Source organism: Malus sylvestris, chromosome 14 (assembly GCF_916048215.2).
Source record: "Malus sylvestris chromosome 14, drMalSylv7.2, whole genome shotgun sequence".
In the NCBI taxonomy this organism is placed as follows: Eukaryota; Viridiplantae; Streptophyta; class Magnoliopsida; order Rosales; family Rosaceae; genus Malus; species Malus sylvestris.
In genome coordinates this window covers 1,938,237-1,999,184 of record NC_062273.1, presented here as the reverse complement: position 1 = coordinate 1,999,184, position 60,948 = coordinate 1,938,237, and the positions used below count along the sequence as shown (strand labels likewise).

Below are 60,948 nucleotides of genomic sequence, written 5' to 3'. Positions count from 1 at the left end.
GTGATATTTCCCACCACATGATGAAGTGCCTGTTCAACGATCAGTATGAAAAGAGGAAAAGGTTAATTACAAGGGAAAAGAATTCTCTCCGGATCCTTTTTATGGAGATTCGAACGATCAATCAATCATATCCGTTTATCGTATATCGTGCAGTTAATTTTCATTAGATACTATTTATATTTAATTTTAAATTTTAAATGATTTCTGGCCACACGATGTACAATAAACGAATATGATTGATTGATCTCCTGAATCCCCACAAAAGGATTTGGAGAGTATCCTTTTCCAATTCCGAGTATCATGGACCCCAAAGTTGTTTTTTGGTGACCACTCTTTGTTAAACATGGTTGGGACTGAAATTTTCATTGATTGATAAAACAAAGTGCTAGGGTTGGGTAGGCCTGGGCATGGTACGATTTGGTTCGAGATGGGAGTTGTACGGAACCATGGACAGAGCCAACTTGGCTAGGGGCGGATGCCCCCATTAAATTTTAGGAAAATTAATTAAATTTTAGGAAAATTAATGAAAAGGGCTTGAAAACTTTGAGTTTTAATGATAAGGACAAAATAAAGGGTAAAGTGAATAGTACCAGCATTGACTTTTTAGTGTAAAAATGTGGTTTTTCGTTAAAGTGAACAGTACCAGGAGCTTTTCGTTAAAGTTCCCTTAAATTTTTTGGTGAAAAAATTGTACATATTGCATCCAATAATTTCATATGATAGAACATTTTCAATTATGAAATTTCTAAAGAATATTGGATGGAAGATCAATGGATGAATGATTACATGATTATTTTCAAAAAGAGAGATATTTTATGGTATTGGTAATGAAATTTTCATGCAACGTTGTTAAAACATAAAAATGCGTCGAGAAATATTATAATATATTGTATGAAAAATCTTATGGTTTTTTTTTTTTTAAATGGACAACCGGTGGTAAGCTACAATTATCCACCCATTCAGAGGGCTGGGAAGACTTGCATAGGCATTTCAACCTCTCCCTGGACACAAGTCTGGCTTCCACACCAGCAATGGGTTTCGAACATGAGATCTCTAGTTTTTAGTTTTATGAATTAATATATAAGTGTTTTGTTAAGTAAATTCTTGAGCATTTTAATTTGTAAATTTGTTGTTTGAGGATGCCCACCTCTAGCTTCGTCCCTAATAGAAACCGAAACCGAAATTTTGTATCAATATGGTATGATTCGAGAGTTTGTACCGAATATACCGATGGTATCAATTCGGTCTTGGGAATGCTTCGGTTTCATACTAACATTTCAGTTTCGGATTGACTTAGGTTTCTTCGGTTTGGAGGTGATTTGGGTTTCTTAGAGATTGAATCGACTACTCAATTTAATGGTTTTTTTTGGGAGATGATAGTGGTGGCAATAATGTGGTTTAAATTCGTTTTTGATGAGAATCAAATTTAAAATCTTTCACTTACAAGTGAAAATGAATATCAGTTAATGTTAGTACTAACTACTAAGTGGCCAATAGATGTTCCAAAAAGAAATAAAAAATAAAAAATAAACCTCATCTATATCTTGATTTTTAATGAAGCCCATCTATATGTTTTTAAGCAGAACGACGACGTCTTGCATAACCTAGTAACGTCATCTTCTTCCTCCAGACTTCTCATCGCCTTCCGTCGTCGCTGCTATACAATACACATGCTGCTTCCAATCTCTTCTTCTATGCATTTGCTTTATTCGCTTCGGTACAGTTTTGTTTTCAATTTTGAAAATTCAGAACTGATATCGTACCATTAAATACTCATTCGGTACTAGACGGTCCGTGTTCGGTTTGGGTATCCTGTTCCGAATGCCCACCCCCTAGGGTGCGGTGATTCCGGCTAGTGAGGAAGGATGAGAAAGAGATTAGGGTTTGGAGATGAGAAGAACAAAGGGATTGAAAATAATTTGGGATAAACTATGTTGATTAAAAATAACAAATAAAATTATACGACGACTCATTAAATTTAAGAAAAATTAATGAAAAGAGTTTGAAAACTTTGAATTTTAACAAAAAATAATAATAAATGGTAAAATGAATAGTACCATGATTGACTTTTTAGTGTTAAAATGTAGTTTTTCATTAAAATGAACAATATCATGAGATTTTCGTTAAAGTTCTCTTAAATTTAATGATGTAGCATTACATGTAAGCAGTCACATCATGTGTGCTCGCTCTAGCATTTTCCTAAAAATTAAACCTCATCTCATCCGCATGTAGTAACACATCTTTCCCTCAAGCTCTCTCACTTCTTTCACGATAAACCTAGATCTTTTATCTCGCCTCTCCCTCGAACCTCCTGGCAGCGTGCGATCTCCTTTGACAACTAAATGCAAGGTTTTTGCGGCTTTGGTTAACACATACTATTTTTTTCAAACTCAAAAACCTAACTAAAAGTTGTAAAACACTCAAAAGTCTTGTCGTTTCTGCGTCATATATGTCAATTTGTTCGTTCATTGTGCTCTATCATCACAAATTCACAATGTAAGTGGATTGTGTGTAAGTTAGGGTTAGATTGTTAAATAAATGGGTAAGTGAAGTTATGATCAAGGAAGAAAATATCGGTAATATCGGAAATATCGGTAGTTCGAAAACATGGAAATATCGATGGAAATATCGGGATAATATCGATATCGATAAAAATTACATGGAAACCACAAAAATGGTAAGAAAAACTTGGAAATTTTTAATGAAACTTTGCAGGATGTTTATTTAGTCAATTATCTATTAGTTTATCACAAAAAATTGGAAGGAAATGCATTGCATGATGAATTTAACTTATTTAAGTTGATTATATAGCGAGCTGGCAAACATTGTGAGTGTAGAAAATATGTAGTAATTAATGAAAGAAGATTAAACACACCATAATCATTTATATATAATGAATTAGTACAATATTTTACACTTTATACATTGCATGGTAAGATACATGAGTAACATATTCTTATAACGGGTACATATCAATTAGTATCTATCCATCCACCAGCCATTAACGACGACGCATCGAATCAGACATATGAACAAACAAGTACGTGCTTGCTAGTGCTGAAGCTACTCAAATAAAAAGACAGGAAATTAATTAAGCAACCACCGTGAATGACTTGACAACGACGATGTCCCTAGACACCGCCTGCAGCTAATTTCATACATCTCGCTTCCATTTTTTCCTTGAAACAGCATTCACCGTGCGAGTGGTCACCGACCACTCCACAACGAAAACACGTAGGTATATGAGCACGCTTTCGTTCATGCCTGCACTCGTTATCAATGGAACCACAATGCAAACACAGTATAACAAAGCCCTTGCCAACACTTTTTACCGTCCGTGGGAGTTGCAGAAGATACGGGCAGCTTACACTATAATGGGGACCCCCCGGCATCACCACCGCAACATTCACACTCAGGAATTTCTTCTTCTTTTTTTCCAAGACCGTGTGGACAGAGAGAGTCTTGAACAACCTTTACTTTTTTCTTCTCATCTGTACATGTGTTTGAGGAGATTAATGCACAAATAGTCTGGACCGACCACACACTTAAATAAAGACCCTTAATTACTAATTTGTATTCACACTCAGGAATTTCTTCAATCGCTGTGTGACCAAAACGCAGGCATATTTGGCATTGAATCTTCCCTCCAGTAAAGCTATCAAAAGGAGAGAAATGAGGCAGTCCAACATGTGCAGCACCGAGAAACCTAGAACAAAATTATAGGCTCTAGAAATAGAACCGGAAGAACGCGAGCCAGACGAGGAACCACCACTAGAACAAAATTAGAGTTGTTGCTGTTGTCCCACATCGCCCAAGGCATAAAGAGAAGCTAGTGGAGGGATTATAAAATGGACCTGTTGTCCCACATCGCCCAAGTCATAAAGAAGAAGCTCGTGGAGGGATTATAAAATGGACCATCAACCCAAACTTAAAAGCATACCAGAAAATCATTACCTTTAGCGATAATATTGCAATATTTACGGTATTATCGATAATATCGCGATATATGAACGATAATTAAGGGATAAGTGTGAAAATATCGGTATCTAAAAAAAACGACAATATCGGCGATATTTCGCCGATAATATCGATATTTTGTTCCTTGGTTATGATAAAAACTGAGGGTTGATAGCATATCATAGCACACTATGTTGCCCTTGCTGTTTCTAAACCCTTGTGGGTGTCTAATATTGGGTGGATAATAAATTACTTTGTTTAAGGTGTAATTAAAAGATCATTTGGAAGTGCTATATATTCTATGAGCTTTTTTACTCAATACCATTTTTTGTCCGTAGCACTTGGGTAGTAAAACTTTTAACAAAAAAGTGTTACTTGGCATGTAACCAAATAATGCTTCGACATTGCACAAAAGTGCTTTTATTACAAAGTTCTTTGAGTTAACTTTACATATGGATATTTTATTTTCAAAAAAGATTTTTTTTTTCTATATGATTTATATCGTATGTAGTTGTCTTTCTTTAGTTAGCTTTCACCAAAACAAGAATATATTGTTTTTCGATAAAAGATTCATTTTCTGACAAAAAACAAAATTCATCATGTCTTTATTTTTTTTGTCAATAAGTTTAAGGGAGGAAGTACGAAATTTTCCTATGTTCGACCAGGGAGAATAATTTTAATTTGCTTTGGTCAATATACGAACACAATGTGAATTGCCTTAAAGATGATCAAGATTTTTACTTGTTGCACATCGGAAAGCAAGAGTTTACTCGCTTACTTGTTAAGAGTAAGGGAATAGGGGGAGCACTTCCACTACAGTCGGATAGAGAATAGGTCCAGAAGGAACAATCTTTGAAAGAACTTAAAATAAGAGTGTTTCCTCCTTGGAAAGCAGAGCGACCTCTTCCAGTTACAGGTAACTATGTCCTTTCTTTTGTTAGCTATCCCAAATCTTCAAGTCAAGTTCTAATTACTATATAAAAAAATTATCCCATTGAGTTGTGAGCTCGTTCCAGTGGACTATATAAGCATGCATAACCTTGCTTTATGAGGACCTTATTATGGGCTTCTTAATTGCTTTGGTTATGCCACCTAGCATGGTAAATTAAAGGATCTGTTTCACCCATATCTCTGCCAAAAGCCTCTCTTCGATAGTGCCTTTAGCGTTTCACATTAAGCAAGTAAACTATCACTTCTAAAATGATTCAAGACCTAAATTGAAAGAGACTCTCCAAAAAAGTTGTGCCTTAAAAAATACTGTTTTTGCTGTTGTTGTAAGAATGCAATTAAGTGTTTGATAAACTCTAGTTCTGAAAGTGCTTTTTAACGATAAAAGCAATGTGTAAGTGTTTAATAAATTTTATGTAAACTACTGTGACTATGTTAAGTGACAAAAAAGATATGATGTTCAATGAAAATTTATCTTAGTTTCTTTTTAATAATCTTATGTTCTCCATTTTTTTTTCCCAAAGTTTATCTTCTCCAACTTCACTTACCTTAAAGTAATGACCATCAAATAGTTTAATAGAAAATTTTCTAACCTTAAATCTAAGTCATATTGAAATTAATAAACAAAAATACCAAAACCAAAAAATGTTGTTAATAACAAACAAGAAAGACATAAATTATTAAGAAAAATAAAAGAACAAACGTAATATAAACAACAGAGATGGATTGATAAAAGATCACCCTCTTCCGCCTCCGCCACCTTTCTGCCCATGGCACAACCCCCAACCACTTAATCTCTCTCTCTCTCTCTCTCTCTCTCTCTCTCTCTCATCCCGTTTCCCCAGAGCCATTCCCATATATTTTCAATTTCTCATCGGATCTACAGCTCCAAATTATTGTTAGCTAGAAGCTCCAATGTTCGGTCTTCATAACCCCGACGGATCAGACCACAACGATACCATTTGAAGTCAGAAACTTAATGGATTCGTCGCATGCAGTCTCACTTACCTTCCCTCTCCCACACAATGCTCAAATTTCATTTTCCTTGTTCTTCATTTTCTATAAAACCTTCAATCTCTCTCTCTCTCTCTCTCTCTCTATGTTCCCATGTGACCACTGTAAGATCAAAATTTAAAGAAAGCTCAGCAGAGAAATGCTATGGAGACTTAATTTGTAGATTAAATTTTGTAAACTAAATTACATAAAAGTTGATGATTAGATTATTACTTAATCGTTGATAAACGTGTTCATTTTTATTGATGACATCTTATTTGATTTGCTAATTTAGTCTACAAATTTTATCTCTCTAGTATTACTCCAGCAAAAAAACGAGCAAAGCATCATTCAAGGAATTATAGCTTACTGTTGATTTCTTCAGGTAACTGAAGGTTGTTGCTGTAATTTTAATAAAAATTCTTGGTATCTTTGCCATTTTAAAATTTTCCATTAACACTACTGTTCCCCCGTGTTTTGAAAAAAAAAAGCCAATTTCAGAAGCATCTTTTATCCCACTTCTGCTTGTTGCTTGACTTCTGCTGTTAATGACCAGTGATTATAAAAAAAAAACAGATTCTCATCATTTACCAAACACATCTCGTGACCATTCATCATACATGTTGCAGTAAGTTTTCGTTATATACTATTTATATTTAATTTTAAATTTTAAATTTTAAAATAATTTCTGATCACAAAATGTACGATGAACGATCACGGAATTCCTAGAATCCTCAAGAAAATGATCCGACGAGAAATACACCAAAATTTTTAAATCATTTCAACAACCCCAAACTGGTACCAAGCTAGGATAATAATTTGGTCCATAATGATGACTGGTAGACTTTTGCTCTTAAGTTCTGATCAATCTCACATTATTGCACGGTTGATCAACCCCACATTATCAGTACATGGATGTATCTTCTCCTTCTCCTTCATCTTCTCCTTCTTCTTCTCGTTCGCCTTCCAGTCCCGCAAGCTGATCTGATAATCGAAAAGATAATTGTTTTGAGTATTAAGTTTTGCCAAACAAAAATTCATTTTTAATTTGAATTTATTTGTTCATTTAATAATTAGCATTAATTAAGTGCGCGTGTATATATGTATGTGTGTGTGAACCTTCAGATTTTCTTTCACTAAACATCAAGACTTTCAAGGCTTTTATACAGAACACTCAAAAGGGTCCTACAGCAGATAGGATTTTCATTCCTTAATTAGCATTGGTTTTTTGTTATTGGTTTTTTTTTTTTCCATTAGGTTCTTACGAATTCTAGGTTAAGTTACATTTTATAATAAGTAATCTTGGCCTTTATTTTGTATTCGTTCACATATATTATTATCAATTAACTTTCATGCTTTCTCATATTTCTCATGAACTGCAGAACTTGTTTTTGAAGAATAACTTTTGTTCTTTCAACAATAACTTTGTTTATTTTTTCCTTGGTCACGTTGCATCAAAATAACAATGTCATTCTTCACAAAAAAAAAAATAACAATATCATTCTGTGTTATTAATTATAATCTTAACATTATAGTGTAACCTTGGATGGTAAACTTGTACTGTGACTTTAAAGTCATCTCCAGTCACGGTGGGTTAAAAGTAGACTTGACTATATATGTTCTAGCTCTTAGAAAACTAATATTTTAAAAAACAATTTAAGGTTTTTAAATTTCCAGCCTTGCAGCACTAAACCTTTCCATCTTGACTTGGGATGTATGTTCGGGCCTGCTAAGGGATCTGTTGCATATAGTCAACCCTTCGCTAAATTTAGCCCTAGTTCTTTTTATTATAATTTCATTTTGCATAAGACCCCGTATTTGGAATAATATATGTTTATTATTAAGTTTTTTTTATTTAGGAAAACTAATAAAAATGACTTGAAAATTTTGAGTTTAACGATAAGGACAAAATAAAGGGTAAAATGAATTGTATCAGGATTGACATTTTAGTGTAAAAATGTGGTATTTCGGTAAAATTAACAGTACAAGAAGCTTTTAGTTAAAATTCCATTTTTTTATATATATACATATATGTTGTTCTATATATCTACACGTATGTGTTGAATTATCAGAGAGACGGGTTGAAGGTCCAACTCCAACAATATCGATATGTCCCTAACTTGTTAAGATATTTAAACTCTTCTTTGTTTCTTTCTCTAGCCGATGTGGGAGTTCAACATGCCCCCTCACATGGAACCTAATTGGTGGGTCACACGTGAGAGATCTACACATCAGCAACCACGTGGAGCCAAATGGACTCACCCTACATGCGGTGCCAAGGGGACCCACCCATCACGTGGTAGTACAGAACGGGCCCGCTCCCTGGCTCTGAGACCATGTTGAACTATCAGAGAGATTGGCCGAGGGCCCAACTCCAACAACGTCGATACTATCCTCAACTTGGTAATTACCACCTGCACAATCCGTTAGGTGTGAGATTTTATCACCAAAGACCTTGGTGTTAGCTAAAATGGAGTTAGGATATTTAAATTCTTATTTGTTTCCTTCTCTAGCCAATGTGGGATTTCAACAGTATGTATACATGCATATGTTTTCTTGAGTTGATTGGATTTTATAGGAAAAGGCAGCGTGGTATCGAAAGTTCGAAACAACCTTGTAGTTGTTAGCATGCCTATCTACTTTAGCTTATCAATTAAATCCCTTTAAGAAATTCCTGTAGACTTATGAGTCAGTTGAGGGGTTGTGGCAATATTATAGTGATTATAGACTTCCATAACCATTTTAGATGATGACTATCTCTACCTATTTGGACGTGCCTTGTATTATATCTTCATATATGGGGTGCCACTTGTCAATCCAATGTCGATTTACATCACCACACATTAGCTTGTAGGAGGATTTAGATTAGTGTCATTAAAGTTCATTTCGTTTTTATCTGTAGCCACCGAAGCCAACCAATTAGAGGCTAGTGTTGGCGTCTTCATTTGTAGTATAAAGTATTACATGACGTGAGGAGTGATCAAGGAGTTTTCTCAAAGGTCTTGGAGTTTGGCATTTGGGCACAACGTTAGTTTTGAAGAGTTTTTTTTTTTTTTTGGAAAACTTATCAACATTAGGGTATTTGTCTTGTTTAAGTATACATTATACTTGGTATGTTTATAAGTGGTTTAATTATTTACATTGAAACTTTGATATATTATTTGTTATATTCAATAATGTGGATACCATGATATGTTGATTATATGCATGTATCACTTCATACTAGAGCTGATGGATTTTATTGGTTTATTCGAGATATGGGGATATGAAAATATCCTTTTGTGTGGTGGAGTCCAACTCTTGTAGGGACCATCAAGTACAACAAAATTGAAATTATAGGAATGGTATGAAGTAGTAGACACTCTAGTGATCGAAAGAAGAACAAGATGACTAACAAAAGCGAACTGAGATGATTGTGTTACAGGGGTTAATTTGTATAATAGAGCACTCAAACCATCCATGTAGTGATAAATGCATGGTATAGGACGTGTAAGTCCGCTTGTTTATTATATAGATTTTTTTTTCTGTGGCTCAATTATTTGTCAAGCAAAAGCTCTCAGCTTGTTTATTATATAGATTAACGAGTTGGCTAATTGAAATTGAGTTGCATTCATAAAATATAATTTATGTTGTTAATATTTGATAACATGATATAATTAAATTGGGTAATGCTAGGGAAACCAAATTTGCAAACTAAATGATGTGGTTGTAGATGATTGGATTATTAATTAAGTGTCGGTTAACATGCTTATCTCTTATTCGTGACACATAAACTTGGTTTGCAAATTTGGTTACCCTAACATTGTCCAATTGAATTGCGTGTTGCCTCACACTTGGTTAGCCTTGACATTTATCACTGATAAGACTTATATCCCTACTGAGTTGTGATTTCACTCACCCTTTACATTTTAGTCCTTGCAGGTTCGGTACAAGATGAACAAAGAGTTGATGGTTTGAAATTGTTATAAAAGAGCGGGATAGGATTTTATTATTTTTGTACACTTGTAAGAATTATGAGAGTTATCTTCATAAGAGTGGAATTTATTTTCAACACCGTATATCATTTTTTTTTATTTTTCATTTTTACTCTTGCACTGGGCGCGGGATTCATTTTTTCACCGACCTCAAGTCTTGAGCATGACATTTTTGGCCTTTTAACTGGAGATGAGTTTTGCACAAATCTAGATTGAAAGTGGCCTAGCCCTTGGCTGAAGAGACATTACCTTCTTGTACTTCAGATATTGAATATTCACGTCATGTTATCATCCTATTGAACATGAAGGTAAAAAACATAATAATAATAATAATAAGAGTGATGTTATTCCCACCCCAATGTCTTATCTTCCCACCACCTTTTAATGAAAATTTTAATTACAATTTTGTCCATTTGCAAAAAGACTAATAAGGACATTAATTATCTTGTTTTGCTTAATTTTTTTAAAGAAAAAAGGTTGGGCGCGGGAGATGATTTGTCTACCTTAAAACCCTAACTCATATTTTCATCTCCTTTCGTTCTGAGAAAGTAAAAAAATATCAATGGACTTAGAAGATGACTTTTTCATAGAATAGGTGGAAGATGGCACTTCTACGGAAGAGGTAGAAGATTATGTTTCCATTTTATTTTTTTTGAGAAGAGAAGATTATGTTTCCATTATTCAATTGATATCGAGAGATAAAGGTACCCCGACCATGCCCAAAGGGGTTTTAAAAGGTAGAAGAATAATTTGTGTATGGGTCATTTGAATTTGTCCATCGTAATTTTTAATTTTTTGTTGTCGAATTCTTTTGAATTTGGATACCTCTGTCGTTTCCATTTGAATTTGCAGACCTTAGTGGTTTTCATTTACTTACTATTTGTTTTTTTTTTTAAGAGACAATTTTATAATTTCATATGTATGTATATATTAAAGGTTATTTTGGGAATAATAGTGGGTGGGGAAATAGCATTTTAATTTTTAAACTTTTTAAGATGTGTGGAAAAATAAGACAATGAGGTGAGTCTAGTAGCTATCTAATAATAATAAGGCGTAATTTTATAACGTTCACTAATAATAACTTCCGTCAACATTGGTTAAGTAGTGAACAATATTATTCTATACCTCACAATTCTTATGAGATGGTAAAAAAAAATTTTGATGAGATAATTTTATTAAAATAAGAGTAGTATAGTACCATTTAATTTAAAGAGTACCGTAATTTTTTTTTTTTGGCTTAAATCCTAAATCATTCTTCATTACATTAAAAGTTAAGAGAATCATTTTGTCATGGGATACTTTGGATGCTATTCTTAATCCTTAACATTCTTTGACTAAAACCTTAATAGTATTTAAAGTTTGATCAAAGTCCATTGACTTTGTACACCTCATTATATTACAATTAATATTTATAGTTTTGACATTAATTGTTTGATATTTTATGAGATTTATAATCCTATAAATTTAAAATCCCTCATTATAATACTATTAGAAACGGTTACAATAAAAATATTCAAACATTTTGATTGAATAAATCGATAAAAACTATGTAAAAATAAGAAATAATAAATGGCAAAAGAATATATCAATAGTGTTAAAAAAATTGGTACATTTTACAAAAAAAAATTGGTACAGTTCACATATAACAAAGTGGTACATTATAAATAAATTAGGGTACAAATAAAAGATTAAAAAAAATTGAGTACAAATGAATTTTTAAAAAATATAGGCGCTAAAAGAAATTAATACATATGTACAAAATAAAACTAAAAAGAAAATACCACATATTTAAAAAAAATGTTGGAAATTAAAAGTGGGTACAAACTAAAAATATAAATATATGATACAAAGTTTAGGCATAAAACATAAATATACCATATGTAATATTTCTATCATTGATTAAATATACAATGTCACGTGACGGTATACATGTCACATTCCGACCCGAGCTCGACTCTGTTATAGCACGATATTGTCCGCTTTGAGCTCCGACCACGCTCTCACGATTTTGTTTATGGAAACTCACGCGAGCAAAACTTCCCAGTGGGTTACCCATCTTGGGAATGCTCTGACCCCTTTCTCGCTTAACTTTGAAGTTCCGATGGAACCCAAAGCCAATGAGCTCCCAAAAAGCCTCGTGCTAGGAAGAGATGGGAATATACATATAAGGCTTACAGGATCCACACGCCTGGGCGATGTGGGATGTTACAATTCACCCCTCTTAGAAGCCTAACGTCCTCATCGACACACCCCCAGCCAGGGATTAGCTATGATACCTAATTGTCACATCTTGACCTGGGCTCCACCACATCCTGGGCTCGACTCCGCCGTAGCACGATATTGTCCGCTTTGGGCCCCGACCAAGTGTAACATCACACATCACCCAAAGGAGTGGATTCTCTAAGCTTTATATGTATATTCTCATCTCTACCTAGCACGAGGCATTTTGGGAGCTTAATGGCTTCGGGTTCCATCGGAACACCGAAGTTAAGCGAGTTCGCGCGAGAGCAATCCCATGATAGGTGATCCACTGGGAAGTTCTCGTGTGAATTCCTAGAAACAAAACTGTGAGGACGTGGTCGGGGCCCAAAGCGGACAATATCGTGCTATGGCGAAGTTGAGGCCAGGATGTGGTGGGGACCTGAGCCGGGATGTGACATCACGTCCTCACAGTTTTGTTTCTAGGAACTAACGCGAGCAAAACTTCTCATTGGATCACCCATCTTGGGAATACTCTGACCCCTTTCTCGCTTAACTTCAAAGTTCTGATGGAACCCGAAGCCAGTGAGCTCCCAAAAGGCATCGTGCTAGGTAGAGATGAGAATATACATATAAGGCTTACAGGATTCACACACCTGGGCGATGTAGGATGTTACAATACACATGGGTACAAACACAAATAAAACTTTAAAAATTATGGGTACAAAAAGAAACTAATATATGGGTAAAAATTAAAAATAGGTACAAACTAAAAATAAAAATATATGATAAAAATTTAGCCATAAATATAAATATACTAATTGTAACATTTTTAACACTAAAGGAATATATTTAAAAATAAAATAATTTTATTATTTAAATAATTAATGATGTTATTAATACCAATGACCCTGATAAAAAATTGAAAATGAATAGGATTTTAATCAATGGAGTAGCAAAAAAAAAGATGTTAACCTAATTTCTCCTTTTACCATTTACTGTTCCTTTTACATCCCGTTATTGTGACTGGAATGTGACGAGAAGACAGATTGCGGTTCCATACGTTCATCATATAATTCATACAAAAAGGTATAGATAGTGATAAACAAACTATATGAAGGTCTCCTCCAACTTAAGTAATTATATAATACAGGGAACAATATAGCAAAGAATCGATCCTGAGGAGAAAAAGAGGAAATTAATTAATTAAATAAACCACCAAAGAAATAAAGGGATTAAAGAAAACATGGTGTGGTGCTGTGCTGGTGCATGCAGTAGAAAGAAAAACAAAAGTACTTTGGCTTCAAGTTATGGAAAGTAAAAACATTTCCAGATGAGGTACATGTGTGATATACAGAAAAAAAATACAAAACAGAAGTACTAATTTGGCTAGTTATGGAAAATTCGCTACCTCCTCTCATTGCCAATCTGGGAAGTTCTTTGAATTCTCTGCTTTTGCTTCTTTGAGTCATTGAGATGCCCTCTCAGCACTACTAGCAGCTTGGCAGGAGGCACTCAGAGAGCAGGTGGAGCTCCTTTATGCTCTTGTGACTCATCGCTTAAAAAGTTAAAAGAGATATCTTAAAAGAAAGAATCTTTGAAAATGATAAAAACCCGTGTACATTATGCATCTATTCAACAGTATATTTCCATTTCAAAATTTTCGTTACCCTAACTGCAAAAGATAAGATTTTCCTTGATTAGATTGTGAATGTTCAGGAATAATTCTAGGCAATTTGTTGTTTTTAATTACTTTATGTTGTTTTTATAAAATATATTGGTAAGACTTGACAGCTATGACAAAGTAGGACCCCCACGTTGCAGGATTATATAATGATTTTCTGGCCTAACTAAGGAAAAACATCCCCCTTATTTTTTGATCAAAATATTCAATAATTAGGTTTACAACCAATCAAGAACTAATTCCAAGGATCCATCACTTAGTACTACGGTTTAGTAACATTAAACATCTTCACTTGTAAGTGAGAGGTCTTAGGTTCAATTCTCACAAAAGGAAAATTTGAACCACATACTAGCCAATTGTGAGACTAAACCCACTCCCTTCTCTTAGTGTAGATAATATCGTTTGTTTCAAAAAAAATAAAAAAAATTCCAAGGGACCCAATTAATATGGGAGGCACACACAAATATAGAGGGTCGGATCACACAAAACATAAGTATAATATGCATGTTGTGGTAGCAAAATCCATCAATCTTGTGGTAGCATAATCTATCATCTTCAGTCAGGATGAATTTGTATCTACAAGACAAATAAACACATTTGATCAATGTCAAAGCCATACGTGCCCACGAGGTGAGGGAGGAGGGTATGGCCAATAAATCTCTCATGCCTAAGTCAGTTTCTCTTAAAAGAGAGAATTTTGGAGTTTGTATGTGTGGCAAAAGCTTACTAGAAAATGGTGGAGATGAGCTATTTATAGGGAGGTGGCAGAAATGGTTGGGTTTTTCCCTACATGTGGCACCTTCCCACTGGCTACTGCCATCCGTAGGATAGAAGAGGAAATAATAATCCCAAAGATATTAATTAGAAGATAATATATTGGGATGATAAGTATCCTTGATTAATTGTGATGAGGATTAATTCCTTACTTGTTTGAGTTGATCTTCAATCAGGAACGTATTAATGATAGGGTTGGGTGATTAATCCGTTTTTTTAGCAAATTAATCATATTTTAATGTCTTTGACTTTTCCTCCATACACGAGCAAAGGAGCTTGGTGATGTCGTAGTCAGCTGCTTAAGCCTCTATGGATGTTGAACTGCACACGGCAATATTTGGGGGCCTTGCCCATTTAATGAGGGCATTATTGTCTTCTTCAGGAAAAAATTCACATGTCGTCTCCAAGATTTTTAAAATTATTTTTGGCTCCACACATGTTAAAAAAAAAAAATTCTTGCATACATTATGTGTATAAAATGTGTATAACATTTCTCTGATTAATTTTTAATTACGTTGTGTATAAGCAGTATAAATTATTGCATACAAGCATTGCACTTAATTTTGAGTTTTCTTTTTATTTTTATACACACAACGATATTGTCTGATGAAGTTTGTCTAGCCCACACAATAGGTTAGCACTAATTTGATATCGAACTCGTCATATAAGAGTTTAACTTAAGAATTCCATTTACAATTGGAGAAAAATATAATAGAATGTAGAATTGACCACTTAATATTTGAGTTAAATACTCTAATTTTTACAACGGTGAGTCCTCTCAAAAAGGGATTTATACACTCAATTTAATTCAGCCATTAAACATATAAGAATGAAAGCAAACCACTAAAAACTCTTGACGTGACATAGAGAAAGAAGGGTGGGAAGTTGGGGAGAGTAGCTAGCAATGTCTTTTAGACATCCATATTATAATATTCCTTTATACTATTCTTCTTCTCGTCTTCTCTCAAAACACATATTAGCTAGAGATCTAAAGTAAGTAGCTCGTTGTGTACATGAAAACACTATAAATACACCATACAAGGATTCCACTTCCAAGCAATATAAGAAGTACTACTCTCTTCTCTTAAAATGGCAAGAGTCCCGGAGCCTCTAGTTGTTGGGAGAGTGATAGGAGATGTTCTTGATTCCTTCACTCCAACAACACACATGTCTGTTACTTACAACGCCAAGCTAGTCTGCAATGGACTTGAGCTCTTTCCTTCTGTTGTCACAGCCAAACCTAGAGTTGAGATTCAAGGAGGGGAGTTGAGATCTTTCTTTACTTTGGTAAATATTAATCTGTTATTAATGAATTGATTAGTTCTTGTTTATGTTTTACCATCGTTGTATTACTCCCTAACCCTAAGTCTCCCTTACTGGCATATAATTTGATGATGTTATTGTTTTGAAGTCCTGTGATAGTTTTCTTAATCTTGCAGGTGATGACAGACCCAGATTGTCCTGGCCCTAGTGACCCTTATCTAAGGGAGCACCTGCACTGGTATAAATGCTGAACCTAGTGATCCTTATCTAAATGGAGCACCAGCACTGTGAATTGATTTCTCCTTATTTATTTATTTTGGGTTAAACACTATGAAATTACTTAACCTCGCTTTAAAGTGGAAGGTTAACCTAGATACAGTAATGCCTATATATATATTCTCATGAAGTACCACCATTTCCAAAAGCACTAGAAACATGTAGGCATTTTCATAAAAAAGATGATGAAAAAACCTGTCGGCAATATTACAGAGTCCTTCTGTACTTGTTAAGCATCAATCAAAGCTTCATGTTGTAAAGAGCTATGAAGAAGGGAAAATTGTTAAGTACAAAACTACCAAACAAAAATTACAGTGTTCTCAAGAAGTACCATCATTTCCAAAAGCCCCAAAAACATGTAGGCATTTTCATCAAAAAGATGATGAAAAAACCTGTCGGCAATATTACAGCGTCCTTATGTACTTGTTAAGCATCAACCGAAGCTTCAAACTGTAAAGAGCTATAAAGAAGGAAAAATTGTTAAGTACAAAACTAACAAAAATTAGAGTGTGCGATCTGTACCTGTTATACCACCTATGCACCGTATTTTTGTCCTTGTTTATTTATTTATTTTTTCATATGAGAAAATGAAACAAAAAGGGCTATAAAGAGGGAAAGTTGTCAAGTACAAAACTAACACAAATTTCTCTAATCTGAACTAAACAGGATTGTGACAGACATTCCAGGCACCACAGATGCCGCATTTGGTAAGTCCTACATAAGAGCATTCTTAGTGTTTTTTATTTTTTATTTAAAAAAAAAACAATATTATCTACATTAAGGGGCAAGGAGTGGGTTTAGCTTCATAATAAGCTAGCAATAATGTGGTTCAAATTCACTTTTGGCAAGAATCGAACTTAAGATATCTCACTTACAAGTGAAGAAAAATATCACTTGACCGTAGTACTAAGTGGCTAGTGTTTTCTTTTCTTTCAATTGACTAATACATGTCCAAAATAATCTACTTACAAAATATAGCTAAATTATTTACACACATATCTAAACTACTTATTAACAAAATTCTTTTTGTCAACCAAAAGAAGGTGAAAAGACAATTTCTTTCTATTTTCCATATATTAAAAAAAATTATATTTACACATACACAATGTGTGGCTTCAACTAGCATATATATTAACAATAAAATTGTCTTGTATATGTGTAATAATATATGCAAAATAATTTATCTAAAAAATAAAAGAATATTAATTGATTCAAATTCATTCATCTATATTTTGGATATAAATATAGGTAAATTAGGTTAAAATAATAATAATACTAATAATAATAATAATAAAACAATACATGCAAAATGATTTACTTACAAAATATATGAATGTTATTTGATTGACACGATTGGTACTGTTGTGGCATAAATTATAAATATTTTGTGATAATAGGTCACTTATTTACCACTTAGTATTACAGTCTAATATCATTCATCTCTATTTGTAAGTGAGAGATTTTAACGATTCTCATCAAAGACTAGTTTGAATCACATCATTGTTAACCTATTATGTGACTTAGTCCACATCGTTCTCCTTAATTTGAATAATATCGTTTGCTAAAAAAAAAATTAAAAAAATATGTCACTTATCTATCTACATGGTAACATATTTTAAATTTGTGTTTTATTCGGATGTTGATAATATTATATGAGTTTTTGTTTAAGAAACAGGAATTGCACAGGTCTTATGTGTAAAGAACACTTTAATTAATTGTATTAACAGGAAGAGAGGCGCTGAGCTATGAGATGCCAAGGCCCAACATTGGCATCCACAGGTTTGTGTTTGTTCTCTTCAAGCAGAAACGAAGACAATCAATCAACATACCTTCCTCAAGGGATTGCTTCAGCACTCGAAGCTTCGCCGCTGAAAATGACCTGGGTCTTCCTGTCGCTGCCGTTTACTTCAATGCGCAGAGAGAAAGTGCAGCTAGAAGACGCTAGCCAGTAGCTAACCAAAACTCCTACATCCATATATATGTTAATCAAATAAATGTGCTTAATTAATATTCTCCCCATTAGGCCACTATTACGTACTTTCATGATGCTGTAACAAGACAAGAATAAACTTCACAAGTTAATTAAGAGAGAGAGAGAGAGAGAAGGAGAGAAGGTACTCCTACTGTGTGTGTTTGATTAAGTAATTTTGCTGCTGTTCAATCAGAATTTATATAAAATTTTCTGAAGGTTTCAAGTTGCATCTGATCAGATTTCATGGGGTTCTTAAATGGCTTCCCAAAACTCCTCCATCCTTATGTATGTTGATTGAATAAAGGAAAAATTAGTATCCGATTTTTAGTTACTAATGTTTATTGACTGAAATTTTATTAGTTTTCAGATTTTCACCAAAGTTCTTAGTTGTAATACAATAATGAATTTACATGTCAGTTACATAATTTTTAAAATAAAAAATAATAATTAATTTAGGATTTTAATCTCACACATTTATTGAACTCCTAACCAATTTTCAAGTCAAAACATTTCCAAAGTAAAAAAAAAATAGAATAAGTTTGTATCCCTTATTTTTTATAAAAGGGTTTCCAATTTTTTAATCTTATACGTACCCATTCATGTAATTTTTAAATTTTTTTAATCTTAAAATGTACCAATTCATAAAAGTGTTACTAGACCCACCTCATTGTCTTATTTTCTCACCCACCGTAGAAAGTTAAAAATACTTAATACTCTTTCTTCACCCACTTTTATTCCAGAAATATCCTAGATACAATTAACATCATCTAACGCAATTCGACAACAACCTCCCTTCCCACCAGAAACAATTTTTTCTGGAAATTTGGAGGGGAAGGCCTTGACGTGGCCCATTTTGACTAGGAGGAGGAGGATGAGCGACATCCACAACAACATCCACGGTTGAAGTTGAGTTTTATTATTTGTGAGTTCGATTGAGATGGAGGAAGGAGTTTAGGTTGAAGTGTCAAGCCGGTGGAGGATGGCTGCCATCAAATTGGATGGGGTTGGTAGCTCATGGATGTGGGGAGTTGGTTGTTGGGCTCTCCGTTTTTCTTCTAAATTTTCAATTTTTCACTTTTTTTTTTCTTTCAATTATACCAAAGCAACTAACAACAAAATGAATTCAAAGAAATTGGGTCTTTATGGGTTTTGCAGAAACAAAGAGAAGAAACTGGTTAGAATTATGGATAAGAAGATTCGTGGGATGCGAGTTCTAGAGAGTGGAGCTGGACTGCAAGAGGTCTGAAAGAGGGAGGGAGAGAGAAGGGTTCTAGATTATTTAGGTATTTACGTCATTTGACATAGGGGGTAAACATGTCATTAAAAATAAATTAATAAAGGGGTGGGGAAATAGGATTGGGGGTAGGATTAATAGCTCTTATTCTTAAATGTACCAATTTGTTGTATGTAAAATGTACCCTTTTTTTATATAAACTCTATTCAATTTTTTTTCTAATCCATTTTTTAACTTATATAGGTACATTCTTTTTCTTGATTTGAAAATGTATTCATATCAAGTTTAATCGAAGAAATTTACTAATGTTATTAAGCCTAATATCTTTTTTTTTTTTTTTTTGTGATTTTGAAGAATGTACCATATTTTGGTACAATAATTTTTTTGTTAATTTTCATGAATGTACCCATGTTTATATACACACACATACACACAACATATTGGAGAGTATAATTTATATTTTAATAATTTTAATCCACAAATTATGGGTTTTTGTATTTAAAATCTTATTAATACAAACAACTATAAATTATAATTTTTAATTTAAAAAATATAGTAACCTACATAGAAATACATTATTACATTAATTTCAAGGATTTCGATGAAAAGTTAAATACCAACAAAATTTTAGTCAAATAATATTAATAGTTAGGGACAACATTTAAAATGTCTGTTGAATAAATTTGTGTCTAATTAATGTCCTCCCCATTACGCCACAATTTACATGTAACAAGAATAAACTCCAAAAGTTAATTAAGAGAGAGAGAGAGAGAGAGAGAGAGAGAGAGAGAGAGAGCTGGTAATCCTGCTGTGTGTAATTTCTAGGTCTTCAATCAGATTTTATGTAATATTTTCTGAAGGTTTCAATAAGTTGCTTCTGATCATATTTTGTCGGATTCTTAATTATCTTTTTTAACTGGAAAGATAATTAAGAACCCTCTGAGAAATGACTTTTCGTCCACTTGGGTGGGGGAGGAGGAACCAACCAAAGTAATTATCCCATTCTATCTTTTTAGGTTTTTGGCTTCCATTTCAACTGGAAAAGTAGAAGGCCCTCTGAGGCTTTTACTCGTCCAGTTAGGGTGCCATATTTTGCACGTTCATCTTCAAGAACAAATATGTAGGATTTGACACCAGCCAGTGCAGTCACACCACGTCCAGTCCAATCTTGTAAAAGAATAGATAATTAAGTACGTAGTTTTCTATGGGGTAGTGGTACATTTATGTAAGGGATAAATTTTTGGCTACAATGTAGTCCACGTGTGTGTGAATAAAAAAATTAAAAATTAAAAAAAAAATGAAGAGGAAGGTTATGCTTTGAAGGTTAAGAATAGAAAAAAAACAACAAATTTGGTTTGAGGTAAATTATATTATTGTCTATGATTTTATTTTGTGATAAAATGCTAAATTGATAAAGAAAATTTTGTTAATAGGTAGTTTAGATGTATGAGGATGCTAGTAATCTTCTCAAATCTTCTTGTTTTACCTTTTCAGCTCTTACCCAAAATAAATGGTTTTGATCATTATACAACGTTGCACAATAAAAGAGAAATGAAAAAATTGAATGAGAATGACCAAATGAAAAGGTTTTGAACATGTATATATATATATATGTGTGTGTGTGTGTGTATGAATCTGTTTAGAAATACTTGAAGTAAGAACTCAATTGATCCGGAGAAAAGTTGCCACCCTAATAATCAACATCGTACAAAACCTTAGCTACAGTGTAAGAGGAAAAGTAAAGAGAGCGTGGAAAACTAGAAAGGTTACGGTGAGAAACTAGAGATACATTCTAGGCCGTTATAATAATTTTTTTTGGAAAATTAATAAAAAAATATTTGAAAATTTTGAATTTTAATGATAAGAATAAAATGAATAGTATTGAGATTGATTTTTTAGTGTAAAAATATGATTTTTCGTTAAAATAAATAATACTGAGAGCTTTTTGTTAAAATTCCTAATGTTTTTTCCCTTCTGTTTTAAGATCAATTCAAATAGAGGTTCCTGTGCAACTTAATAAATGGTCAGATCAATGCAAATGAGTTATGACATATACTTTACTGTGCATGGAAAATATCTTGCGAAAGCTCAACAATCGAATTTTACCAAAATGAAAAACTTTTATTTACAGCTTTTGATTTGTTATGCGAATTTCTCTATATAAAAAATCATCTTATGTATATAAACAAGTATCACGAAACTGTCGTAGCATTCTAAGACCATCTCCAACCCTGGGCTAAAAGCCAAATTACCCCCCAAACACTCTCCAATCCATGCTAAAATTTTAGGCTAAATGCCAAATGCTATTTCTGGGCCAAATACCCCCCAGCTTTCCCCCCGGGCTAAATGCGAAATGTTTATCGGAATTTAAATTTTTTTAGATTAAAATGTTCATAAAATTAATTTACAATAATCTACATATTTATTTTTTTTTTAAATTGATTTAAGAAAAAAAATTAGGCTAATTTCATTCTTTAATAATTCCGGGCTAAAATTTTAGGGTAGAAGGGTTGGAGCAGAAAAGATGTTTCTGGGCTAAAAGCTAAATTTTCCGGGCTAAAAAATTTGGCTTTTAGCCCAAGGGTTGGAGATGGTCTAAGGGGCTTGGTATTGTATTAAAAAAATGTCAGAATTTCTTAAATATTTCTTAAAAATATATTTTTAAGAATAATTTTTCTTTAAGATTCAAAAACTTATTTGTTATGAGATTCAAAATTATTTTCATATTTTAATAATTAGAAAGAAAAGAAAAACTATGCTACAACAATTTCCCATCAATTTGGAAGTTATTATACAATTCAATTTGACAGAAAGAGATATCCAAAAAGAGAGTCGGATGAGAGGGAGATTAGAGAGAAAGAGGAGAGGGAAACAGTAGAGTGGGAGGAGATAAAAAAGAGAGATGAAGGAGAAAGAGCAGTGAGAGGAGAAAAATAGAAGAGAGATTCGGAGGAGGGGAGGAGAGAAGGAGAGAGAGATTCAAGGGAGGAGGGAGGAAAGAGATATTTGGAGGATAAGAGAGTACAACAGGATAAAGAGAGAAAAAAATCGGGGATGAGAAGAGAGGAGAGATCGAAGTAGTGGATTTGGAGTTTTTTTTTTTTTTGGTTGAAGTATGCTAATTTTCACTTTAATTTTGATATTAATTTTTAAAACAGTTCTACCAAACAAGTATTTAAAGTGTAAAACTTAATAAGTGTTTTTCGAACCTAAAAAGTTATATTCAATTAAAGTACCAAACATACCCTAAATTTCTCAAAATTTATGTAGGACATTTTGGAGATGTTATAGCAACTTGGAGATGTTCTGATTGCTAGAACTCCGTGTGAAGAGGCCTTAAAATATCGCGCCTTAATTGGCTATATAAATAGCATGATTTTATAGGACATACTTTTTATGAAGGGGCCTTTGTTCAAGGTGAAGTTCAATGAATGAGCTTGGCTCGCCTTATAATTGTCAATTTGTCATCGTATTTAAAAAATTTGGATAATTGTTATTTCTAAATTTTCACGAGAGTAGGAGTTTGAAAAACAACAACAAAAAACCTGACATTGTTTACGCTACCACCGCTCTGACTGCCACCACAATTAAGTAGAGAATTTGTAGGAAATCTTCGAATGAAATAAGTGTGGACTTGTTTGTAGAAATATGTGGTACACATAGATGAATGAGGATCCTCTTTATGAGGATTTAGGGGATCTTTTAATCGTATCCGTTTATCGTAAATCATATTCGAAAATGATCCTCATTTCACATAGTCATTATTTTTAAGGAAAACTAATGAAAATGGCTTGAAAACTTTGAGTTTTAATGATAAGGACAAAATAAAGGGTAAAGTGAATAGTACCAGAATTGACTTTTTAGTGTAAAAATGTGGTTTTTCGTTAAAGTGAACAGTGTCGGGTGCTTTTCGTTAAAGTTCCCTTATTTTTATTTATTTTTTAGGTTTTAGGTTTTATAATTTTTGACTTTTTCTTAAAAAACAAATTTTAAAAAAAAATCCTTTTATTCGGTTTTCTGACAAAAAAAGGTATGATGCCAGCGCGCCTTGCTTTTCGTTTACATACGTGGTCCGGAGCAACCTGGCTGGGCCCCATAGAAAAAGTAGCCGTGGGCTCCCTGGATTGCCCCTTGTGTGGCCCAAAGGGGGTGAATCTTTTTAGCCGGACATGGCTGGAGATTTTTTTTGTCCATTTCATGCTAAATCTGGCTACGAGCCAACAAAACAAATTCCCATCATTTCAAATTTGGAATTTGTTAGACTAGTAACTTGTTTTTAAGGAAAAATTATTTAGTAAAATTTTAAATTCCCTCCATCTTTGATTTATTCTGACCAATGTTTAAAATATCAGTGTCGGTGAAAATATCGTTACCTTCACTAAAAATTATAAAATTGCTCAAAAACATGAATTTAACATAAAACTTTAGGATAACCAAGATCCTGATAATATCGACGAAATCTATCAATTTTAGTCGAAGTTTAAGAGTTGCTCCGATATAAGGTAAAGTCCTCGTTTCCATCTTTCTCTGATTTTTATGAAATTTCCACAAAAAAATCGATAGTATCAAAGAAATTTCAAACCCTACAAATATCGGAAATACCTTTGACCAAATGGACTCATTGAGAGAAAGTGAATCACAATTGGTACAACATCATCTTGTTGTAGCAATTAATCAATGAGAGGAATTAAACTGGTTGTACTAATTTATAGGCTTAATTGTAGTGATAGTCTTGAAATTTTACTTAGTTTAATTTTATGTTATGGACTCAATTTTAGGATCTGGACTCTTATATTAGGTTTTTATACTAAAAATAAAGTAAAATTTTATAAAATAATAATAAAATAAGAGAAGTGTTATTAGCACTCTAAAAATCTCATTCTACACTCCTCACAAGTGTATTTTCTTTCCACATATAGAAAGTTTGGAGTGTAGAATAAAATTTTTGAAATGCCAATAACAATTCCCTAAAATAAAAGTTTATATATATAAAGTGAGAGCCCCAATTTGGTCAAGCATTCCAAAATGCCAAGAATATCCCTATGTTTCCTTCACAATCAAAATCCAAAAAATGAGGACAAAAATGTAAAAAAGAACTTAACTTATCAGAAATTGTATTGGAAACAAAACATGGTAATTAAAATAAAAAAAATCATGATAATTATCCACTAAAAGTTAGTAGTTATGGAGATGAGAGAGAGATAAATGATAAAGGCAACAAAAACAAATAAAAAATAAAACAAATTAAAAGTTAGCAGTTATGAGCAGTTATCGTTTGGTTTTTTAAATGGATATCGATGGGAAAGCGTCTCAAAAAAATTTTGATTGGCCGGGTTTCCTTTTTAGTTATTTTTCTCTTTTATTCACCTTAACTTATTGATGCATGAATTTAACAAATATTACATAGAATATTTATGCTTCCATTTTGATTAGTACGGTTATTGCTATATTTTAGATCTGTTTTCAAGTTTTAATATTTATGTTTTCATGTTTCCTTCAAAACCAAATTAGAAAGAAAAAAAAACAGAAAACGAGAATAAACTGGTAAAAAACCATGCTTAACAGAAAACTATATTTGAAAAAAAACAAACAAACAAACAAATGTAAAGGGACGTGGTGGATAACTCCTCCATTTTAGGATGAGATATTAATATCTCACAAAATTATATTAAACAAAAAGAAACAAATAAAAGTAAAAGGACATGATGAAATAACTCCTCCATTTTAGGATGAGATATTAAAGTCAGAGATAACTGTATTGAAAATCAAGGAGAGAAATACTAAAAAATAAAGTAAAAAAAGGCAACAAGGTGAATAACTGCTCTCCATTTTAGGAGAGAGAGATATTAAATAGAAAAAATAATTTGTTATATTGGAAAAAAAAAGAAACAAATAAAAGAACAGGAACGGAATAACTTCTCCTCCATTTTAAGAGAAAATATTAATATCTAACAAAATTATATTAAAAAAAATCTAAGAAATTTATATTAAACAAAAACAACGTACTTGCTCTCCATTTTAGGAGAGATATATTAAACTGAAAATTAAAATTTGTTTTATTGGAAAAATAGGTATAAAAAAAAAGAAAAAGAAAAGAACATGAACGTATCTCCTCCATTTTAGGAGGAGATATTAATATCTAACAAAATTATATTAAAAACAATAATAATAAGAAATAATGTGGGAGAAAAAGGGTAGAGGTTGTTGTCAGTTTTTAAAAAATGGTGAAGTTCTCTCACTACCAAGTATTAACTTCTCAGTTCCCACGTACATTCCCATTTTTTCCATTTTGGCTACAGTATTATAATATGTACTCCCCATCTCCTCCGATTATGTGGTTGAATCTTATACTCCCCATTTTTTTTGTTTTGCCTTCTTCACTTCTCTAAGTTGTTCTATTTCTTCGATCTTTTTTATTTTATGTTTGTAAATGATATGAGCTCAATCCCCATCTCCTTCAATTTTTAGCATGGGCGTTGTCATTAATTGGATACTAAAAGCATGGTGATGGAAGCACAGTCGTATGAAATCGATGGGTTTTCACTTCTTTTTCCTGCATGGTTGTATTCATTTTACACATTTCCATGTAAGCATACTATGTAATTGTATGAATTCCCAGGTTTAGCTTCATTTGGGTTTTTTTAATTAACTTCTTCCTTTGAAATCTTCATTGTACGTTTTTTAAATTATTGTCAGATTATGAGTTTCAATTTTGATTATCTTAATGTGCTATACGTGTGCTATGGTAATTAAAAAAATTATTTGTTTTCATTCTCAGGATATAAAGTGAAGGGACGTGATGAAATAACTCCTCCATTTTAGGATGAGATATTAAAGTCAAAGATAATTGTATTGAACATTATTTTAGGAGAGAAATATTAAAAAATAAAGTAAAAAAAGACGAAGGTGAATAACTGCTCTCCATTTTAGGAGAGATAGATATTAAACAGGGAAATTAAAATTTGTTATATTGAAAAAAAAGAAACAAATAAAACAACAGGAACATAATAACTTATCCTCCATTTTAAGAGAAAATATTAATTATCTAACAAAATTATATAAAAAATCTAAAAAATTTATATTAAACAAAAACAACGTAATTGCTCAGAGATATATTAAACAGAAAATTAAAATTTGTTTTATTGGAAAAAAGGAAAAAAAAATAAAGAAAAGAACATGAACGTATCTCCTCCATTTTAGGAGAAGATATTAATATCTAAAAAAATTATATTAAAAATACTAATAATAAGAAACAATGTGGGAGAAAAAGGGTAGAGGTTGTCGTTAGTTTTTAAAAAACGGTGAAGTTCACCCACTACCAAGCAGTAACTTCCCAGTTCCCCATACATTCCCATTTTTTCTATTTTGGCTACAGTATTATTGTATGTACTCCCCATCTCCTCCGATTATGTGGCCGAATCTTATACTCCCCATTTTTTGCTACGTCTTCTTCACTTCTCTAAGTTGTTCTATTTCTTCGATCTTTTTTATTTTGTGTTTGTAAATGATATGAGCTCAACCCCATTTCCTTCCATTTTTAGCATGCGCACTGTCATTAATTAGATACTAGAAGCATGGTGATGGAAGCATGGTCGTATGAGATCGGTGGGGTTTCACTTCTTTTTCCTACATGGTTGTACTCATTTTACACATTTCCATGTAAGCATAATATGTAATTGTATGAATTCCCATGTTTAGCTTCATTTGGGTTTTTTTTTTAACTTCTTCCTTTGAAATCTTCATTGTGAGTTTTTCAAATTTTGGTCAAATTATGAGTTTCAATTTTGATTATCTTAATGTGATATACGTGTGCTATGATCATTTACAAAATTATTTGTTTTCATTCTCAGGATATTTACAAGAATACCCACAAAAAATGAAGAAGGAACTACCTATTGATAAGATCCCAAACAAACCTATCTCTATTTTACTCCTGGTTGGGAGATATCTGTCGGAGTAAAAACTATTGATCTAAGCCAACTGATTCTTAAAGAGTGGAAAAAGAAGAAGCATGAGCAGTATGTATTCTAACTTAGTCTTTTTGCACTCGCCCATTGTACAGAAAAAATGAAATTTATCAATTGCACACTAACCATTCCACATTTTTTTTGCTTGCTGATTATTATGGTGTCATTTGTTTTTTGGCTGATAGAATTTGGTTTCACGAACTGAACTATGGTTGGTCATTATTATTACTTTGGTAATTACTAATTAACAAAAAAATTAAGTTAATCAGTGTAGTTAGAATTCTCTTATATCCATCAGTATCGTTTTACCCCTATATATTGTACAGGAAGAAAATCAAGAGTTAGGTTCCTTAAAATCAAGAGTTGGGTTCCTTAGTCAATAAGGGATTAAAAATGGTGGATTTCATTTTCATTTACTATGATAATGGTGTTATCGTTATACATGCCATATTGTCATATTGCCACATTCGTTGAAGAATTTAGCAGCATATATTCCATCCACTTTGCACATATGTGAGTAATCTCTCATACAATTTTTACTATTTTTCCTGTAAAACAACAACGAAGTTAAAATGGGAAAACGGAAACTATTAAAAAAAAATCTGAAAATATGACATGTAATTTCATTTATGAATACATGCTGATAACATTGAATGCCCTTGAATCAAAATTTTCAGATTCATAAGTTTTCGGTCAAAGTTTTAGGCTAGCAGGGATGAACTCCTAATATATGAAGCAAATCAAAATATGGACAACATGTACATATGTAAACATAGCGTTTACTTGTGAAATAAAAGCCATGCTTGCCAGCCATTTGCTTGCACTTGATGCTTTAGATTTTGATGGTTAACCTGCAAGCAACGATGATAAAATAAGAAGTCTAACTATAATGCACAATCCCAAATATAAAGGTCGTAAGCAATTTAACCTAAATACCTTTAACTTTGACAATTTTCTCATGGCAATACTATCACATCCCAGTCTCGACTTCGCCGTAGCACGATATTGTCCGCTTTGGGCCCCGGCCACGCCTTCATGGTTTTGTTTCTAGGAACTCACACGAGAACTTCACAGGGGGTCACCCATCCTAGAAATGCTCTCACCCCCCAGTAAGCTCCCAAAAGGCCTCGTGCTATATGGAGGTGGACATGTACATATAAGCCACATCACCCCCTCTCCGTTGGTCAATGTGAGATGTTACAAATATTTTTACTCCAGTTACTTTTAGAATACTGAAAAATAAATAATTTGTCAAGTTTGAGGTAACAAATTGTAATCATGTTTACAAAATTAAAGGGAAGTGTTATTGGTACTCCAAAAATTTCAATCTACACTCCTCACAAGTGTATTTTTCTTTCCAAATGTAGAAAGTTTGGAGTGTAGAATGAGAGTTTTGGAGTGCCAAAACAATTCCCAAATTAAATAGTAAGAAATGTTACCTTAATCTTGTACTTCAACCTTTGTAATTTGAGACAAGTGTTATGCTTGTTAAACTGACAAAAATTACAATTTTATTTCTATTTGAAAATTGAATGCAATTTGAATTTGTAGTATACTTCCGTATAAAAATAAGAGAAGGCCCACCGTATTTAGAAAAGTTGTTTGGTCACTATTAATCTTTTTCCCGCACCCATAAATTGTTTTTTTTATAATTTGAGATAATTAATTTGTACAATTTTTTTTTATTTTTTATTTTGAGATAATTAATTTGTAGAATGAAATAGAGAATGCCATTAAAAATAAATAGGTAAGAAATGGTGTTGTACCTAATTTGTTGGACTTTATTCCAAATACGTATGATGTGAGGAGTTGTTGAAGGTTTTAATTCTTCTACAGCCTTTTTCATGCATCACCTATATATTGAAGGTATATATAATGTTAGAATTTCTTGTAACAAATTTAATAAATAATTTAGAATACATACTGCTCATGCTTCTTCTTTTTCCACTCTTTGAGAATCAGTTGGCTTAGATCATCAGTTTTTACTCCGACAGATATCTCCTAACCAGGAGGAAAAATAGAGACACATCTATTTGGAATCTTATGAATAGGTAACGATAACACCATTATCATAGTAAACGAAAATAAAATCCACCATTTTTAATCCCTTATTGACTAAGGAACCCAACTCTTGATTTTCTTCCTGTACAATATATTGGGGTAAAACAATACTGATGGATATAAGAGAATTCTAACTACTCTGATTAACTTAATGTTTTTGTTAATCAATAATTACCAAAGTGATAATAATGACCAAGCATAGTTCAGTTCATGAAACCAAATTCTATTAGCCAAACAAAGAAAAAATGACACCATAATAATCAGCAAGAAAAAAAAATGTGGAATGGTTAGTGTGCAATTCATAAATTTCATTTTTTTTTCTGTACAAATGGGCGGGGTGCAAAAAGACTAAATTAGATGATTGAAAATAATAAGAAATTGTTGTGATGGACAAACACCCACAATTTATAAAATAATCACTTAACAAATATAAGAATATATAAAACAACACATCTTTGGGGCGCATAGCGCCTGTGATGTAAAAATGCCTCTCACATGTGTGTGAGCGCGTCACGCGCATGCGGAGAGGCTAGTAAAACCTTAAATCTACGGGTATCTAATATTCTCACAAACATAAAAACTGGTTTTTTTTTTTGGTTTTTTCTTTTCTTTCTTATAATTCATTTTTAAAATTTATTTTTGATGATGTGGGATGAAGTTCCTTATATACCCCTAGATTTAACAAAAAAAATAAACGGCGCTAGTGAAAAAGAGCAATCAGACAACACATTATTCATTTCGAGAACTAAAGAAACTAATACGAGAGTTCACACTAAAATTAGACAAGGGATAAAATTCAAGGACGATTGCTACAGTTAATCGATTTCTAAATCATTTTTTTGTAGCATAAGTATTCAACGAATTAAAGAAACTAAAAAGTTAGCAACAAATTAAAGAAATTAAAAAAGTAACTATAGTGAACATTTTGGGAGACAAACACTTATCCCCTATGTTTAACAAAAAGAAAAAAGAAAAAAAAATACACTTATCCCCGACACAATTTGATAACTCCCTTCTAATGGTTCGGACCCAACGTCCAAATGATGAACATTTTTCCTAATCGGATTGCACATTTGTTTCACTTCCTTAAGGTGAGAAGCCCAAATGCCTCGTGGAATGGCAACCCTAGAAGCTGCCCCAAGGGCACAGCTTGCGGGACCATAACAACATTACCAGTCCGCTCCGACGACGACAGTGCCTTCGAAACCACGGGGATGGCACGGGAGATGTCGGTGGCCGGCAGTAGGCAATTAGCAAGCAGTGCATTTCCGGTCGCAGTGAAATACCTGTTCCAGTAGTACTGTGCTTGAGGAACGCTGTCAATCAAATCGAGATCGATCTCAAAGAGATCATCTTCGTCTTCGATGTCCGCTAGGCCTTTACACAGTCCAGCACATTGCGTGGAAGGGGAACCTTCGACGAGATAAGCCATGGTTGTGGTGGTTTAAGTTTCGTAGATATGCTCTTCCACTTATATATGTGCACATATTTGGTGTTTGGTGGTGAGGTTGGAGTTCGGGTGGGAATTAGAACGCCCTACAACAAATTTACAACGACACTAAAAGAATGTGGAGATTGGTCTTTGAAAGCTACTTCTTCCAAAGTCAAAATCCCACGTATGCCTGACATATACTCTCAAATACTTGTACATGATTTTTCTTTTTCTTTTTTTGGTAACGAGGTAAACGCCCTAAAACTAGTTCAAAGAGTTAATACAAACAAGGCTAGTCCTAGTTCAAGTGGATTCTCAAAATATTAGTACCGGAGATTCATATTATAGCTCCAATTAGTAAGATCACCCTAAAACATTCCTCCCAAAATCAAAACAAATAGAAAAGGACGCTCACCACCAAATCAAATACAAATGATTTTCAAAATTCTAACGCACGACAGACATGTACACATCACTTGCCACATCATGTGATTAAAAAATGTTCAATTTCATCACAGGCAATATGGTATTGCAAGTCAAGAAAGACGGAATCTGATTTGAATCAAGAAAAGCTAAAAATCTCAAGAAAAGCTAAAAATCCAGTGTCAATAAGGAACTGTTGATTCAATATCTACCAAAACCACCAAAGTTTGAGCAGTAGACCTAACTACCTCAACCAAACACAAGATATTTCACACCTAGGACACACTGCTTTTAATCCTTTAAGTTTAGTTAACAACCAAAAGCAATAGCTCTCAGGAGTCTAACAATGTGACAAGACCAATCTAGGGAGTTTGGATACCAATCACCTAATAAGTATAATAATTTCTAAAGTTGTCTAAAGCATTAGCCTAAACTCTAAGGGCTCGTTTGGTGGCTACAATTGGAATGGATTGGATAATTCAGAAACAATTCAAGTTATATAGAAGGTAGAGGGAGATGATCAACATACATTCACTGTAGTGGGTTGTCCATTCCAATCCAGTCCAAACCTAGACACCAAACGAGGCCTAAACATTGAGTATATAAAACCAAGGCCACATTTTCCATCACTAAGTATACAATTCATTACGTTCATATCTTAAGCTAAAACCATACAAGGGATTCAAATAGCATAAGCAATGCCCTATTTCCATCTACAAGTATGGCCACTATATTAACTATTTTTTCTCTTTTCTCATCTTGCAAATTCATCGAAAGTTTAAATTTTCTTGTTTCAGCTATAAGGTTTTGTACATGCAAGAACCCAGAACATACGGGCTACATCTTTGTTAGCCTAAATCAGAAAAACTTAAATCATTTGGAGCTTTGGATTTTGTACCTAACCAGTTAAAATGAGCCTTAGATGACTATTTCCAAACACCAAGAACACGGCGATTTCTTTTACCATTTAATGCAGGTGGCCGTGCGCGTCCAGTTTGCGAATAGCCAACCATCACATTGTTGAGTTGACTATGTCTCAAACTCACGTCATGCTTCAGATGGAACCCAACCACAAACCCTTTAAATATTTCGACATATAGTCAAGCACGTCCTATGCTTCAAAGAGGCTAGATGACAGAGCAACCGATACATTTAGCTTAACTAAGCAGGGAGTGCATAAGCAAAAGGAATCACTTAATTCATGAACTTATAGCAGAATAAAATAAAAACAACAATAGCAACAATGCAACATAATTGAGACAATACAGGACAAAAAATCCATTTATAACAAGTGATAATCATGAGGTAAAACATTTTTTCAAGTAATCCTGACTAAAAAAGATAATTCCTTTCGTCGTGATATCTCCATTTTCTACATATTCCAACATACATTCATGAGATTTCGAATTCACAACATCACATTCACCTAAATCCACAGCTACAGAGATGTTTTAACCCATTCACTATCAACCAACCACCAAAAATTTGCAATACCCAAATTGTTTCACAGCCAATTCTACTAAAATATCACAAGAAGCGAAAACAGAGTGTAAATCAAGAAACAAGCATACGCTATCAAGCCACGATGCTCGTCGCCGCCATCAGCAAGCGCAACCATGAGCCCTGTGCAAACCCTAGTAGCCCACAAGACGAAGACGGCAGCCACGGCAATCCTGAAGGTGCCGCCTTGGGGGACGAAGAGCGAGGCAGCTGATAAGATTACCACCGGCAGCATACAATACCCCACTACGGACGTACATCTGTGCAGATCGAGATTGCCGTTACGCCCGGCGAGCATGTTAAAGACGATGTAGAGGAAAATTGATGAAACGACGATCCACCCGAGTATGACGCCGAACTGAATTTTTCCGGCGAGGAGTTGGAATAGGCAGAGTAACATGTAGAGGAGGATCGGCCCGGAGAGGTCCGAGTCCTTGTGGACCGCCGGGTTGGACCGGAACGGGTTGAGGATGGACTTGGTTTTACTCCAGATTTGGTCAGGGTGGATGCCGAGCTCGTCCAGGAGGGGCTCCTCGTCCTCGAAGGAGGCGGAGCCGCCGGGGACGGTGGAGGATCCGATCGGTCCCCCGAAGAGGGAGGAGGAGGAGGAGGCGGCGGCGGAACCGACGTCGAAGGACATGAAAGGGATGGAGGAGGTCGAGGAGCGCGGGGGCTGAAACGGCGCCGTGGCGACGCGGCGTTGCTGGATGTTGTTGGATCCGACGGCGCTAGGGTTGCCGCCGGAGGGGAATACCACCGGGGGGACGGCGAATTCCTTCGTCATTTCGAGATCGGACAGCTCGGGTGGAAGATTTGGGGAATTTGGGGGCGAGATCGATTAGGGTTTTCAGAATTTGGGGTGGAGCTTTCGAGCGAGGTGGGGAGATCAGTTGAACGTAGCAAGCGGTTGTATTTGGGAGGGGGAGTAAGGGCTTTTTTGACTTTTCATCGGTGAAGTTCGGCTTAATTGGTGTTGAGCTGATGATCTTTGTCGCGCGGTATTGGCTTGAAGTTACAACTTTGCCCCCTTCTGTTATTTGTCTGATACTTCCTTGCTCTTTAAGTCTTGAGGTAAATTTTTTTATTTTTTATTTTTAACTACATCCTCTTGTTTTCTTTTAACATTTGTGTTATCCTTTACACTCAAGTTCGAATCGTTTTCGTCATAATTCTGATTACTTCAATTTTCTATAGGGCGTTAGCCGCACTTGAGTCGCAAACAGAACACTAGTCCTCCTTTCATAGTGCAGAAAATCTTGTCATAAACATTATTTTCGAAATTTAACGTCACGCTCAACTTATGAATGTATCATTCACAAATAAAAGTGATTAATTATTTATGTTAACTAGGTTCTTATTAACAATGTAGCATCAATCGATGCTTGAGACTTGGAAAGAAATTAACACATATATGAAATTTTGTCGTTAATGTGATACTAGATTTCAAACTACCATTCTGTCTGAAAATGATTTTATTTTTGAAGTATTATCGCTTAGAAGCACTTTCAGTAAATCACTTTTATTACGAGATCAAACATTTTTAATGTCAATTTTTTTTTTATCAAATATTGTTACCTGTTGTCTAACAACGGTTTAAAAAAAAAGACACATTAATTTAATGAGCTGGCTTAACTCGCGTCTACGTAGCAAAATCTTGATTAAGATTCATATCATAAGAAAGGGGTAGAGTAGTCCTTTTCGGCTTTTGCTTGATGAGAAAGCAGCATAAACAAGAAGGGGTTAAATTCCAATTAGTCCTTCCGAAAATCCAAGTCGACAAAAAAACCCAGAAAAAAAAAAAAAAAAAAAACTCAATACCAACGACCACAACAGTGAGCGGGAGTCTCCTTCTCTCTCAACTGAAAAATGGACGACGGCGGCGTCTCGAAAGCAGTGGCGGTGGTGGCTTGCGCTGCCATGGCGCTATTCTACGTAGCCGTTCTCTACGCCCCGACCGTAATCCTCCGTCTTCCTCCTCCTCCTTCCTTCAAGAACTTCATGATCCGACGGTTCGTATGCGCCGCCATTTCATCCGTCGTCTCTGTCACCGTCTCCGCCCTCCTCCTCCCTGTAAGTCCGCTTTAACTTCCCAGTTTCGATTGACCCAGTACAGATCTTCAGCATCTTAGATGATCGCTTTGAACAATGTCAGCTCTGTAGCTAGGCTATTTGTAGTAGGAAATTTAGCATATTAGGAAACTGGGTTTTCGAAATTTGACGTTTTTACTGATATAAAATAGATGACATTACTGTTCACAGAAGAACTGTTACTGGGTACACTTATATGTTGACCAATTGCAATTTTTGTTATTTTTTAGCTCACTTTGTTAACATTGTTGAATAATGTCAGATGAAAAGCAGGGACTTATCATCTCTGTTAAGTGTATACGGAATCCGAACAGACCATATTGTGAGTATTATTATGCTAAGATACAATCTTTATATTGTTGGGTTCCCTTTTGGTTTTTAGTAAAACCCTCCTAGTGATTTCCTAAAAGAAGCAGCCGTTTTTCTCTATGTATCGTATGAAGATTGGGAAACGGTGTGAATGCTTGCTAAATTTGCATGCTGAATCGCGATTTTATGTGTGTAACAGTGGCAAGCTGTGGTCTTTCCTCTGTTGTTGACTGCTCTCATGTACGCTGGATCCTTGGTCCTTAAGGCACTAATGCTAGTGAGTTCATGGACAGAAGATATGAATTATGGTGGAGGCTTTTCGTTCGAATATATCAAAAATGTCTCACAAGAGGCTGTTGCCTGTACTCGTACAATGGCTTCCAATGTTTTGGTTTGGCGTAATTATATTGTGGTAAGTTTACTTGTATCTTTGGTGCTGAATTAAATTGATTATTTGTTATATAAACCCTATAACGAATCTATTTCATGTTAACATTTCCTGATTCGTAAGTGGATTTATCACATGATGAAAATAAAGATTATAGCTACTTTTATCCACATGTATCTTTCTTTGGCTTCAGTTGGAAAAAAAATAGTATTTTTCATATTCATTGGCAGTATTTTTAAACAGGCTCCTATTACTGAAGAGTTGGTGTTCAGAGCATGTATGATCCCATTACTTCTCTGCGGAGGATTCCAAAAATCCAGAGTCATCTTTTTCTGCCCCATTTTCTTCAGTTTGGGTAAGTTAAAAAAATGTCATAGTAGATGTCTATCCTGATCAGGTTATTAATCTGGCTATTTACTAAGAGCTGGTGATTGTGTATTAATAGTTTATGGCTTTGGTGACTGACAACCTCTATGTTTACGATTCTGTTAAAGAGCAAAATATTATGCTCGCTGTTTGTATCTGTGGTTACTGGTAATTCATGCTTGTGTATGTGTTAAATACAGTTTACCCATAACTTATATATTCTCCGGATTAGTTCCAGAAACCCTTGATGGTTCACTATTGACCCTCAACGTAAAACTACAAAAGAGTTTGTCTTCTGGTTACTTTTACTCTCTCTGAAATTCCAAATTTGTTAGCGCAGAAAAATCCCTTTGAGATGTTCCTTTGTGTGCCCAATAATTTTTTTTGTCTGCCCTACATGAGTACTCGCTCTGACATTTCATTTAAAATAGTAAAGTTTTTCTTTTGTTTGTCCCATTTGTTGACTGAACTTGGAGAAAATTTGATCTTACTGTGTACGATTAATTTTTGCAGCACATTTAAACCATCTAATGGAGGTCTACAGCAAGCAAAACCATAACTTGATCAAAGCCTTCATGGTTATAGGTATGCTCAACTTTCTCTCCTTGCATGGATAGGGCACAGAGATTCAGCCTAGAGAATTGGTAGCACTAGGCAGTTCCATTATGGAATCCCCTTCCCCTTCTACTTCAGTACATTCAATCTCTGGTATTTTTCACTTATGGCATTTCTGTAAAATTGTACGGTTGTCACCATGATGCTCAATTAATTTGAATGTGCTTTGACAGGTCTCCAGTTGGGCTATACGGTCGTCTTTGGCTCATATGCATCTTTTCTCTTCATTCAAACTGGTAGGTGATAGTTGGTGTTTTCCAATATTATTGTTATTGTCGCTGATATGTGTCACAGCACTATGGGGAGCTTTTTCATTTCCTCTTTTTTCCGTGTGATACTTTTCTATGTCGCTGAAATGTGTTGTATTTTATTTGATGCAGGAAATTTTCTTGCTCCTGTAGTTGCTCATGCATTTTGCAACGTTATGGGATTGCCTGTGCTAGTTTCACGAGGGAAAGGTATGCGAGTACAGTTTCCTAGCAACCAAATGAGGACATAACAACCAAAAAAGATAAAAACTGCATAGCTGAGAAATCATAGAATGTAGTTTTAGAAAATAACCTACTTGTGATTTATCTTTTTCATAGATGTTGATCGTACTTCAGAAACTTGTGCAAGTGTGTTAGTTATTCTATATGTACTATTGTTTGATCTTTTTCATAGATGTTGATCGTACTTCAGAAACTTCATGAAACTTGGGTATCTGCACTGCACGTAAAGAATGAAGAGCAAACTTTCCATTGTTTGATCTTTTACCTAGCACCGTGGAAAATCATGTGTGTAAAAGGAGATGGGGAAGAAACCCAACAAATTGTAAGAAACAAGAATAAAACAAACCATTCAGATGAAAAGAAGAAATGGGAAAGTTACAACTCTATTTTGGGGAATGGAGTCCTGACCTCTGTAGAACATGACATGAACCTAGGTGCCCCATTGAAATCACACACAAGGCGGGCATGGATGCTACATAGAGTCTGTTCTGTTGACACAGTAGCAAACTTAAGCCAAATATTTTCCTTCTTGTGAATAACCAGAACGTCTTTCAGTACAGAGTGAAAATGTATCACTGAAAAGGCCTCTAATATTCTAATGCTGTGCTGTCTCCTTATGGGGATTTGTTTTTTACTATGTTGTGTAAGTTAAATTCTGGGATCTCATCTTTATATTCGTTATTTTCCCAGGGTTAATAGCCGTGGCATCTGTAGCAGGAATTGTGGGTTTCCTGTGGTTACTTTTTCCAATGACGTACCCAGATTTGTATAATGACAGAACAGATAATTGCAGATGCTGGCAAGGATATTGTTCCGGAAACTAAGCCTGTGAAATCTTCGGAATAAATAGGTTTGGTCGATTCTAATTCCTTTTGTAGCATTATTTGGCATCAACTGCTCGTATGATCTGATGTGAGAGTAGCAAAGGATTTTTAGTTTTCTATTTGTATATTCTTTCCTCCTCTTGAACTGAAATCACACTCCCTTTTTTGGCTTACTTGAGCAAAATTATGAACTTTTTAATGTACTACAGAGGAATATGAAGCTTACTGTGAGTTGTGCTAACACCAGTCGCTTTTGGGTGTTGATGCTATCACAGCCATCGCTGAGTGTGGGATCCACAGTTGGGTCCTTTAAACATCAATGACTGTGCTAGTCATCCGTCAACGACTGACGCTAGCATATTTGATGCAAAATATTATCCTTGAATAGATTTTTTTTTTTTTTTGAACAGATCATTGAATAGATATTAAGTAATAAGTAGTCTCTTGAAAACCTGTTCAACTTGTTTGGTTGAAATTGGGCTCTGGGTCGACTTAGGTTCAACAAGTTGGGTTGGACTGGTCCATCAACTAAATGTATGCCCACAATCATCTCCACGGTCCAAGATTTGGTTCACCAACCCGAATTTATGAAGGAAAAAAAAAATCCTAAATCCATTATTCTAAATTGTAATTCCCATGCAAACGTGGTCGTAGCCACATTGGCTATAAAATGTGCCCCTTCCTATACACACTCAACAGAAATGCCCCTCCTTACCGTTTAAATTTGTTTAAAATAGAATCTCTAATTCTAATCCTCGCTTTATATCTCAGTTGTGTCTATCTTATACATCAACTTTTGTATCTGAACTTGGGAATGCTCTAAATGAAGAGGAATTCTCACATTCCTGTTTTATACACCGATTGTCTTTGCCTTATGCATCAAGTAAACGTGTAAGACGAATGTGTGAGGAATACAACACTGGTACATGAAATCGGTGTAACCAAGTTTTCTCCTTGACGAGCTAAGAAATTAGACATGGCACTGATTGATGATCAAGGGAATGTTCAATTAACAATGTTGAATCAAATCAATCTGTTAAAGTACTTTAGGTGTCTAATCGATTGGGCCACATAACCCTCTTCAACATTTCAAACATCTTAGATATTGTTATGATGGCCAAAATCTTTAAGGATACTACCTTGTAAATGAAGGTCAATGCTGATGCAAAGAAAATAATAGCTAGACAAATTTGGCATCATAGCAAAGAGAAAACCCATTCAAACGTTAGGGTTCATTCAAATACCCTATATCCCTATTCTACTTTAATTTTCCATATTTAATGGATTTAGGTCTCAATTTTATCTTACTAGCAAGGACCTTTTCTTGGAAGTGAAACCTGTTTACATGATCATTTCTCATATCAATAACACATTGTTATATAGAAAAGTTAAAATATATAACTTTTGACTTGTTTGAAATTGTTTTCAAAATAACTAAAAGTGTTTTAGATCACTAAAATCATTTCTGATAATGTTTGGCACAAAAAGTTCAACGTTCTTATGGAAGAAGCACATGCTTTTAAAAAGCAATTCAAGTGTTTTTATAGGAAGAACTTGTATTTTTATTAAAATTTTGATTTCCTTCTAATAGAAGTGCTTTTTACTAGAAGCACCTTTGAGCTACAGTGTTCTTCAAATAAACAGTTGTTTGAGAATAATATCTCATATCAGGCATATGCCAAAAAAAAATATTCACTTAATATATGGGACTTTCGATCCCTAATATCACTAAGGTCTTTTATGATAAATCTCAACCCCTAGTAATAATTGATTATATTCAAACAATATTGATGATGTTGGTGGTAAACTATGCTAAGCCTAATTTTTTTATTAACAACTTAGTCTAAGTGTAAGTAAGTCTTCATGTTCTTGGTTTTGGAAGGAGGAGCAATGTATATGAAACATGGAAGATGATCCTCTCCTGAGCTTAGGATAGGGATCCTCATGATCAGCCCACCTGGATCGTTCAAATTTAATCCAACGGTTCCAAATAGGGAGACCTTCTAAAAGTTATAATATTGCAATTGTTGGATTAAATTTGAACGGTCCAGATAAACTGGTCAGGAGGATCCCCATCTTGAGCTCATGAGAGGATCCTCCTCCATGAAACATGTTCACTTTTACGTAGCGTTTTGGTCTAATAGTATAATATTATTTAGAGAATAACCTACAAATGACAATACATTATTAAACTAAAATATCACGATAGATATTAAACTCCTTTCATAGAAGTTACCGAAATCTCAGTCATGATGCCTTGATGCTATTTTCAACCTCCAAATTGATTTTGCTGAGTTGGTGATGGGGGTGGTAAGGTGTCATTCATTAGTAGCCACAGGATTAGGAGGGAGAGAGGGTTTGTTAGACACAATCGAGTTCTGATTAGACATTCTTTATTTCCTGATAGATTTCATTTCATATGTGTGTGATGGTCAAACCAAAACGATATGCCAAGAGACTAATGTCATGTCCATGACTTACATATTTGATATTTTGTGGGTTACCACTTTTATTTTTTCAAACTTCATAAACCCACATCGACTCTGTTTACTGAATCTTTTGATGACGTTGGTCCTCTGATTAGATCCTCCCCTATCAAACTCGGTTCTCAGTCTTATAGAATCTGAATGAAAAGGCTCTTTTTCAGATTAAATTATGATTTTTTATTTCTAATTATATTTTATGCTGTTTAAGTTTGGAGTGATTTTCAAAATGGACTACGAAGTTTTGATCATTTTTTTATATTACATCTTAAACTATTCAAATTTATCAATTTGTACTTTCGATTGGAATGGTTGTATGATAATTTATTCAATTGATACGTGATGAGTTTGACACCTTTATCTAGACTAACATGTAAGTTACATTTGCATCGTATTGACATAAAAATCATTATTTTGATGGAGGGTTAGACATTCAAAGAGATATGATGTTTAACTTGATACGATTTCAAAACCTTAAGGCGCAATCTAAACAAACTGGAACCCATTACCCATTTTGAAAATTACTTCCAACCTAAAGGGTGTGTAATGTAATTAGCCTTTTTTCTAATGGAAAGTAATTTCTGTACTCCATTTTGTTATCCTACACTTCTTTCGTCAATTCTATCCATGAGTGTGTTGTCTACACATCTTTTTTTACTTCTCACATACTTTATTAATTTATGTCATTTAATCTTCTTTAATTCAGTCAATCTGACGGCCGCAAATTAAAAAAGTGTATGAAGTAAAAAGAGATTAGTGGATATCACACCCCTTCTTTCTATTGATAAACCTTTGGTTTATCCAATGTAAATTATGCAATGACTATAAAAAGAATTAAGAGAGTGCAGATGGTGAACATGGAGTGCAGAAATTAGTAATTACCCCTTCTTGCTAGTGAAGGACGATTTGTTTAAGAAGATATTGTGGGGTCTTTAGACCTAAGTTTGTGCTGGTGTTTAGTTTCAATGCTGGAGTGTAGCTCCTCTATTGTACTAAAAAAATTACATCCCTTTATTTAATAGGATTAAGATTCGGGAACACATATTTTCACATACATTTTGACACAAGTTTTTGTGATGTTCATTCCATAATGTATTTCAGTGATTCAACCGTCTATCTTTTATGTCTTAATTCAAAAATCATGTCTACAAAAAATCATGCAAATCTAAAACCATATGATTGTTGGATTAGATTTAGTGTTTCTTTGCACTACAAATGAATGTCTTATAGTTTTGGATTTGTATAATTTTTTTGCAAGGATGATCTATAAATGATGAATTAAAAAATAAACGCTTCGGATCCTTAAAAAAAGTTACTAAATGCAAGCCACAAAAACGTGTCACCAAATTCATATGAATCATTTGCGAAACAATACTGTATTTTATTTTAATGGAGGACATACATGAAATGGTAACGGAAATATGACAAAGTTTCAAACCTATTATGCATCGCTATATATTTTAACTTTTACATATAAAATCACATGATTGTTTTAGAAAATTATCACATTACCTATTTGTTTGCGTCTATGTAAGTTATCCTCCAATTTTAGTTGCTTCTCAATACGTGGTGTGAGATTTAGTTGTACCGTTACGTGTGTTTCATGTTGCTTACTTTCTTTAGAAAGAATCTGTCCTTCAATCAGAATACATTTATTTACACCTTATATTATCAATACATGATGTAAATACAAGTGAATATATTTCCGATGACGCAACGAATTTTCTCTTTTTTCTTTTTTTGCTGTTTAAATTATAGTCTCCGGTACAAACCAGTTAACCAGTTAAGCTTTTGGCTTTATACACATTTGGATCACTTTGCCATGTGATTTACCATATCATACAACATACTGTGGAATTTACTATTTGCCAAATCCAACTATGTACCATTTCAGATGCTTCTTTAAAAGGGTGAGAGATATTTATCAACATTTTCTTTAACTTTTTTGGATAGTGGGATTCATGTGTCGGTGTAAAGTTACATTTTATTTAAGTTTATCTTCTTGAATGGACATGCTTGTATGAATTGGTGCAAGAACAATAGTTCTAATTTGGATATTTAGAGAGAGAGAGACGAGAGAGAGAGGAAGAGACATAAATTTTTTAATAACCCCCCCCCCCCCCAAAAAAAATTACCCAAATCCGGAACCATATGATTGTTGGATTAAATTTATTGTTTTTCGTAGAACTGTATTCGTCATTTTCTTCGCTACAAATGAATATCTTAGTAATTTTGGATTTGCCAAATTTTTCACAAGGATGATCAATAAATGATGAATTGAAATATAGATGGTTTGGATCCTTGAAAAAAATTATAGAATGGGAATCACAAAAATATGTGTCAAAATGTGTGTCCTTGGATTCAAACCGTATTTAATATGAATCATTTATGCGACAAAATAATTTATATATTTTAATTGAAAGAAATACATGAAATGGTAACAGAAATAAGGCAAAGTTTCAAACCTATCATGCGCCACTATATGTTTTAACTTTTACATATAACATCACATGATTGGTTTAGAAAACTATCACCTTACCCATATGTTCACCGTCTATATAATTTATTCTCCAATTTTAGTTGCTCCTAAGTACGTGGTGTGAGATTTAAGTTGTACCATTACGTGTGTTTCATGTTGCTTACTTTCTCTAAAGAGAATATGTCCTCTAATCAGAATGCATCTTTTAACACCTTATATTATTATTACATGATGCAAACACAAGTGAACATATTTTCGATTACACAATGAATTCTCTATTTTTTTTTTTTTGGCTGTCTAAATTATAGTCTCTGGTACAAACCAGTTAGCCAGTTAAGCTTTTGGCTTTGTACACATTTGGAACACTTTGCCATGTGATTTACTATGTCACACAACTTATTGTGGAATTTACTATTTTGCCAAATCCAACTATGCCTACCATTTCAAGTGCTTCTTTAAAAGGGTGAGAGATATTTATCCTCATTTTCAACTTTTTTGGTTAGTGGGATTCATGTACCGTTGTGACATCCCATTTCATGTAAGTTGATATTCTTGAATGAACATGCATGTATGCATTGGTGCAAGACAATTGTTCTAATTTGGATATTTAGAGAGAGAGAGAGAGAGAGAGAGAGAGAGAGAGAGGGAGAGAAATAAAGCTAAAATAATATTTATATTGCTTGCTAGATAGCTTGATACATCCTTGTACTGCAGATATTTTTAATAACCCCCCAAAAAAAGAACTACTGAAAAAAGATAGGGAAATAGAAGCAGAAGCATCCTTTGGCGCAGTGCAAAAGATACACACTACAACTTCATCTTGTCCTATTTTGTATCTAAAGCTGGAACTACAACTGTTCACTAAAAATATTACACAAAAAAGAGGCTAAATCCTCCTCTTCCTCCTACCGGGGTCATCACATTTTTACTTAATTTTAATTAATTTTATCAGATAATTAGCTGGTTGAACCAGTAGCATTTGGGTTGGAGGAAGAGCAGAGATTGAGGTCAGGAATGGTATTCCCAGCTGCTGCAGCTGCATTGGCTTTTGCTTTTGAAGAAGTACTTTTGGACAGCTTCTGCTTAAGCTCGGAAAGCAATGCTTGATTCTCCTGGTTCAGCAGCTGTGCTTTCTTCCTCAGCCTCTCATTCTCTTTCATTATGTAGCAGTTCTGCAAGTACAGCTTCGAGTTCAATCTGTCCATTGCTGTGAAATTTTGTCTTGAATTCCTGTGTTGCCCCTGAAATCAGAACCAAAAAAAATATAAAAAGGGTATCTCAGATAATGTTATTTAGTAGCTTAAACATTTTATATGTGTTTCACATGAAGACAATAACATTATACTATAAAAAAATGCAAAAAAGAAGTTATTAAAAAAAAAGGAAAATGCAATATGAAATTAATGGGAGACATTGGATCAAAGAAATGTTACCCAGAAACAGATTAGAATTTGTTGGAAATAACTTTGGTTTGTGCAGTGCTTTTGTTGGAAGCACTTATGACAGTTGCACAAAAAGAAGGTGATGAAAACAGGGAAAAGCAGAGCAACTTAACAAAATTTGGAGCACTTTGGTCAGATTAATTATGTATGTGTGTGTGTGTATTGGTGCGTTGTTTTGCTTGTAAAGGAAAAGAGAGATGGAATCATAAGTGGTCTAAAACTGCACTCAAGGAAAAAAACAATGGGCTCTTTCGGCTTCCCACACATGAAAGGAAAGGATCAAAAGTTATGTATTCAAACTGCAAAAACTTCAACTTCCTGGTTTGATCACAAGAGCATTCACAAATAATACAAATCTTACCCTTTTCCACATTCAAGAAGTTGGTAAGAACGATCAAAAGATTATAAAAATAAGAACAAAAATTGTTTAGTTCTTTTTTTTTGGGGGGGGGGGGGAAGGGGGGGAAGGGGGGAGAGAGAGAGAGAGAAACCATTTCAAATAAAAAGTGTAGGAGAATCCAAGATGTTAAACGTTTCTAAAGGCAGGAAAAGAAGAACACTAAACCAAAAACAATGTGAACTACGAAGAACATAAAAATAGTAAGCAGGAAAAAAGAAGCATCGAGAGATAGAGGTGTGTGTGTGTGTGTGTGTGTGTGTGTGTTATATTTGTTTAAGTAAGATGAGTAAAGAAGTGACCTCTAGACGGTTGGGTTGGTAAGAGAGCTTTGGGGCCAAGAAGCAAATCTTCCGGTTCTGTAACAAGTAGTAGCAGTGAGAGAGAAAAAGGAAGAGTTCGGTGTGAGGGACAAAAGGAACAAAGAGGGCCTTAATTTATAGAGCCAATGCCACTACTACTAGTCCTCCTAGAGAGAGAAACAAAGCAACCATATGTGAGAGAGAGAGAGAGAGAGAGAGAGAGAGGGTTGTCCTTCCTCATGAGGAGAGAGAGAGGAAGGGAAGGGGACATGCCCGTCTCGATCTGACACAACAATCATGCATGTGTAAGCATGGAAGGCGGCCGGTTAGGGGCCTAAAAGATTTTAGTGTTTTTTGTTTTCTATGATGATGATGATGAATATGGCGTCATGCGAATGATGGTTTTTTGGGTTTTGCAGTAAAATAAATAAATAAATTTATATAAAAAAAATACTTGGGAAAAAAAGAAAAAAAAATAAAGGGCATAGTAGGGGTATTTTGGTCATAAAAGTGGATATGGAAGAAGAGTAGAGGGACAATTATGGGTAGCTAGGGTTTTGTAAATGATGGGGGAGCTAGGGCCGTCCCAAGATTCGCAATGATGGTTTGGATTGGCTTTCCCTTCCCCTCCCTTCTCTTATTTCCTCCATCATCAATTACAATTTCTACCATTTTTTACAATTATTTCTTATTTCTTGTTTCTCTACTAACTACTATTTTGGTCCCTTTTTTTTATTCCCCTTTCATTTCATAATTCTCGTGTTGGGAACTGTTGGAAATAATCAATTTCAGCCATTATGGTTTTTGGTTTCCCTTCCCACCCTTTCAAGATCAAAAAATTCAATATGCATTTTGTCATTTTGGTCAAGAAAAAATCTATCTCATATCTTTTAAGTCCTATCAAAGATTTGAATCCATTATCCTTGTTACAAGAACAAATTTACTTGCATATACATTGAGAAAGATTTGAACTTGAATATAGAGAGGCAAACGTATTATCATGATTACTTGATCTAACTCACGTCTGTTTATATTTAGATATATATATATGTGTGTGTGTGTGTGTGTGTGTGTATTAATTTAATAATGTTAATTTTCCTACTTTAATATACGTTGTAGAGGATTCGAATTTAGATGTATGGAGGCAAACACACGACTTCGCTTAACTGATCGAACCCTCACATGTTTTCTTAAATGTAATAGTTGAACGCTCCTCTTTATCGAATTACATGAATAAACGAAAATAATAATCATGATTAAAAATGAGTGTTAAAAAATGGGGTGTGATATCCACATACCCTTTTAATTTTCGACCGTCGGATCAGATCAATTAAAGAAGATCAACAGACAGAAATTAACAAGGGGTGTGTGAGAAGTAATTTGGGGTGTGTGGATAGCACACCCCTAAAAAATATGTGTGTTTTAGGTCTTTTCAAAGATTTTTTAATCCATTATCCTTATTACAAAAGAAAATTTACTCATATATTATATATACACTTTGAGAAAAATCCAAACATAAATACAAATTGACAGATATATTATGCTAATTGTCTAGTCTAGTTCACGTTTGTTTATATTTAAATATATTAATTTGATAGTGCTAATTTACCTACTTTAATATGCATTGTGGAGCCACTTAGTATTACGATCTAGTGGTATTCTTCTTCACTTGTAAGGGAGAGGTCTTAGGTTTGATTCTCATCAAAGGCGAATTTGAACAGCAATATTACTAACTCATTATAAGGCTTAGCCCACCCCCTCCTCTTAGACCATCTCCAACCCTGGGCTAAAAGCCAAATTACCCCCCCCAAACACTCTCGAACCCATGCTAAAATTTTAGGCTAAATGCCAAATGCTATTTCTGGGCCAAATACCCCCCAGCTTTTCCCCCGGGCTAAATGCGAAATGTTTATCGGAATTTAAATTTTTTTAGATTAAAATGTTCATAAAATTAATTTACAATAATCTACATATTTATTTTTTTAAAAACAATTGATTTAAGAAAAAAAATTAGGCTAATTTCATTCTTTAATAATTCCGGGCTAAAATTTTAGGGTAGAAGGGTTGGAGCAGAAAATATGTTTCTAGGCTAAAAGCTAAATTTTCCGGGCTAAAAAATTTGGCTTTTAGCCCAAGGGTTGGAGATGGTCTTAGTAAAAATAATATCATTTGTTCAAAAAAAAATGTACGATGTGGAGGATTTGAATTCAGGTACAAGGAAATTGACACACTACTTTGCTTAACTAATCAAACTTGCACCTGCTTTTTAAAAGTATTAATTGAAGGGAGATAATTTTGACACTCCCTTTAGCATCTCTTACAATCTTTTTTATCGGATTAAATAAATAAAACGAAGATAACGTTCATAACTAAACACAAATGTATGAGAAATTAAAAGTTGTGTGTTTACCATTTTTCTTAATTGAATAGTGTTAGTGTGCCTAGAGCATTGTTTTGTGACAAACTCATTACCCCAAGTGCGAATCCCTATTGCTTAAAAAAGGTGCCAAAGAAGGGTATCCCTTTAGTAGGCCTATCGGTCCCTTAAGCACACAATAAAATGACCATTTTACCCTTATACGTAACTTGCACGGTTTTTCACCAAATCGATGGTGTTTTGTTTTACGTTATTACAATCATAATTATAGACCAAGGTAAAATCATAAGAAAAAAAGCAGGTTGTTTTTTGCCCAATTTAGGGGTGTGAGCTTGAAAATATGGTGCTATCGATACACTTTATTTTACGTTTTATACATTTATATTAATTTTTATCTTTTAATAATTTTTAATTCATTTGATCTGATGATCGAAAATTAAATCTGTGAGAAAAGTTGCACAAGGTGTGTGTAGAGCACCACCCCTTATAAAAATGGTGTGTAGAGCGTTAGTTTTATGGGGCAGCCAGCTTCGAGCCCTCATGGATTATCAGTGGCTTAACGTGAAAAATCATGGTTTGACAGGTGGTGTTTTGGAAGGGTCTATCACATGAGGGTAGAATTGTCCAACTGCCTTCGTGTCCCTCGTGGAGTTCGTTCATTTCAATCCTCATTTGGGGCTGTGTTTACCTCAATCTAATTATGGATTTCAATAGCACTTTTTTAATATGTTGAAAATACGGCGTGATACATCAAGCGGCATATGATTACGTAAATTAATATCATAAAAATCTTAAAATTTAGTACATGTGTGTTATCTTATTATAATTCATTTCAATTTTTCAAAAGAAGCTTCTTTTTATATCAAATAAAAGTCATTTACAATTTCTAAAATCATAGCAAACATCCTATTAACAGATAATTATGAGATATGATATATGCATAACTTACTAATAATTTGGTACATTATTAGTACGTCATGTACTCTAATTTGAGTATGTATTAGTATTTTATTACGTTATAAAAAAAACTAATTTTGGTACGTTACGTAACTCTTTATTTGATATGCACAAAACTAATGATATGTATGTGTAACCATAAGATAAGATAGGATTTTTTTTTTCATATTATTGGAATAAGGACTCATATTTTACAAAAAAGAAGAAGAAAACTTTATGAACATAAAATAAATATTTTGAAAAACTATTTAATAGTTGGATTTTAATTTTTTTTATTCAAAAACAAAAAAATAAAGTTGGACTTTAATTTTCATTTCATATTATTTTAAAGATTAAATGTTATTAACCTTTATACGTCAAGAAAACTAAGATAAAACATTTTTTTTTGGTTGGGTAATAGCTTGTCTAGCCCTCTACTTAGATCTGCCACTTGTTTGGACAAACAATTATGAATACAAATCATTTAGGGTCTCATGATACACAATAATAGTATTTCTTGTCAGACAACTTGGCATATGTAAAAGACGATTGATTAAATCAGATTAGTGTCGTAACATAAGTATCCTAAATTCCTAGTTACAAATAGAGTATACTGCCGATTTGCCCCCTGAACTATCACCCAACTTTCGATTTCCCCCCTGAACTTTTTAATTGGAAAATTAAGGACTTAAACTAATTTTTTTGGCCGATTTGCCCCCTGCTGTCAATTTTTCATTCATTCCATCCAAATTTTTGTTAAATGGAAGCATATGCACAACATGTGTGGGTAGTTCGGTCGCTTCATTCTTTAAAATAATTGAAAACCTTAGATTTCTAAAATATAAACCTATGCAAATATGTGTGATTCTATAGCTTTTGTATCTAAAGGTCTAGTGAAATGACACTTTTGTCCACAAATGAGAGTTACGTGGTTTGCACATGATAAGAGTTAATGTTAATTTGGATGAAATCTATGAAAAACTAACTGTAGGGGGGAAATTGGCCAAAAAAAATTAGTTTAAGTCCTTAATTTTCCAATTAAAAAGTTCAGGGGGGAAATTGAAAGTTGGGTGATAGTTCAGGGGGCAAATCGACAGTTTACTCTTACAAATAAAGGGGTTTTTTTGTATATATATATTTTTTATCATGAATTGTCTTTAAAATTGGCTTAACTTCTCTTTTTGATTCTTTAGTTTTAAAATCAATCAATGTCGTCCCTGAAATTGGTTATCGCAAATCAATTTGGTCATTCTCTACAGCCTTATGTTTTTAACACAATATTTTATAATGTTAGCATAATAATTGACTAAAACTGTGAAGTGATAGAAAATTTATAAAGAGTTCTCCAAACATTTCTCTTCAAACAAACAAATGACCCAGTCAACAAAAACACAGGGGCCAAAGGGTGGTATCTCTGCAGAATCCCTGGCAAGAGTGGACTCAAAATTGACAAACTAAAGCGTTATAAATCCGGCTCTGGAACAACCAATGATGGCTATCTCCAACAATAATGGTTCCTCTTCCCCACGCCCCCGTCCTTCCTTCCCCGTCAAACAAGAATCATTCAGTACTACGATCTGGTGATATTTATTTTTATTTAGAAGTGAAAGGTTTTAGGTTTGAATTCCGTGAATGGCGAATTCGATACCAAATTAGACGGTTTATTGTGTGGCTTATCCGAACTCATCGTCTTCCTAATATAAAAATATCAATGTACTAAAAAAAAATCCTTCTTAAATAACCTTCTTACTTTCTGCAGCAGAATTTGAGCCACCCTACAATACCAAAGCAAGAAGAAAAATTGCAGAGAGGAGGAAAAAAATAAAAGAAAATAAAACGGGGTTTTATGATTTGAAGGGGTTAAGGGTTGTTTGCTTTCATAAATGCGTTATGGCAGTGCTCGAGAGATTTTGCATGGCCACAGAGGCATTCATGAACACCCATCATCATGCACATTGCCTATAATTACCATTATGTATACAGTCCCCTCTCCGTATAGGGTTAAATGCCCCCTAATTTTTACCCAACACCTAAAAAAAAATGAAAGATGATTGCATTGCATCACCCCTGGTGAAACTTAAATTGCTGACTCCTGCAATGTGATTCGATGGCAATGGCATGATTTATCCCAATTTATCTTTATAATCATGGGTTGGTTTCTGCAAATTTTTTTGAATACTTAAAGGCACTCAGTGCGTTAAGCTAACGCATAATTGGTCGTTGAATTTGATTCAACAATTTTCAATCACTAAATTTAAACCATTGGATTAAACTTAACACTCAAATATGCGTAAAACAAGTAGTGTTTCTACAAGGGCGGATCCACCTTGGGACAAGGTGGGTCATCTGACCCCCCCTCCCCCAAAAAAGAAAACTAATGAAAATGACTTGAAAATTTTGAGTTTTAACGATAAAAACAAAATAAAGGCTAAAGTGAATAGTAATATGATTGATTTTTTAGTGTAAAAATATGGTTTTTCGTTAAAATAAACAGTACCAGGAATTTTTTGTTAAAGTTCCCAAAAAAAACCTCAGAAGTTCTCTGTGGAAAAGCTTGTTGTTGTCCTTTTGAAAATCTAATATACCTTTAAAATCTACCTTCTGATTGCTCGACGAATTGCCTCTATAAACATTGGGCAGGATAGTTGCTAGCCTCATGCCTTTGTATGCATTGTTATGGGCTCTTGCCAATATGCTCATTTGGTATATGTTAGTATCAATTAGCATGCTCGCTCAAAAATTATTGACATCAGTTGGTATGCTTGCTCAAAAGCTATTGACATTAGTCGATATGCTCGCTCAAAAGCTATTGACATTAGTAGACATGCTCTTTTGAAAGTTGTTGACATTTGCCAACAGACCTCCAATATGACTTAGCAAATGACCTTAGGCCTACAATATGACTTAGCAAATGACCTCAGGCCTATCAAGGCTCGATAAAATGTCAATTTACATGCTATTACGTCCAAACAAATTTGTATACTGTGCCCGCTATTCTTACTAAAACCCCAATAAATTTTCTGAATCCGCGATTATGTCTGTACGTACTAAAAAAATCGTGGTTTATGTTTGGTGAACTAGTTGTAACGTGAGATTCCAGTGGCTTCTGTACGTACTAAAAACAACTTTTTCTGAGGTCGTTTTTAATGATTTCACATAATTCCAATTTCCTGCATGGCTAATGATGAAAATCCTACATTATTATGGTTAGTAAGTGCATTGAACCCTACACGTGAGAGCTAAGAAGGCTTTGATAGTTTGAACTTTTTAGGGTGGTAATTTTGTTTGGGACCACACGTGTAAGAGAAGATTATAATCCCTTTTTATCTCTTCTGGGTTCTGGCCTCAAATCTAAAAGATCACTACTTGAACACCACGACGGGTTCACACGGTTATAGCCTTATAGGTGGGCTAGAGGGTGTCGAGCTAGCTAGTTCAAATCTGGATCATGTACCACCCCATTGATTTCTCAGTTCTAATTGGATACATGATACTTTGATGCATAACTTGTTAATTGATTAGAAAAGGAGTTTGATATTGTAAATTTGAAGTTAATTATATATCTCATAAGAGTGCTCTCGTCGCAGCACTAGTTGTATACAATTTGTGCAAATAATGTAGCACGTGTCAACCGATGCTATGTTAGTTTTGAAGAAAGTCGAGTAACATGATTTTGGCATGCCTTTATATTTTTCAGTCTAAAGGGAAACCTACTTGGGAGCAGCCTCTCCATAAATGGGGGTAAGACTAGCCGACATTCACCTCTCCCAGACCCTGCGTAAAGCGGGAGCCTTGTGCACTGAGTACGACCTTTTTAAAGGGAAACCTAACTCCTATTCAACTCATCAATAATGGTTTAAATCAAAGAAAAAATAACCGAGGAAAATGTCATTTGCACTTCAAAACAAGTTTCCCACACTTCTTCAAAAGCTTATCATGAAGAATGGAAGAAACTCATTTTGGAATGCAATTTATAACGTGCATAAATAAAATAGGAGAGTGATTGATGCACATTTTCTTTTAATTATGGCTCTTGATTTTATTTTATTTTGTTCAATCTAATAATTGAAAATTAAAAAAATAAAGTTGTCAAAAAGCCAAAAAGGTGAAAAAGGTTGTAAATAAATCATTTCCCGTTAGATAATTTCTCATCAAAATTATATGTAACTTTGAATATACCTTTTTTTTTAATGGAGAAAAATTAGACGAAATTAGTTATTCGGCAATAGTTGCGTGCAAGACATTTACCTCTTCCAAAGGGGTGTGGGCCAGTAATCCTAGAAACCCCCAGCCCGACCCTCCTCCACCTAATTTATTGATAATAATAAAAATAATATAAGTGGGGAGCACTATGCCAAGATTTTCAAAGACAAAACAATAAATGAAAACGATAATAAGCACAAAAGGCAAACAACAATGGGGTCAGCCTTGGTGAAACACTAATTTATCAGTGGATACCAAAGTAGGTTTTTGCTTATGTTGAACCCACTTCAGATAGGTGGATCTCACATACTTTCCATTTTCATGATGAAAGTTGTTAGATTTTAAGGAGTACCCTTTTGCCAAAAAGGCAAAAAGCACAAAGAATACAGTAATTTAACTTTTTGGAACATCAACGAAATTGTTAATGACCAGGCTTAAAAAAACGAAATTGTTAATGTAACGAATGGTAAAGTGACAAATTTTTATGCTTTTTGCTTACATGAACATCAAATAGAACATATATACGTAGTTACTCAACTCTGTTTATAACTTATGTTAATCTATTTGTTATCAATATGATTCCATACAACAAAATGATACGTCGATTGATAAATAAGTACAAAGAAAAGCCTCTAGGGTAATAACATTGAATTTGTTACTTAAGGGTAAACCCTAAACATTTAATTTTAAGAAGTATGGATCAGAATGTTACTGACTCTAAATGAAAGGGGTGCAAAGTATTAATCCTAAACGTCACTTAAGCTACAATACACATCAATTACCTAGTTTAGACGCAAAGATACGCATCAATGCAAGAATTAGATGCAAAATTAAGACACCAGTTGATGACACAAATAGTTTGTCCAAATTATAAAGAGTAATTACTTTTCATGTAACTACGACGCTTACTCAAGTTATTTTGACGCTAATTAGTTATCAGCCTAGTAATTTGTCTCTCCTCATTCTAAAAATCATCTTCACCTTTGGACTAAATTAAAATGCCAAAATGTATAATGTATGCCTCTTTATCCACAACCCAAGAGGGGTCCCAAGATAAGTGTGACACTACAGCAGAAAATGATGATTTACGTACAACCCTAACACAAATTATCATTCACTCTGGTGGAGGAAATTGCAAAGTTCACATCAGAGCTACAGTTTTCATAAGTAAGAAAATTATAACCACATTTGACTTTGTTTAGAAACATCGTAATGAATCCAAAGGGATGATGCTCAAATTCCAGGAGGCATAGAAATATGGCAGTCTTGGATTACCCACACCATTATTATTGCAAACCATTGATAACTAGGAGAAGTTTTAAGTGTGCCGGGAATAGTGTGATACACCAAACATCACAATATAAGTGTTCTCTAGATAACTAGGATTTCGATAGGACAGGACAAGACGAGTCCATGAACAATATTTCAACTGGAGTTTTTTAACAATTCAGAAGCTGATGATCATTTTTTGTTGTGGACAGGGATGGTATGTAGTTGAAATTTAGTTGCTTCAGTGTCAGGGATGTCAACTGATGATTCTTCTTTCTTCCACATTGTACTCATGATCAATATTGCCACATTAATTGTTCTTAAATACCCAGTTTGACGAATGATCATCTAAGGAGTCACACATAGAATTAAAGTCAAAAGGGGCATCATCTAATGAGTATTCTATTTGACATGTCTCGATCCTGATATTTCCCCGAATAACAGGATAGGCACGTGCTGGCCGACACCCGAAGGTGACTAAAGTCATTTATTGAGTGCAAATGTTGAAAACAAGGAATATATAAGGCTTACAGGATCCACTTCCCTAGGCGATGTGGGATGTTACAATCCACCCCCCTTAGGGGCCCGACGTCCTCGTCGAACACTTCTAGCCAGGGATTGGCTTTGATACCAAATTGCACATCCTGGCCCGGGCCCCCACCACATCCCAGGCTCGACTCCGCCGTAGCACGATATTGTCCGTTTTAAGCCCCGACCACGCCCTTGTAGTTTTGTTTCTGGGAACTCACACGAGAACTTCCCAATGGGTCACCCATTATGGGATTACTCTCGCGCGAACTCGCTTAACTTCGAAGTTCTGATGGAACTCGAAGCCAGTGAGTTCCCAAAAAACCTCGTGCTAGGTAAAGATAGGAATATACATATAAGGCTTACAGAATCCACTCCCCTGGACGATATGGGATGTTACACTATTGCCAAGGAACGTCCCTATGAGGGTGGTTCCAAAACCCATCAGATTCCAAGATTAAGACGACTAATAATGTTAAAACTGCTATGTTTATTGGGTTTCTCTATTTATTTCATGTACTAGTTTATGTTCCTTCTATTGTATAAATAACTCGTACTTGGGATGTTGGAGGACAAGTCTGATTTGAATGAAATTATTACTATCGAGTTGGCTGTCAAGCTTCTCTTTATTCCAAATTTGCATTTTGTTCTACCTTTTCCAATTCTCTACAGCCCTAAGAGGACTGTATCAATTGGCATCAGAGCCAAGAGTCCTTGGGATCTCATTTCTGCTAGTCACTTTGTAACTCGATGGTTCGAGGTGGATGTGGAGGTGGACGTGGTCATCACCAATGTGATCCTCACGATATTGAGAATGAGGAATTAAGGAGACAATTGCCGCAATTGACAGAACGTTTGGAAGGTCTCGAAACCCATAACCATCACAATGATGGTCAAGCCTCTGATGAAGATGGCAACCCCTTCCACTTACACGCTCTGGATGAAGAGTCGAGTGAAGAGGGCAGAAACAGACATGGTGATCAGCTCAATGACAGGTTCAACGACATCAATACGAAGGTGGACATTCTAGAATTCGAAGGAAAGATCAGACCAGAATAGTTCATCGACTGGCTGAATACTATTGAAAGGGTCTTTGACTACAAAGAAGTTCCAGACCATCGTAAAGTGAAGATTGTTGCCATTAAGTTAACCATGTATGCATCCGCTTGGTGGGAACAATTAACGATTCGAAGAGAACGAATACGGAAGTCGAAAATCCCATCTTGGGATAAGATGAAGAGAGTATTAAGATTGCCAACTGATGATTCTTCTTTCTTCCACATTGTACTCATGATCAATATTGCCACATTAATTGTTCTTAAATACCCAGTTGCAAGTCATTCTTGAAATTTTTTCCGGGATGTTGGACTCAAACGGATCTGCTTTACAATCACGTTGTAGACAATATACTTTCTCGTTAGACGCTGATGTGACATAAAAAAATGTTAGAGGAGCTATCTTATGGTTAGTGGAACATGGGCCATCTAACTTTCGATCTGAAAACTTAATTGGGTCCACGGTAGCCCAAAGATATCACAAGGAAAGCATGTGTTTTGGGCTTTCATTTTATCAGAAAGTCCAAGTTATTTCATTGGGTTAGCACATATAAAGCATGTGTTTTGTTTTTGTTTTGATACGTATTTGAGAGTGGGAACCTAAGTCATATAAAACGTGAGTCATAATTAAGTATTGAGTTTGACATCTATGTTTAGCCTGTAACTTTTTGGATTTGGAGATGAATATCACCTGAACATATTAACATTGAATATGCATAGTGATTTATTAGTCTCTATGTAACGCGGCAAAACATGTTTCGCAAGCTAAAAATAAAAGCAACAATGAATTTGCAACTTTAATGATTACGAGCACGCACTAATATACCTAGAGTCTTCATTCTCATTCTCGCTTGTATATCAAAACAACAACAACAATAAAGCATTTTCCCACTAAGTGGGGTCGGCTATATGAATCCTAGAACATCATTACGGTCGGTTCTGTGTCATGTAGAGAACCTGAACTAATAATTTTGATTTTCTCATTTGATTATAGGGTTGGAAGTAACACATCCAATACATGGATTTTCTTATGTATATTTTGTTGGCGTGAGTCAACTATATGTTTTAGGAATGTAATCAGAATAAGATTACATGATTGATTCATTGTATATTTGGGATTCTTGTTCCCTAACTTATAAGACCTCTTGTACAATTATATATATGCCTCCTAGAGAGAAGAATGATATAACAATTCAACCCTACACACATATACTTTTATCTTGGCATCAGAGCAGGTTTGGACTTGTCTCTTCCCAAACCAAACCCTAAAACAAGTCAAGCCGTGCAATCTTCAGCAAAGGTTGCATCATAAACCAATTCTCTTGTTCTTGAAATTTGAACCCAAAAACACAAAACCTTTGTGGCTTTGTAATCATCAAAGCTACATCAAAATTTAATCTTATTAGAATCACAACCAACCTGGTGCGATGGCAGAAAAAAGAAAGTCTAGAGAGTTGGTTACCATCCAACCCTTGTCCAGTTCGACCGAGTCCACCAACTTCAGCAACGTTCCGTTTGGAATTCGATTGAATGATACAAATTTTAAAGTTTGGTCAAAGATGGTGGAAGTCTATGTTGCAGGCCTCGGAAAGCATGGATATTTGATTGGGAAGATTCCAGTTGTGGAAGAAGACTCTTTGGGCTACACAAAGTGGGTTACCGAAGATGTGATTGTGCGAGGGTGGCTGTTGAAAACCATGGAACCACACTTGTTGAGTCTCTTTATTGATCTTCTGACAACCAAGGATATATGAGAGAGTGCAACCTAGATGTTCTACAACTGATCCGATGAGTCTTAGTATTATGAACTAAGATGTAAGGCTACACGGACTAGCCAAGATGGTCGTCCGGTAAATTTATACTTCACAGATTGAATGGAGTATGGCAAGATCTTGATAAAAGATGTCTTATCAAGATGTTGTGCGCAACTGATCTTCGAACCCGTAAAGAAGAGCTTTCAAATGACAGGGTGTATGATTTTCTATCAAGATTAGACAATGGGTTCGACCAAGTTTGAAGTGAAATCCTAAGAATGAAACCCATTCCTGGGATTAAAGAGTGTTTCAGTTTGGTTCGACGTGAAGCTTAAAGAAAAACAACCATGCTTGGGAAAAGCCGCAATAACGAGCTCTTCTATGGCAATGATCACCAAGTCTCCTTCACCATCCATGCGTCCACCATCCACTGGAACACCACGCCTGAACCGTACCCAAGAAGACATCAACAAGGACAAATTTCATTGTAATCACTGCAATGGAAAGAGGCACACTGAAGATACATGTTTTGAAATACATAGGTATCCAAAGTGGTATTGGGAATTAAAAAAACAATTGAAAACCAAGGGGAAACGCACAGGCCAGGCCAAATTGGCCAAGTTTGGGGTTGGAAGGGCTGATATGACAGCAGGCCAAGTAGGGTCGAATTGCAACATTGGGAAAGCTGTATTGCAACGGGATATTCTGAGCCTAGGTCACACACATCATCCATGACTTGGAGGAAAAATTGCAACCTGCAGCGAAGGAAGATATCGACCAAATGCTATCTTTAATTAAGCAAATTTCAAATGAGGATTTAGGTAAAATCGATAATGCACTCATAGCATCCATTAAACGAGATTCTAGCTGGATAATAGACTATGGGGCTACTGACCACATGACATACGACAAATCATTGTTTCACAACATGACTTCCTTACCAAAGGAGAATATTATCATGGCAAATGGCAAAGTTGCTCCTGTTATAGGAGCTGGTTCAATAGCCCTTACTCCATCTCTATCTTTGCACAATACACTACTTGTTCTATCATTATCAAATCATTTACTCTCTGTTGGTCAGGTTACGGAACAGTTGGATTGTGTAATATTAATGTTTCCAATTTTTTGCTTACTTCGGGATATCCAGACACACGCGATCATTGGGCGTGGTACTAAGAGAAGAGGGTTATATTATGTGGAAGATGTGGTACTAGGCCCCGAGTTAATCAAGTGCGTAACAGTTACAATAATAAGACTAAGACAATTTGGTTATGGCATCGTCGACTAGGACATGCATCATTTGGTTATTTGAAAAAATTGCTTCAATATTTATTTAGTGGCATTTCAGAGTCTGATTTCCGCTGTAATGATTGCATTCTTGCAAAAAGTTATCGTACTTCGTACCATTTGAGTTTCAATAAAAGAACAGTGCCCTTTGAGTTAGTTCACTTTGATGTATGGGGTTCTTCACCAATAACTACACAACATGGTATTCGTTGGTTTGTTATCTTTGTGGATGATTACACTCGAATGACATGGCTTTATACAAAGAAACAGAAAAGTGATGTTGCTCAAATCTTCCAACAATTTTACCACTTGATTGGAAATCAATTTTGGCTCCCTATTAAAGTCCTTAGATAAGATAATGGTGGATATCTTAATTCAGAACTCTTTCAGTTTTTCACGGAGCACATCATTCTTTATGAGACCACTTGTCCTCAAACTCTACAACAAAACGGTGTGGCGAAGCGCAAGAACATGCATATCTTGGAAACCACTCGGGCACTTCTTATTAGAGCTCAGGCTCTTAACACATATTGGGTGGATGTTGTCACCTATTTCGTTTATCTTCTTAACCGAATGCCTTCTTGGGTTCATAATTTTCGCACTTTATAGAAGCCTTGACGGATCATGTCTCTCTACCATCCTTTCTCTAGTTATCACCCCGCATTTTTGGAAGTGTGGCATATGTGCATCTTCAAAAAAGTCAATGCAGTGAATTGGTCCCATGTGCGGTTCGTTATGTGTTTTTGGAATTTAATAGCCAACAAAAGGGATACTAGTGTTATCATCCCTCTACTAGGTGTTTATACGTCACCATGGATGTCACATTCTCCATAATCGAAATGTTCTTCCTAACCAATCAAACTCACTCTACTCGTCAGGGGGAGTTGGTTAGTATAGATGACGAATATAAGTGGTTTGATATGCCACTGGAACTGTCCAATAGGCGGGTTGAAATTAACCAAGAAAATATTAGTTAGCAGGCTACGGAATGCAATAGTGGACCGAGAAGAAAACCTTTGAGCAGCCCAAGTGTTGACTTGATCACCAACCTAAGCCCGCTTGTACAAGGCCTAAGCACTGACCCACACGCTGACTGTGGGGAGCAAGCTGCGGAATGCAGCAGTGGACTGAGAGGGGAGTCTTTGACTCGGCCTATAGATGGGCTTGAATTGTTTGTGTCAGCAAGTAGGAAAATTGATAGCACCGAAGCAGCAGACCCAGCAAATAATAACCTTCATTCTCCTCTACCAGTACACGTTCATGTCCCTATAATATCCAAGATGTACGTTCTCATAATTCGAGTATTATTGAAAGTTTTTATGTCTTACCTCCTAGGCAAAACCGTGGTAAACCACCTGACATATTTTATCTGGATGGAAAAATGAATATGCAATTGCACATTATGTGTCAATACATCGATAATCACCTAAGTATCAAGCTTTTGTGAATCAAATGGCTGGAGTCAAGATCCCAACCAAAGTGGAAAAAGCCCTACAAGATCCTCATTGGATAGAAGCCATGGAAGTCGAGATGGAAGCCTTACAAAGAAATGGAACATAGAACGTGGTACCACTACCACATGGGAAAAGACCAATGGGATGTAAATGGGTATTCACCATAAAGCACAAAGCAGATCCATAGATAGATATAAAGCAAGATTGATCACTAAAGGGTACACACAGACATTTGGAGTTGATTATTAGGAAACGTTTGCTCTAGTTGCAAAAATGAATATTATTCGAGTTCTTATGTCCTTAGTTGCTAACTTTGATTGGCCATTGAAACAATTTAATGTGAAAAATACCTTCTTACATGGAGATCTGGAAGAATAAGTATACATGGATTTTCCACCTGGATACGAAGTACCAAATGGAGCTGGAAAAGTGTGTAGACTTCAAAAGGCTCTCTATGGACTCAAACAATCACCAAAGCATGGTTTGGAAGGTTTACCCAAGCAATGAAGAGTTATGGCTACAAACAAGGGAATGCAGACCATACACTGTTTATCAAACGCATGGGATGTAAAGTCACTTTGTTCATAATCGATGTGGATGATATAGTAGTCACTGGAGATGATACAGAAAGGATAAAAAGACTACAAAATTATCTTTCCTTGGAATTTGAGATGAAGGATTTAGGAGGCTTGAAATACTTTTTCAAAATTGAAGTTGCTCGTTCTCGTGATGGTATTTACTTATGTCAGCGGAAATATGTGCTAGATCTTCTCTCTAAAACTGGGATGTTGGCATGTAAACCAGCATAAATCCTCATCGTGCATAATCATCACCTGGCAATATACCAGGATCAAATTCCGACTAACAAAGAGAGGTACCAGAGGTTAGTAGGAAGGCTAATTTACTTATCACTTACGAGGCCATATATTGCATATGTAGTTAGTGTTGTACATCAGTTTATGCACTCTCCTAGTGAGGATCATATGGCAGCCATAATGCGTATATTGAGTTATTTGAAAGGTGCACCTGGGATACGGTTGATTTTCAAGAAACATAGACATATAGAGATAAAAGGGTATACTGATGCTGACTGGGCTGGGAACATTACTGATTGTCGCTCCATGTCAGGCTACTTTACATTTGTGGCAGGAAATCTCGTAACTTAGAGAAGTAAAAAAAATGTGGTGGCCAGGTCCACAGCCGAGGTAGAATATCAAGGTATGGCACATGGGATTTGAATTATT

At 34.6% G+C, this 60,948-nt stretch overlaps 5 protein-coding genes and 2 long non-coding RNA genes across 8 annotated transcripts; 2 read left to right on the top strand and 5 right to left on the bottom strand.

Annotated features, from left to right (window-relative positions):
* Window positions 1-9,961: 9,961 nt before the first annotated feature.
* Window positions 9,962-12,106, bottom strand: LOC126599713 (uncharacterized). Its single transcript, XR_007615230.1, has 2 exons — window positions 11,877-12,106; window positions 9,962-10,121 (listed from the first exon to the last, which is right to left on the bottom strand). It is a non-coding gene; the product is annotated as an uncharacterized LOC126599713 (long non-coding RNA).
* Window positions 12,107-15,527: 3,421 nt separating this feature from the next.
* On the top strand, window positions 15,528-18,269 carry LOC126599701 (protein TERMINAL FLOWER 1-like). The gene is made up of 4 exons (XM_050266117.1): window positions 15,528-15,816; window positions 15,969-16,030; window positions 16,735-16,775; window positions 17,796-18,269. The coding sequence occupies exons 1-4, from the start codon at window positions 15,619-15,621 to the stop codon at window positions 18,011-18,013; spliced, it is 519 nt and encodes a 172-aa protein (XP_050122074.1). The 5' UTR covers window positions 15,528-15,618; the 3' UTR covers window positions 18,014-18,269.
* Window positions 18,270-27,840: 9,571 nt separating this feature from the next.
* LOC126599712 (uncharacterized) lies at window positions 27,841-28,631 on the bottom strand. The gene is made up of 2 exons (XR_007615229.1): window positions 28,178-28,631; window positions 27,841-28,092 (listed from the first exon to the last, which is right to left on the bottom strand). It is a non-coding gene; the product is annotated as an uncharacterized LOC126599712 (long non-coding RNA).
* Window positions 28,632-30,011: 1,380 nt separating this feature from the next.
* LOC126599706 (uncharacterized) lies at window positions 30,012-32,291 on the bottom strand. The gene has a single exon (XM_050266122.1). The coding sequence runs from the start codon at window positions 30,732-30,734 to the stop codon at window positions 30,381-30,383; it is 354 nt and encodes a 117-aa protein (XP_050122079.1). The 5' UTR covers window positions 30,735-32,291; the 3' UTR covers window positions 30,012-30,380.
* Window positions 32,292-32,411: 120 nt separating this feature from the next.
* On the bottom strand, window positions 32,412-33,582 carry LOC126599692 (uncharacterized). Its single transcript, XM_050266108.1, has one exon. The coding sequence runs from the start codon at window positions 33,439-33,441 to the stop codon at window positions 32,677-32,679; it is 765 nt and encodes a 254-aa protein (XP_050122065.1). The 5' UTR covers window positions 33,442-33,582; the 3' UTR covers window positions 32,412-32,676.
* Window positions 33,583-34,400: 818 nt separating this feature from the next.
* On the top strand, window positions 34,401-37,941 carry LOC126599691 (CAAX prenyl protease 2-like). Of its 2 annotated transcripts, XM_050266106.1 has the most exons (8): window positions 34,403-34,727; window positions 35,008-35,067; window positions 35,254-35,466; window positions 35,686-35,797; window positions 36,322-36,393; window positions 36,597-36,659; window positions 36,804-36,881; window positions 37,605-37,941. In XM_050266106.1, exons 1-8 carry the CDS (start codon window positions 34,524-34,526, stop codon window positions 37,736-37,738), a joined length of 936 nt encoding a protein of 311 aa, XP_050122063.1. In that variant the 5' UTR covers window positions 34,403-34,523; the 3' UTR covers window positions 37,739-37,941. The 2 variants fall into 2 exon arrangements, with proteins under 2 accessions (XP_050122064.1, XP_050122063.1); XM_050266107.1 differs by lacking the exon at window positions 35,008-35,067 and having other exon boundaries at window positions 34,401-34,727.
* Window positions 37,942-43,354: 5,413 nt separating this feature from the next.
* On the bottom strand, window positions 43,355-44,960 carry LOC126599707 (protein LITTLE ZIPPER 4-like). The gene is made up of 2 exons (XM_050266124.1): window positions 44,842-44,960; window positions 43,355-43,941 (listed from the first exon to the last, which is right to left on the bottom strand). The coding sequence occupies exon 2, from the start codon at window positions 43,903-43,905 to the stop codon at window positions 43,657-43,659; it is 249 nt and encodes an 82-aa protein (XP_050122081.1). The 5' UTR covers window positions 43,906-43,941; window positions 44,842-44,960; the 3' UTR covers window positions 43,355-43,656.
* Window positions 44,961-60,948: the final 15,988 nt, after the last annotated feature.

Bases quoted from the DNA above. Each gene is read 5' to 3' on its own strand.
- LOC126599701 (XM_050266117.1), top strand. From the start codon at position 15,619: ATGGCAAGAGTCCCGGAGCCTCTAGTTGTTGGGAGAGTGATAGGAGAT. The intron at 15,817-15,968 runs GTAAATATTAAT...TTAATCTTGCAG, and splicing joins TGAGATCTTTCTTTACTTTG to GTGATGACAGACCCAGATTG. The intron at 16,776-17,795 runs GTAAGTCCTACA...TTGTATTAACAG, and splicing joins CACCACAGATGCCGCATTTG to GAAGAGAGGCGCTGAGCTAT.
- LOC126599706 (XM_050266122.1), bottom strand. From the start codon at position 30,734: ATGGCTTATCTCGTCGAAGGTTCCCCTTCCACGCAATGTGCTGGACTG.
- LOC126599692 (XM_050266108.1), bottom strand. From the start codon at position 33,441: ATGACGAAGGAATTCGCCGTCCCCCCGGTGGTATTCCCCTCCGGCGGC.
- LOC126599691 (XM_050266106.1), top strand. From the start codon at position 34,524: ATGGACGACGGCGGCGTCTCGAAAGCAGTGGCGGTGGTGGCTTGCGCT. The intron at 34,728-35,007 runs GTAAGTCCGCTT...GAATAATGTCAG, and splicing joins TCTCCGCCCTCCTCCTCCCT to ATGAAAAGCAGGGACTTATC. The intron at 36,660-36,803 runs GTAGGTGATAGT...TATTTGATGCAG, and splicing joins TTTTCTCTTCATTCAAACTG to GAAATTTTCTTGCTCCTGTA.
- LOC126599707 (XM_050266124.1), bottom strand. From the start codon at position 43,905: ATGGACAGATTGAACTCGAAGCTGTACTTGCAGAACTGCTACATAATG.